The sequence below is a fragment of the Larimichthys crocea genome, chromosome XXII, assembly GCF_000972845.2.
Source record: "Larimichthys crocea isolate SSNF chromosome XXII, L_crocea_2.0, whole genome shotgun sequence".
NCBI classification, from domain to species: domain Eukaryota; kingdom Metazoa; phylum Chordata; class Actinopteri; family Sciaenidae; genus Larimichthys; species Larimichthys crocea.
In genome coordinates, this window is record NC_040032.1 from 16982952 (window position 1) to 17053794 (window position 70843).

Below are 70843 nucleotides of genomic sequence, written 5' to 3' on the forward strand. Positions count from 1 at the left end.
AATAGTTTTCATTCCAGAAGAATAATAATGAAGTGATTAATGAAAAAGAGGAAGAAAATTAACTTTATTGATCCCTCGGCGGTAAAATTCTTTCAACACTCAAGTCCGACAGGCGGAAATAAATCTAACAGACAAATGGCAAGGGAGATGATGAAGTTATCGGCAGCCACATAGCAGCACCCTGGAAGCAGTTAGGGGTTCAGCACTTGGCTCAAGGCCTCCTTGAGAGATGTTAATTAGCACACTTCATACTGTGGTCCATGCTGGACGTAACCCGCCACCCAGTTCCCAGGCCAGACTGAGCTATTGTGGTATTGTTGTCTCCACAGTAATGCATTGCAGCAGGGAACACTGATGTAACCACTTTCATTAATTTGTATCCCACAACTGAGCTTTAAATAATTTAGGAACTAGTTTTTCACAGCAGTCTAGTCAGTGGTGATTTGTCAGTCCATTGTATGTTCAGCTGATATTCTGAGATCCAAATTCAATAGCGCAAACCACAGACCAACCTTTTATTTGCAATTTGTTTTTTTAAAGATATTCTGAAGCTTTTTATTTGATAGAGACATCTGTAGTGTGACAGGAATGTGGGGAGCTATGGGGAACAAAGGGCCGCAGGTCGGACCTGAACCGTGGGCCACTGTGGCAAGGACTGAGCCTTTGTACATGGGGCAGACGCTCCACCAACTGAGCCAACCAACACTTAATTTGCTGTAGTTTTAAGAAAAGCTTTGAACGTCTGTTGATTCCAGCCTGTTAGAGACATAACTGAGCACACCGACACAGGAAGCTCTTCTTATTTAAATCTGCACAGACTTCTATGCTAAACTTCGAGATTATTTAACCAACGACTTGATCGCATCATTTCTTATGGTCTTATTTCACTGTTGCTCAGAGGTATTTTTGTCCCGTTTCAGTTGTCAGTCTTGTCTTCATGTACAATACAAAAGCTTATATGACAGGTGAGTCTAAACTTTTGAACGGTTGTATAATAGCGCAATTCTTCTGAACCAAAAGTACCCATCTGTATATCTACTGTCTGTTTCACGAGTGATCTCGAGCTTAGATGGATGTGACGCCAAGTTATATTACAGACCTGTTAACCTCACATTAGGGAGTGAGAGATCTTTCGAGGAAACTGTTACTTGCAATTGTTACTTATGATTAAAAAAAAACAAAAACAACAACAACACAAAAGACACAAAAGTGACACACAGCTTCTCATGAGTCATGTTGAGAACTCTTCATGTTTTATTTCTCTTTTTTTGTTTAACCCAACTAGACAACAACTTGAATTTTCAAGTTGGGTTATTAAAAAATGAAACAAAAAAAAGGAGTGTAAAATGAACATAATAAACAATTTAAGAACAAAGACATAAAAAACCCAACACTGGAGTGTTATTTTTCACACATGGTAACAATCGGGTGCGAACAAATTCAGGTAAACTTCGAGGCAGGGGTTGTCGTGATATACAGATACTGACGACAATTGTGACATTTAAAAATGAAATATTGATATTGTGTTAATAATACACTTAATATTGTGTAAATAAACCATTTGTTTTGTTCCATTCTCACTTTGTGTTTAACACTTTTTAATGCAGTTAATCCACTTGAAAGTTGAGTGAATTAATGTGCCACGATAGAGACAGAACACGATGAATTTGACTTGTAGCTTTAATTTAAAAAATTATATCGTTATTTTGAATTATTTTAGCCACATTAATCGTATAGTAAAAATCTGGTATCATGACAGCCCTACTTCAAGGACTCCTGTGCAACTTGACCCACCTGCTCCGAGGTCAGACGTTTGGGAATGGACACTGGTGAATCAGTTTTAATAATTCCTTATTAAAACTTTTCCTACTGTAAATTTAAACTACACTGACTTGAACACAAGCTTTATAGCACAATACTTTTTGTAATGCCTCGTAAAAAGTGACTTCTGCTCTGAATAACACGTTGTGTGACGATGGAAATACATAACTCAAAATGTTCTTTTTAAATGAGGTAACCAAAATAGCTTACACAGAAATAATTACTTAAAATGAATTTGCTTCATTTAGCATGGTCCATTTTATAAAATCTAGAGATTAATATTAAGACTAATGCTCTCAAATTAAGTACATTTTAATCAGTCTTCTTTGGGAGATCCATTTTAAAATGCTAAAACAAGCATTAAGAGTGCAGACAAGGGGTAAGCTGTTACAACTGGTTAAGCAGTTAGTTTGCTCCAATAAAACTATCCATTTGAACTTTTTACCACCGCTAAATTACTCGATATCGTCAACTGGTGTGAGACAAGGGCTGTTACTCCATCTAACTTTGGAATAAAGATCCAACAGTGAGCCGAAATACTTTGCAAGCTCAATCAAAAGTCAGTTTGCTACCGTGCTGCTTTACACAACACCACTCTTACTATTAAAAAATCAAATGGATTCAAACATCCATTCAGTTCTTCGGAGAGCCATTTCTTCAGTCAGTCCGATAAGATCAAGAGCGACTGAGCTAATTCCCTCCAGCTTGATGCACATGTAGTGGTCACATGACGTGTCCCTCCTTTACTTTAATTCTGAGGAAACTAACAAAAAAACAAACAAACACACAAAGAGAGTTCATCAAACAGGTACAGTACACTCTGTAAAATGAACTGTAAGAATTACAGTAAATCTCACCTCTTTTTTCACATTTGTCCCTGCTGATGGTGACGGAGAGGTCGGAGGACTAAATTAGAAGAGAAAAAAACAAACAAACAGGTGAATTAAATATCACACAATGTGTGATAACACCAATCTTGCTGCGTCATTGCATCTCACACTGGGTGAGTCTGTGTCAGACTATGTGATATAAACTTTTATACAACAGTTAGTCCCGGCCAAGTAACCTGAGTGGACTGATCGTTCCAACAGCACTGAGACTTTTAACTACATATATCACTCCAGGTGTTCTATTAGCGTTACATTAATGTTTGTCATCTGTTGGATTGTAACAAAGATGAACGTATTTCTTCGAATGGTTTAAGAACACACACAACAATTTTCTGTATATAAAACCTGATCAGCCACCATTAGTTAATCAACACACAACCATTAACAGTTACTACTTAACAGTTACCTAGTGTTCTTTGTCAATTCGGCATCAATATAATCCATAAAGATAAATTATATTTCTGTGAAAACTTTTTGGATTCTGTGGGTTATTTTAGTGACATGATGAGTAAATGTGCGACTTCATTCCGGTCTGACCTAGATGTTGGATCGTAATCCAATCACCATATTTATATAACACATTATTTTAACAACTCGTCAGACTCTTGCCCTTCCATTGTTATCACACGCCCTCCCTTTTGGACATATTAATGTAGACTGTGCCAAACACTGATAGAGGAGATAAGAAAGAGATAAACTCTCTTTCATAAAACTCCAACAAACTCTTCCCACTCACAGGCATTCCTCATTTACAGTGAGTTCCTTAATGTGAGCCATCTAAGTTGAAAAAGATGTGTGTGTTTCCACCTTCTTAATTATTATCAATCATGAGTAGGAGTTCAAAAAGGCGCCAAAACGGGAACGGTCTAATGTAAGAATAGAAGCAAGCACAACAACTTTGTGTGTGTGCGTATTCAGTTACTGACTTACAAATAATAGTTTTCCTGTTGTGGTTTTATTAACTTTAAAATCGCTTTTACTTACCTGACAACTTGCCTGGAGGCATTCTCAAAAAACTTTGTTTTAGAGGCAACACTGCAGAGAAAGAAGGAAACTCACATGTTGGTATATTCTTCATTAACATTATCATTACTACTGCATGGTAGATTATACTTTTTATACTCCACTCTCTTTAGTTCTTCCACTAATATTTGGGTGCTACATGTGTGTTTTATTAGTTTTCTATAGACCTTTTTAAAAAAGGCAGATATGTTGACATGTTTCATCAGAGAAGAACTGCACAATCAGGATCTCTGTGGGTTCATTACTACAAGTGACCTCCTTCACATACAAGTAGTCTATTGTTAATTTAAACAATAAGTCCCAAGAGGCTGCGGTTTACATTTACATATTAGAACAGCTAAGAGGCGTTGTTAGGCGTGTTTATCACAGCCTCGTTTGGGTTATTACTTTTAGAAAATGGTTACTATACTTTATATATCTTGCAAGGTTTCATAAAATCCATAAATCAATCAGCTATAACATTATGACCACCTGCGTAATATTGTGTAGGTTCCCCTTTTGTCGCCAAATCAGCCCTGACCTGTTGAGGCACGGACTCCACTACACCTCTGAAGTTGTGCTGTGGTATCTGGCACAAATACGTTAGCAGCAGATCCTTAAGGTCCTGTAAATTGTGAGCTGAAGCCTCCTTGGATTGGACTTGTTTGTCCAGCACATCCCACAGATGCTCGATTGGACTGAGATCTGGGAACTTTGGAGGCCAAATCAAACACCTTGAACTCGTTATTGTGTTCCTCAAACCATTCCTGAACTATTTTGCTTTGTGGCAGGAAGCGTTATCCATCTGAATGTGGTCACTGCCATCGGGGAATACTGTTCACTTTAAAAAAGGTACAAGCCAGCCATCACTCCTCACATGCATCAATGAGCCTTGGCCGTCTATGACCCTGTTGTCGGTTCATTGCTTTTCCTCTCTTGGACCACTTTTGATAGGTACTGACTGCTGCAGACCGGGAACACCCCAAGAGAGCTGCAGTTTCAGAGATGCTCTGACCCAATTGTATGATCATCACAATTTTAGACCGCAAACTAGCTAAAGTTACAATGTTAACATAGAGTGTTGTAGTTTGTGTGCTTTGGATGGAGATAAAAGAATGTATGGAAACAAGAGGTGCTTCTCTAAAAACACAGGGTTTCCTGACTGAACAGAAATCCTCGAAGGGTCTCTTTGTTTCTTTCCCTGGCATATTTGTGGGTGTTTGCATGCATGTTTAATGGTCTCAACTTTGTTTCTCAACTTTTCCAGCTTTTCAATTTCTCAATTTCTTTTTCAGCTTCCTGCTCCATCCTGTCCATTTCTTTCAGCCACTCATCCCTGCTTAGCCCACCCAGTAGATCGAAATTTACAACATTTTGTAGGAATTTGTTTGGCGCAGAATAAAGTGATGTAAGGCAGTCACAGATGTGTGTTTATTTAGTATTTTACTAAATAAACACATCTGTAAACACACATCTTTGAGCACTCATAATCAACGATTATATGTTTTCTAAATAATACCATTGATTTTAACCTTTTTACTCTAAAAAGGAATCTAAAAAGATAAGAGACCTCGGCTGCTCTTAGCTTTTGTAATCAGCACAGTGTTAATTGGCTGGATCTGAGGTTTCAATGTGTTCATGTCAAATTGTGACCCCTGATAACATGTCCAATCTTTCTGATCATAAAAGTTATCAATGCTTTGAAGACTGCTCATTCTGCTCTGGCCACATTTCAAGGTTCAATTCGAGCTTCACTGCTCTGTTATTATTTATCTAAAAGTATCAATAAAAAGATGTCATCAGACTTTGGTATCTCACTTACTAGGATGTGGCCGAGCTCTCGCTGCTGGCTGCACTGGAGGAGACGGCACTCGGGGTCTTTTGTGAACCCGGAAACCTGGAGGGGGGCTCAGGAGGCCTGACTGGAGGTCTACAAATGGCATGTTTTTCTGCCGACTTTGTTCTGGTCAGACCATCAGAATCTCCTGAAAAACAAAAACAATACTAAATGTAAATGAATGTATGAGAACGAACAGCAATAAAATTAGCTACGATGCCTCCAGAGGTTGGGAAACAGGTTTTTAACATTCAATAAAATACGGATTTTATGTCATAATAACAAAACAACAGCATGCTGAGAGTTAAAGCCGACTTACAGATGTTCTTTGGAAAAATAATGCAATTAAAAAAAACTACAAATCAGCAAAGATTTTCTGTTTGCAGCCACACACTTAACAGTGACTGCTTCATCATCCACCAGAAAAACTTACATAACACTCATTTGTTTTCCCAATAATTACCTATTTTTACAGTTACTGTATAACTAGTCCTAAAACAATGAAATGGTGGAAAACCAATTACAGATTAGTTAAAGCAGCTAAAAACAAGGATACAGCAGCTGGCACCATGATTACCTCTACTCCAATAACAAACAACACAACGATAAAAAACAACAAATCAACAGGAACAAGAATGATTTTGCAGATGAGGGTCTTAGGAGTTGGCTGACGTTTTGTTTTTCCCCACACACACCTGATCAAAACATAAAAACTTTGCTTTTCACATTACACTACATCCCCTTTGGTCCTCACTTTTTAAAACCTGCAAGTGTTTTTTTAGTTACAGTAGAGTTTAAGGAGGGTTCATCGCACCTTCTCTGTTGGCTGATGTGACCTTAGGAGGTGGTTTTCTGCTCTGGAAGGAAGGCACTCGGCTCACGTAGATTCCAGACTCGCCGTTTGCTGCTGAAGAAGAATCTGGCCTTTGCCTCGTATCGTCTATCTTGTCAGACTCTAAATGGCGGTTGATTGGTCTGGGCAATAATGCGTGTCTCGGAGGAGGTTCTCGTGGAACGAGTGGAGCGGAGCTTACAGGTTTTGACCTCTGCAGAGGTATCGGGCTCGCTGAGGCTTCCCCGTCCAGCACAGAGCTCTCATTCTGGCCATCTGTTATCAAGAAAAAACACAGCGGTTAATGCAAAGGGCTACTTGGAAGGAACTTGACAGCTACAAAGATGTGGGTACAGCAACTCAAGTCCTCAGTCAACTGACACCTCAAGACTTGCTTGAATTCAGACAGTCGGCTATAAAGAGGTAGTAGGTTAAAATATCTGACAACACAGGGAGGACAAGCAGCAGGTGCCTTAAATTTCTCTGCCATAGTGTATAAAAGAATGAAGACACACCCATTTAACGAGGAGTTTAAAACAGACAGAAAATTACACGACTTAGCCAGAGGCATTTGAAAAAAAAAGACTAATGTGAGATGGAAAAAATGGAGAGAAGATACGTTTATTTGTCCTTGAAAAAAAACCACACCAGTAGAATTTCCTACCAACAATAAAAGATGATAAAGAATAAAGTAAGACAATGAATAGATTTTGATTTGAGAAACAAACGAATGACTCAATTTTTAGAAAAATGTAATGATATAATCGACAATGACATTTTTAAGAAATGACCCTGCAGGTGTGTTTGGTACAAATCATTAAGCATGAATCATCAATCAACAATAATCTACTGTACATTCAGCACAGACAGGATGGGATAATGATGTGGATGACGATGACAATCAGGCCAAGGGAAGCTAATAATTACTCTCTGCGTGCTGAAAGTGGTCGTGACTAAGAGCATGATAAACACGAGGTGGTCGCTTGGAGATTGTGATCGGTTGCCGCTTTCTCGGGGTGATTCGCGGAGGAGGGACGGGCGGGGCGGTGCTGTCCTCTGGCATATAACTGAAGATCTGTGAACACACACACACCAAAAAATAAATACAGGTTATGGTACACTTTGATTCAGCAGCCTGGATATTTGATAGAATCACATGATGAGAAAGAGCAGAAAAAAGATGAATTACTGCTACAGTACAAACACCAAACATGTGACCTAATTAAAAAGGTCAACATTTTGGGAAATACACTTGAATTATCCTTCTTATCACAACTTAGATGAGAAGATTTGACACCTCTCACTTGTCTGTACGCCAAGTCTGAAGCTACAGCCAGCAGGAGGATAGCTTAGCTTAGCATAAAGACGTGAAAACAGCTAGCCTGGCTCTGTCCGAAACAAGCGGCGACCTCCGTGACTGTGAAGTGAAGCCAGTGTGGGAGTGCCAGAAACTGCAGTTCCTTTAATGGCTACAGAGCCACCACACAAGGGTCTTAAGAAACCTGAAGGTGACGCCACGAACACAACGTCCATTCTTTATACTGTCTATGGTCCAAAGGTATCGCTGTAAATTCGACCAAATGTGTTGGACTGTTTCCTTGGCTGGGGCTCCGCTTGGTTGCCTGGCAAGTGATACTGGACAAAAACAACTCCCTGTTGTTGTTTTTTGTACAAAGAAAGAAAAAATAAAGTTAATTATTGAGTTTTTTGTACAAAGAAAGAAAAAATAAAGTTAATTATTGAGCTTTAGAAATGCTGGAAGGTGGTTTTTGTTACTTTTAGACAGAGCCGGGCTAACTGTTTCCACCTGTTTTCAGTCTTTATGCTAAGCTAAGCTGGCGGTAGCTTCATAGCATCAGAGTGGTATCAAACATTTCACCTAACTGCAAGACAGTGTACTACCGTTTTATTTTTTGCTTGAGAACAGACAAAAAAAGCTCCGTCCTCTGAAACCTGAAGTCGCACCTTTTTGTAGTCCTCAATCAGAATCTCCACGACGATATTTTGGAACTTGATATCCAACATCGCCGCCACGGTCTCCTCCTTTGCCCTCATCAGCGTGGGTCCAAAGATAACAGCCATGTTTGAAGGCGTCATTAGGTTGTCTTCACTGTGACTGCACACGCTGTGAACAGACGTCAGGTCGGGTTCAATAAGATGTAACTAAACTTGGACACAACAACAGAAGGAGAGTAAAAGGTCCCCTGGGATAAATCACAACATAGTACGTACTTGACCAGGTGTTTAATAAGCATCTCCAACATCTCTCGATTCTTCTCTGGTAGTTTGTAGGTGAGTGAATGAATTTCACTCAGTCGAGAGTCGAGACTATCCGACTCTGTGGTGCAAAGACAACAAAAAGTTACCGAACAGTTCATGATATGAGCCACACTGCAACGGTGTGAGACTAATGAAAGTTGTGACATTTCCAGGAAACTGAAGGCACAGGTTGTCTCACTGTAACATCATGACAGAATGAGGTTGATGATGCTATTAAAACTCGATGTCTTGTCTGTTTTATGGTGACATGTGACAGATGAAAATAAACAGGGAGCTCACATTTCTTCTAATGATTTTCATAGTGAAACTGTTTATACTGTTGAATCTTCAGCCTACAGACTGTTGATGTGCAAATACCTATTTTGTATCTGGGATTTAATGCAGGTAACTTATTTGGTTTACTTTGTACTTTGTACTTATTTGGTTGGTCTAGATCCAACAACACAGACACACACAAAAAAAAAAACTCCCTTATCTTAGCTCGATATTTTACAAAACACGTCTTACTTGCAGCACACATGAGGTCTCTGTGTAGACCGTAGGTCATCAGAGGTTCAGACAAGCTCCTGCAGGGAAACACAGACATCGGTGTAAGAAAAAGATGTCTGGATTTAAGATACATACATTCAGATTTCAGCAGTTTCAGTGTGTAACATTCATATATCTTAAAGTATAATTCAATGTTTTCCTGCTCTCACACAAACGTACCGTAGATAAAACTTCAATGCACTCGTGATGGTTTTCACGTCCCAGTCGCTGCTGTGAAGGTCCACATCTCCCGGGTTTGTCGGATCTACGATCAAAACAAACCAGCAGAAAATATTTCATGATATCATGTTGGCTTTCTTTTTCATAGTGATAATGAATAATAGTCATATTTTAACAGTGTTTGTCTGTGTGTCCGCCCTGTAATGAACTGTTGACTCGTCCAGCCTCTTGTCCAGTGTCCGCCTGGATTGTAGGTAAACAGACTGTACTTATATAGCGCTTTTCTAGTCTTCTGACCACTCAAGGCCAACTACATATCTGATTCATACACTGATGGCACTGGCTTCCATGCAAGATGCCAACTCATCATCAGTTGTTGGGGAGCTAACCATTCATACACCGAGCAATTTGGGCTTCAGTATCTTGCTTAAGGACACTTCAACATGCATACTGGAGGAGCTGGAATCGAACCTCTGATCATCGGATTAATAGACAACCAGCTCTACCTCCTGACAGTGAGAAGTATGACTCAACACTTTCTATACACCATATTCACACATTTGACAGTATACCTGAAAAATCTAAAAATGAAACCCCAAATATCAAAAATATGTGAATGTGAAAAATAAAAATAAATCTATACTACTTCTAACATCTTATTTTTATTTTGAAAGTTCAAGATCAAAACTTAACTTCCAGTTTTGAAGTTTCATTTTTCAATTCTCAAAACTTTTGGCTACAATTTGGGTCAATATAAAATTACTGACCTATCATCAGCTTTCAACTCTGTTTTTGGTCTCCACCGACTCCTGAGGGAAATATCGCCCTCTTCAGCTGCTAAACGCTCCACTACATTCATAAGCTAACTAATCTCTAACTTTGTTTGTCTGTTTGCTGCTTAGTTGGTCGTGTACGACAAGTTTTTAGGAGCTTTTTCCGCAACATAACCACGTTAACTGGAAAATCAGAGCAATGTTTTTAAAGCTCAGTTAAGAGCCTGATGGTAAGTCTCTAGGGGTTTGTCATTATAAGCTTTCAGATAATGCAGGTTATTTGTGTAAAAATACAATTTAAAGAGGCTTTGAGGCATCCAGAGAAGAAGCATCGCGAGTCAGCAACCTGCTGATATTTCCTCGTCACTCATCCACACAACTAAGCGCAGCTTTTGTGCAGTTATGCTGTACAGTAAGTGAAGAAATGCAGTAAATGGACAGATGTTGAACATGTTCACAGGCTTATTTCCTTACCAAAGAAGGCATTTAAAAGCTTCTGCACTTGAATGTTGCTGCCAACTGTTCTGTACACTCCTTCTTGTGTGACTCCTGGAAAGAGGAGAAAAAAGGGGGAGTGTGAGCTGGACAAACACAGACCAGTGGAAATGCACAGAGCCTGCAGGATCCAGAATGAAGATACAGATGTTTTTGCCTGATCATGAACGTTTTCACTGAGCCACTCTGCGCACTATGCCCAGATCACGAGTCAAATTACATGCATATGGAATATAGTGTTTAATCCCATTCTTGCATGATGAGTCACTCGCATTGTGACTGCAAAAGTAGCATCTGACTTCAGGTTTGAGGTTTTAAAGTTTCAGCAGAGAGAAGGTTTTTATAAAAGATTCCAAAATCATTTTTTTTTTAAAGAAAAAAAAAATCAGACAGGCAGACCTTAATAGTGTGTGATAAAGATGTGATAATTAAAAGGCCTGAACAATCTGACAGTATTGTAATAAATTGTAATAAAGGAGTTTTTTTCCCCTCCAAGAGCAGCCTGCAGGCGTGGCATCAACACCTAACCTATGACTCAACTACGCCCCCCTCAGGGCATCTGACAGATCTAAAAAGACAGCTGGGATAAAGCTCTAATGAGAACCTCTTTTTTTTTTTCTTCTTTTTTTTTACCTTTTGTTTCAATATAGTTGATGCACTTTCGCACAAACTTGAATCCAATTTCGTTCAATTCCACTGTGGGAGCAAAAGAAGATGGAAAAAATGATCAATCATTTTTAGATGATGCATCCAGGGATAAGTTAAGACTTTAAGGGTAATGGTGACTTACTTTCAGCTTGCTTGTGAATTGGGGAATGATAGATCTGAAATGGAAGAAAAAAAAAAATTATGGAAAAATCCAGGACCGGCCTTATTATTTCACCATGATTAATGAGTTGCTGAAAAACTGAATATGCGGGGAAAAAACAACATGTGATGATGGCAGGACGACATAAAACTACTCCACTGACACCAACGAGTGATAGCTTCCGAGATAATTTAATTTAAAAGACCTCAGGCACAATTTTCCCCTTTATTTTCCAACCTGTGAGCAGCTTTAAATTACATGAAAATAATGATAAATAAAATAATGAAAACACAGAGAGAGAAATTTTAAAAAAAAGGACAAAGAGAAGATGTTTGTCTTGTTAACTGGTGGAAAAGGAGAATTCCTGAATTGAAAACAAGCAAACAAATGAAAGAATTCACTTTTAAATATTAAAAGCAGTACTTCACTACAGGCAGAGTCAGATGTGTTTTTTTTTGGTTTTTTTATATCAGAATTATTATTATTATTTTATTTATATTCACTCTGTTGCCCTCCCCACAGATGGATGTTGGAGGTCAGGGCCAGCCAGGGAGCAGCTGGAGACAGTACAGCCCTGTTCAAGGACTCCTCAGCAGGGAGAGTGTTTGTTGGCACAGGCTGCTGAAGTGTGAAATATTGCCTCCATGGTCTGTTATTGATTTACACCTGAGAACAGACTGGCTGCTGTTTTACTCTCTGCTTTGTTTTGACTTAAATATTGATGCTTTTTTTTCTTTTTTACATTAAAATCTGAGAAATCTGATCTATGGACGCAAACATAATGAAGTTACCATCAGGGAAAAGAATTACACACAAAGCCCATTTCCAGTAGCTGAAAGACATTTCAGTGGCTAAACATAAAAACAGACAAATGTGCAGTGGCTTGGCGAGTTTGTAGACAAACGAGTGGACATATGAGTGGTTTTCTCTCTTTTTTCCACTTTAATACCAAATATCACGGTGGGAAGTGTACAAAAAGAGGCTTTGAGGTACATTACATTTGTCATTTTGGCAAATAAACGCATGTCAACCACGTCTTGGTTTAGAGATTTAACAAACGTGCCCAAACAGAGAGTTATGGACTGGAATGGACCAGCTGGCCCGTCACCTGTAGAGATTGTCAGAGGTGTCAGTCTGTGTTTTGCTTCCAGAGCTCCTGTGGGTATTTATCACAGGCACAAAACCTTTGAAATTAAAGCCAAAATGCATGTGAGATGCTGGAACTGGTGAATATTTGTCACTTTTTGATAGAAAAATTATTTAACTTTTATAAAAAACAGAGCTAACAGTTTCAGATCTGGAGTTATTAAGCGTTTGATGAGTGCTACATTAACTCTGTCCATTACCAATTCAAGCTCCGGCCTTAAGACACAAACATTAAAAGCAGCAGGAGGAAGTTTCAAAAGATGCGGTATGTGCACAAACATCCTTCAGTTGAAACACGTGACAGTATGAACAAGACGTGTTGCAACAAATATGAGTGAGAGGAAGAAGCGGATCTTATATTTCAGCTGTTCAAACAGCTAAAAGGGCATTCAGGGACCACAGAGCTGACCCTGGTCCAGAAATTTTATGCACACTGGACAGCTGTGCAGTTCAGTGGATTTTTGCTTGAGAATATTTGAGCAGATTTGTGGATGGAGAAGCTCTTGTGAAATGTTCACAATATACAGAAGTCATTAGGGAAGTTGCACATAAAGAGGGTACAGAAAAGTATGCCTTCTGTTATTTTCACTTCCTCTGTAGTGACGGTTTAATGGTTTTTGTCCACAACTCACACGACATCAACCTAAAGCATCTGATGTGAGGGAGATCTAAAAACGAACCATCAAACCAAAAGGAGGAATTATTAATTACTAATGCCTTTTTTCCAAATTTTGCTAGTGGGGCAGTATTTCATCAGCAGGGAGCAGGGAGGTCTTTGTTAGAGGAAGCAGGGAGGTTTCCATTAACACCTATACATGATTATAATAGCAAAAAAAAGAGAAATGACTAATGGTGTGAACTCAGCCCTGTTGTAAGAGACTATTGAGACTAATCAGAAGCCATAATGTAGTCGCACACTGATGCACAATGTGCCTAACAAGCTTCATACTATCCCTCGCACAAGAGCCATAATGAGATCACTCGCAGTCTACATCCTGCAGTGCTTAACAAGTGTTTAATAAGAGCTGTCGTGGGCCTAAGACTATAGATGTCGTTAGAAAAAAAAAGACAGATTTCCTAAAAAGATATTAATCTTCATAGGTGAAGCTTCTTCCCAGAAGAAAGTTAACTATGTTAACTAGCTGCCAACATGTAAGGAGATTTTATTATAAAAGAAAAAACTGGCTTTATGTTGGAAATGGAAGCTGACATTAAGAGTTTGATGTGTCAGCATAGTGGCCACGTTAACCCCTCCTCCAGCAGCTAACCCCAAATTGAAGGAAGCGGAGGAGGAGGAGGAGGAGAAGGGCAGAGGAAGAAGAAGAAGAAGATCGAGGACTTTATATAACGTTATAGTGAGAGGTATTTAATTCTCTTCAGGAGAACAATCCTCAGTGAGTTGAGATGAGAAATAAACTCACAGGCTCTTTTCCGTCCATGGCCTCCATCCACAACTTCCTGTCTCCCTCCGAAAGAGCCTGAAAGGTGACGGGCGTGTTTCTATGGGAACAGTAACAAACACAATTAAAAAAGGTAAATGTTTGATTCACATTATTCAGTAACACAATATTAAAGGTGCTGCAGTATCCAACCACTGTGAAACATTTAGCTTCTTATTTAAACTCTCCTGTAACTGATCGGACAAACTTTTCAAGCAGAACAGGGTGGACAAAATAACAAGAAGAAGGACTTTGAACATCTTTGAAGTATCTGATTTAATCCCGTGTGGTGATGACGGGACATATGAATGGAGATGAACAAGACAAGCACGAAGAGATGATGAAATGCGATTGTTGCAATCTGTCTCCTGCAGATAGAAACAAAATCTGGTGCCAGATTTTGCAGCTCACAGGCTCCTGAATCAATTGTTAACTGTGGCAACTGTGCTACGAGTTTTAAAGATCTTTGTGCCAACTGCACTCATCAACTAACTATGAAAACCTTTGAAAACTCACAGAAAATAACTTTTCTGTTAGCTTTAACAGCTAAAACAGAGATCCCTGCTATCTACGGGAGCCATGTTTGGCGTAAAAATAGCAGTTCAAAACCTTTTCTATCATTGAGTTAATGGATTAGGTGACATTTTATGGATATTTCATTTTATATTTAGGACACAACAATAACAGAACACTGTTGAAAACTGATAAACTGCGCAATTAACCCAATGCATTAACTGCAGGACGTTTGTCAAACAAGCGATTTGGACAGATTTAAGATTATTTCCAATCATAATGTTATCAGAGATGAGTTTTTCTGATATTTTTAGTAACCTTATATACAATTCTCTTTCTGTATTATGTATTTTTATTATATTTAACAACCATACATACTAAATTGGCTTCTTTTTTGACAGATTTCTGCTCATTATTCTATGAGAATGTGTTCAGGTCTTCACTGTGCCCTTATTCTGTCACATTTATTTAAACTTTAGATCCTAAATAATCATCTAAACTTTAAAAACAACAATTTAATTCAGTTTTCTCTGCATAAATGAATTAAATGATGAGGCATAGGCCAACTATATAGGCTGGGGCTCAGGAGGTGGAGAGGGTCAGCCACTAATTAGATGATTGGTTCGATCCCTGGCACCTCTAGTCTGTCACGTTGTAGTGTCCTGGCTGTGCCGTTGATGTGTGAATGGGTATGAATGATTAGCTCCCAAACTGGTGAGCAGTTGGCAGCTTGCATGGCAGCCAATGCCATCAGTGTATGAATGTGTGTGTGAATAGGTGGAGGAGATAAGTAGTGTAAAAGCACCTTGAGACTAGAAAGTATCGGAAGCTCTTGCATGTTTAGTACCTAAAACAGCCAATCAAACAATCACTGTCCAAGAAAGTACGAGCAGAGGAGCTTGTAAGCACACCAGGCATCAGGAAGGTCAACAGTCAGGGTCAAATACAAGCACCTAAAGCATGTCAGGTGGGCGGGCGGCAGCTCTGCCACCTTCAGTTTATCAACCAGCCAACTCCTCATTATGTTGTTGCTCGGTTCAAACGCTGGAACAAATTAGTTGCTCAACATTCAGAGACACTTTTAAGCACTTAATGCATAATTCAAGCAGCTTTTAAACCTTTAAAAACACCCTGTCGACACTCCAAGTATTTCCACAGATTTCAAGTGTCGATTAAAATGCATTTTGTGAACTGAGCGGCCTGCTTATATAAATATGAGCTTGTTGTGTTCCTTCCCCCTGAAATCACCGGGGTTGCCATCTGTTTCCAGCGTGCGCCTGTTGCTTAGGGATTGTTTGGGCTACAGTCCATTTAGCCCTCACACTCTGTCCTTGTAAGCCACCTGTTCACCTGTTTATCCCACAAGGCTTTCTCGTCGCCTCATGTCACGGTTATCTCAGATATGTTTTTGCGCTCTAACCTCTCGATAATTTCCACGTCGAAGCAAAAGCGCTTATCTATGGAGTCGGTCTTCCGGCGGATGCAGGATTTCAGCGTCAGCTGCGTGGGACCCTGCGGGGGACAGAGACAAAGCGGTCACGACTAATAGATATCGGAGTATCACATGTAGTAATAACTGCATATTTCTTTACTATGAAGCACCTGTTTAGTTGTCGTCTTCTGTTCACAAGGCACCATGACCAGCAGTCTCCCCTCCTTGTGATACCTGCAATAATATTTGACCCATGACACCCCCAAAGCCCCTGTTGGGACAAAAGAAGCCAGACAGCCTTTGTCAAGAGGGGGTTGTATATGTATTGAGCTCCTGTATAAACATTTAGTACACTTACACTTCTCCTGACAGTACAGATAACCCTCCATCGGAAGAAAACTGTGCATTTTATATATCTGTGAGGGGTGTTTCATCCTCTTCATCAGCTCCACCATTTCCTCCCGAGTGCTCTCATAGTGGTTTCTTGTCTGGCGGGGAAAAAAAACAGACAGCACTTTAGAATATGGAGGACTAAAAGGATATGAAATGTCACTAATGGCATAATTTGTTTAACCGGTAACTCCACTTACATTCTGCAAGCTGAGCTGCAGTTCCTGCTTGTAAGGCATGAAGTCCTGAGTCATCTCCACTGTCAGGTTGTTGAGTGTTAAAACGCTGTGAAGGAAGGCCAGCACCTGTTCGACCAGAGTGTGAGCGACATACTTAGAGCCAAAGCCAAAGGAACAGCTGACGCAAAGAATACATGACTGTGACTGTGACTGTGAGTGTGTGTGTGTGTGTTGTGTCATTACGTGGCTACAAACAGGAAGAGTGGGAGAGCAAAAAGGCAGCACTCACCGGCTCCACAACATCGAACTTTTTTCTGTCCTGAACTTGATGGATCTGGTACACGTACTCCACTGACGATTCATAGAAGTTCACTCGCTCTTTGTCTAAGAGTTCATCAGCCTGTCGTAAAAGAGAAAATAATAATAACAAATTATTTTGTGGCTCTCGTTTTGTACATTTAACGTCACGACTGATGAATGCTTGCTGTGCTTCACCTCTTGAAGTTGGCTCTCTTTCTTCTTGGCAGAAAGATTCAGGTGTTTGTCCACCTGGGAGTAATATTTTTCACTGTCTTTCTCAAACTTCTTTCTCTTTTCCTGCAGGACATTGTGAAAATGAGAGATTATGTCATTATTACAGAACATCTAATGACTGACAAACAGGTTGTATCTTGTCCGGGGATTCAAATCATGAAAATGAAATCACAATAACATTGAAATGAAAAGTTGTTTGATGTGTTTTCATTTAGGTACTGGAGCAAGTAAAACATTTGTGTGTGTTTTTTATCATTTGTGTGTTGTTTTTTTGTTGTTTTTTTTACATTATTTAAAAAGCAGTAAGAATGACCGAAATCAGCTGGCTAATAAATAAACCGAGAGGTGTCGTGCTGAATAATTAAGGTGAGTTTCCAAATGCCTTTAAAAAGGAGCACACGTGGGGTGAGTTTAAAAAAAACAACATGACTGCATTCCTTTAAACAAAAGAAGAAGAGATATTATGTTTCATGCATTCACACTGAAAGAGATTTGAGGAAGTAGTTTAACATCCTGTTTATGTCAAAAGCTCATGAAGGTGTTATAATTAAATAATGATCTGACTCCCACTTTGTTCACACGATTGAGCAGCACTTGAATTCAGTGAACACTCACTTTTGTTACTCCTATTTGCTCCTTTCTGAACTTCTCCAGCGGTTTGATGAGCAGGTCGGAGGCGTTCTGAACCTGCAAACACGGAGCAGACGACACTTCTAAAATGCACATGCACAAATAAACATGCATGAGATAAAGTTTAGAAATGAACATATTGAGGGTGAGCGTGAAAAGACACGCACACCATGCACGATCCTCAGATGATCTCGAGTTTTAAAATAAGACACGTATCCAGAAAACCCAGTCTAACAGGAACTGCTCCGCCTAAAGACACGGTTTAATTGAAGTGTAAGGCAAGAGGATGAAACAAAGCTTAGTTTGTGTCAGAGTTTATGTGGCTTGGTAAGAGATGTAGATGCAATGTGTGAAATAAAAAGCAGCGAAAGTGGTGAAAAGACATCAACGCATAGGCATTAAGGTGCCATTTACGAAAAAGGGAACAGGAAAACCAAGAAGAGAACTGAGAGTGAAATAATCGATCTGAGGAAACACTTACAAGGCCACAGCCATAATCTAACATATTTCAATTAAGAGCAGACCGAGACAAAACATTTTGCATCATAACAAACAGAAAGTTTCTGTAACAGAAGGAGCCAGTGGTTTCCTTCAGACTAGTGCAAGATGTGTTCATGTGGTTTAAAAGAAATAATGAGTAATCAAATAGGATGCTTGGTCAGCATGGAGGAAGTTGATAACCCACCAACATCATCCTGTCGTGCTCCACTTCCTGCAGGAGTCCAGCGAACTCCTGGAACGACTGAGCTGGGGGAGGAAAGCGCAAAAAAAAGATGATGACCGGAATAAAGATTTCACACGTTCACGTTCACGCAGGAAGCGCAAGCAGGCAGATTAAAGAAGAAGAAGTTTCTGTTGTTTCCAAAACAATTGGTCTCCTGGTTACTCATATTTAAGTTGTGAAGAAATACGCGGAAACTGCCAAAACATTTTTCCAGTTTATTCTGATGTCATATTTGTAATTTGCACTGCAGGACTGAGGCATTGAAGGCTCTCTCATGTTATCATAAAGTGTGTTAAGTGATCAGGAGCATGTGTGTGTGTGTGTGTGTTATCTTACCGATGTTAATCTCATCATCTGTCAGAGAGTCACCGATGACTTCGAACTGAAACACGCTGAGTGTTTGTGAAAACTTCTGTATCGCCACAGAATAACCTAGAATGAAAACATCATTTGGACATGGTTCATAAACAGCTTCAACTAACTGCAACATACACAGATTTATTCTTCTATATATCCTGCTCATGAATCTGAGGACTACTGTAAGTGTTTTCTTCTCTCTCTTGTAAAAGAAAGATATCTTGGCATGGGCTCAGCAGCACAACAGCAGCAGCCAGTATGTGGTCTATGCCATATTTTATACCGACTGTGTCTGGGTTTCATTATGAAAACACAAACACAGCGGGTCAGATTAATACCAACATATCTGGCATCACATTTTAAAATCCCTTCTTAATCCTTTCAAATGTTTATTTTCCATCAACAAATGATCCCTGCATTTTTATGGAGGCTTTTTAGTGCAGAGCAAAGTGCATTCCACAACATTTACAGCTACAAAGTGTCTGCAGTGCATGAGCAGGCATTGAGATGTATAAGACATATCTTGGTGTATAAAAAAAAAAAAAAACACAGCACTCGTGACCTGAAGCGAACACACAGAAGGACCCTTGCTGCCCTACAATGACAGCTTCTGTATGCGAAGTGAAAAGCTTGTCACTGCTTATTTGGACGCCCACCCTCCCCTCCATGGAGTGCCATACTGACCCAAATATACACATCCACCAGTGTGCTGCTGACCCTGGCTCTGGTCCACACTATGAGAGTGCAGTACTACAACCAAGCAGCACATAGATGACACATCACACATGAGGACAGATGTTTGGGAACACAAAGAGCTGCACATCCTAAACCTTGCACATCTGCATCAGATCCCTTTCAAAGGGTGGACTCTCCCAGGGGAGCACTAGCACCTCCCTGACTGTGCCTCTCCCACCCACACTGATCCTGCAAGGCCCCTCTGAAGGCCCCTCTGATGCTGATCCACCATATTCACATGCAAAAACAATTTTTTTTAATGAATGCTCACCTTTGATTGCATTGATCACACTGTTGCCATCTTTGATCAACTCTTTGAGGAATTTGCTGGTCCTCTCCAGCTCCACTTCATAACACTTGAGGGTCTCTCTGAAATCCGGACTGTCCAGATAGCAGTCGCTAAACTCCAGGGGAGGATGCCCCATCTTCTCCTTCTGGCTTTCACACACAATAGATCCAGTGGATTAGTTTTACAGAGCCACGCAGCCTACGCTCGACTACCGCACGCTGCTCATAGCAGCTCATCTGGTTCAGGATCTGGATCCGTGGGGTCCGTGGGAGCCTGCGGACTTAACCCCGAACAGAGACGAGCCCCGGGCCGGTTTGATCCACTTCCTCCTTGGCCTCTTTTTCCTCTCTGACGTGCTGTTTTAAACTGTAATGCACTTCAATTCCTGCTGCTCTTCTTTTTTTTTGTTGCTACTTTTCCTTGTTGCTGTGTCGTGCATAGAAGAGCGGCGAGGATCCCTGCGGGGACGCGTCCCATTCCGGATTATTTCACACTGTCACCAACCCCCTTGTGTCCTTTTTAGCCTTTCATAACATGTCATTGATGCTTCAACTTTACGGCGTGTTATTCTTTGCCTAACAGACGTCTGAGTGTGTTTATATTATATCAATCACGTCCTTCAGTCATATATTTTGTACAAAGTGCGGATCGCAAAGCTGAATGGGACGGAGCCCAACTGGCTCTTGGACTTACAAACTTCCCCGTTTCCACCCAGGAGCGTCTTAAAGGGGCCGCGGCACAGATGGAGTAATTGTGTTGATGGTGCTGCGTTCATGTGCCGTCGGAAATCTGCCGAGTAAGGAGCAATGGCAGTACAAAGACTGGGTGACGTCACCCATCATCTGTGGTCCATCTGTAAAGACACTGTTAATTATGCATAAATTTAGGGCTTATAATATACATTATGTAAAAAAAAATTTTTTACATTATGTAAAATTTTTGTAAAATTATGCATACATTTGGACCTTATAATTTGAACAGGTGAGTTATATAAACATTCACCCTCAGTACAGCTGTCATGAACGAAGAAATCATCTATAGAGACCAAAATTGTTTTTTGTACCAGGCTGTAAACATGTTTATTTCTGCTGTGCAGTTGGACATTTTAACATGGGGCCTTTATGGAGACTGACTCACTTCTGGAGCCAGCCTCAAGTGGACGTTTGAGAAGTTTGATGCTTGGTTAGGAGTCCGGCACTCCTTCAAAGCTGCAGGTTTTTTACCATTCATAAGAATCGGGTTAGTGCATTTTGGCTGTGGAGGAGAAGTTGAGCCAAAGTCAACTTGTGTGGCAACATGCAACCCAACGTCACACTGCGGCAGACAATCAGATGATCAGACCAGTCAAACCCTCCACTGTCAGCCTGAAATGTTGCTGAAACTGAGGCCATCCAGGTGGATTCATGGACTGAATTCTGATGCTCAATCTACGCCGCAAAAAAAGTTTCAATGGAGAAGAAGAAGTTTTGTTTAATTTCTGTCTAATAGTTTGAGAGAGAGAGAGAGCATTGGTCAAGAGATGTAGACAGTGAATCAGAGTAAGGGAGCGCCAGGATCGATAAAGCTGGTTAATCAGCTAAATAAAAAGATATTTCCTGATTGTTTCACAGCGGTTACGTTCAGCATGAATGAAACACACCCTCAGCAGCCCCCCACGAGTCACCACAACGTCTGATTTGGTCTAAACTAGGCTCCTCCTGCTCTTATAAAATGGCCAAAACAAACAAAAATAACAACCAGGAAAGTGTGATTCAATCTAATTCTTATTTTACTTTATTTAATCTTATAATAATTATTTATATATACCTTATCTTTTTATAGATAATGCTAGACTTTACACAAAAAAAAAAATAAATACTTGGTAGTATTGGAGTATTTTTGTTCCATCCATCCATTTTCCATATCCACTTATCCCCATTAGGGTTTGCAGTGGGCAAAAGGTGAGGTATACCCTGGACAAGTCGCCAGTTTATCACAGGATTGATACATGGAGACAACACATTCACACCTACAGGCAATTTAGAGTCACCTGTGTGTCTTATTTACACCTGTTTTTATTCAGGGATTTGATTCCCTGCCCTGTTTTTCAGGAACACCTTTCAGTTCACAGTCACACCTGGAAGATGTCCAGCAGCTCCAGTTGGAGCAGTTGGGGTTAAAGCCTCACCTCAGTGGTGGTGGTGAGAATTACCAAATTTATCCTGCCGGTCTGTGGAACTAACCAATGACTTTCTACTCACTCCTGTAACCTTTGACATGTATGCAACCAGTAACGAGGTATTGCAAGTAGAGACTGCTGTAAATCCTGAGAGGTGTTACAACTGGCCTAAAGATTATAGAAGTGAATACATGTCCAAAAAACAGGTCAGACTCAGTTCCTAGTGGCAATGTTGACGTTGATCAGCACTGTGTTAGGGGAAAATACTTTTAATTTCAAAGAAGCTCACAATACAGACACAGCATTACAGACACCTGAACACATCACAAGAACAATGTGATTATTACACAATGAGACAGGTCACACCTGCATGTGACTGGGTGTGTTCCTGCATTGGAGATTAAGAGCCATCATATAAATGAACTTATTGCACCAGGCAGCATTAGCAGACTTTGCTTACATAAGCACTCCTGCACAGCCAGTGAAATAAATTAAAAAGGGCACCAGCGTGCAAAGAGTTCATGGTGAAACAACTCAGTTAGAGTTAGGGTTAACATCCTAAAGGACACTTTGTGTTTTCTTGATTCCAAAATCACCCTACAAGGACCTTTATTGTGTTTTGTCCACTAGAAGTCACCCTACAAGGACCTTTATTGTGTTTTGTCCACTAGAAGGGTAACATAGGAAGCACTTTATCACATTTATTTCACTGGAAAGACACCCTGAAGGGCACTTTATCGTGTTTTTCCATACTGCATGTCATCCTTAAGGGCACTTTGTTATGTTTTGTCCACTGCAAAGACACCCTAGAGGGCACTTTATTGTATTTTGGTCACTGGAAGATCCTCCCAGAAGACAGTTTATTACATTTTCTTCACTGGAAAGGCACGATAGAGAGTACTTCATCATACTTTATCCAAGAGGACACCAGAGCTTAGAGCAAACCACCACAGCGATCCTGCAAGATATTTAAACTTACCCAATGGAAAACACTAAATTATGTCCACACAAATGTAATAGTGACGCTCTTAGTGGTGGAAAAATAGTACTGAAGTACAAGAAGGTCACTCCGCTCAGCTGAGTACCACTTTAGGGAAACAGGAATGTAGAGTTGGATCAGATGGATAGAGTTGAAGATAAATCTAAATGTTGCAGTACCTGTTCATGAACTCCAGATGTCAGCCTTCAGACTGAACTGAGACACACACACACACACACATACACGCATGCACGCATGCACACACACACACTTTTAAATGCTTTATTTGAATCCATTGTTTACATCTGAGAATGTTCCAAAGTCGACCACTCATATCACTGATTTCCTATCACATTTTTTTATCATAGCTCACTGAGGTTTGTACCAGGACCTCATACTCGATCAGTTAATCAGAAAAAGTTGCATCGATGCATGTAGGTTGGAAAACATTATCATCATCATCATCATCATCATCTGCAATTTTTCTAGATCTGTCCAAGGCTCCTTTTCATCGGTGCTTTCTTCTGGTTCAAATCATATCTTCCAATTCTGCATCAAGTGTCTCACGTGGATCAATGTTGGGCCACTGAGGCCAGCTACTGGCATAAGCAGTCTCTATGTGGTTGTTTAGGGCCACAATTGCTAGGGGGTGGGGGGGGGGGGGGCATACATTCACTGTGACTTTCTATGTTGCTCACTCCTCATTTTGTACGGTGTTAAGCTGACTGACTCAGGGGCTGCCATCTCTCACTGCAGCTCTCAGATAACCTACAGATTCATACTTCTCACTTTCTGCCTGATGATCTGAAGAACTGCACGGTGGAGACTGTAAGTCACTGCTTTGAAATCATCTCTGACATAATAAATGAAGAAAAATGTGACAAATCTAAACAAAACAGTTCAGCTAAGTTCTCTCTCTTCTGTTTCCAGACTGACTTTCTACTTTAATATTAATTAATTTAGTTTATTTTCTGGACAAAATAATCTTGCAGGTCTTTGTTTTTCTCCTTCATTTACTTTTCACATAATATTCTTGTTTGTAGCTGTTTGGCAAGGCTCAAATACAGCAAGAGATCTGATGTCAATCCATTTGTCCACTTCTAGTGTGGGCCACCAAACCATGCCTCTTGCTCAGATCTTAATCTCAAATTTTGGATGTCTCAACCCTCAAAAGATGTAAATTTGTATTTGAAAAAAATGTATACTGTCTACACTGTTTTACGAGATGTCATAACTGTCCTTTACTCATACTGCTGTCACACCTCTGTTCTCAGGTCTCGCTTTTAAAGAAGAAATAAATATAGCACAACAAAATCACAAAATCAAATTTTAACATCCAGTGAAGAAAACAAAACTTCTTGTGTTATCACTCAAAAACTATTTGACCTATTTGATATGTCAGACTGATTTGTGACTAAATACTAATTATTTCCTCTGTGCAGAGGCCCTGATGTACTGCGATTCCTCTGATCCACCTGATCCACCAAAAAAACAAGGTAAGTAGAATCCAAAAGTTATTGCGTTATTCTACAAGTAAAAATAAACAAAACTTAAACAATGTATGTACATTTTAATAAAAAAAAGAGGATTTATGTAGAAGTATACCTCAGTGCTAAATCCATCAAGCTGCAGAGATTATTTATTTAAAAAAAACAAGGATTTAATCCCACAGAAATACGTCAAACTGTGAGTTGAGTGAGCAGATTGAATCAGTGGCTAAACTTCAGGTGGGCAGCGGCCATGTGGATGAGTAAAGGCTGAGGAAAATAGATGAGAGACTGGATTATTATGATAATAAACTCTTGTCCTCTTATCTTTAGATTTTATGGGTCATTCTTTTGTTTTAGACCTTTATGTTTTACTCCATATTGCGTCAAAAACACCCTCCACTTCCTCTGCAGAACACAGCACAATGAGGAACGAGAGGACAGACCGCCGTCCCCACACAGATTCCTCAGCTGGGCAGAAATTAAAACGTTTGATCTGAATTCTGAAGCTGTTTGTTTGGCCTCCGTAAATGGGTCCATTGTATGCAAATATTGCGCACAGAAGCATATGACCTCTCCAGTGCAGGGCAGTGGCTAGTGTGAGACAAATCATTAGCAATGCAAAGTCATGGTGCTCTGATCCTCTTGTTCACAGTCACAGATTGAAAAAAACAAAAAAAATCTGCTAACGTAAATGTTTTTGGATGTGCTTGATTCCAAACTACAGCTGACGGTAAGTCTGATTCTTTTCTAACTCTGTTATTGGATCGTGTAGATGAGAAAAAATAGGTTTGTTCTCAGTGTGTCCAGCTAGTTAAATCTGTGCTAATGGGTGGTTCATACTTTATTTTTGTGTCTTAACTTAAATCTGAAAAGTTTGGTTGCAGCCAGAGCTACAGATAAAACTGTGACACTCCAAGAAAAGACGTTTTTCTAGAAATTTCATCCAGATAAAGTTCCTTTTCTTATGATCAAAATCAAACGGTCCATCATGTTTATCTATAAGATACACGGCTGATCACAAAGTAGATTCATGTTCTCTGAACCACCATGAGGATTCCTCCTCTACTTTTAGACCACATTTTAGACCCTGCTGAGAATTAAACAACATTTAGAGACACCGTTACGTTGGGTGCAGTTTCCCACTTTGCATGGTGACTAGTGAAAGCATGTCACATGATGCATGGTGCCAGACTTCAGTGTTGCACTCTTAAGTGACTTGCCAACTGCAGAGGGGGGCCAGAGAGGCTTCCTTCTTCTCTGGAGTCACATCCATGCCAAACCAGTGGGTCAACCTTGTACTCTACGCTGCCTCCTATGCCTCTTACACCTCCTGAGCCGGGTAACAACTCTGACATTTATATACCAGACTAAAAATTCAAGTTGAAGTGGGTGACACAGGACAACAAATGATGATCAGCTAAGAGGAGATGAAACACCTTGGATGATTTTTAAGGATTTAAATTAATCTTAGACTTCAAAAACTTTAATAATAGAATAATTTGGTGGAATTAAAGTAAGTAAGTAATTCAAATTAAAGTATCCAAAGTGCTGTTAGTATAATAATATCTTAGCTGTTGGGTCCTACCTATAAAAGGTACAGTATTATGTGGATGATTATGTATTATTAACTTTGCACTGAGTGAACTTCTAAGTTTGCTTCTGAATATTTTAACATATTTCTACCTTTTATAATTTTTAGTTTTCCTCTATTTACTAGACAAGATGGATAGACAACAAAGTTTGGGAAATGAACCTGCAACCGTGAAGTTGCAGTAATCGCTTGTTTTGCGATGCTATTAACGCATTAAACTACTGATTATTTTCATTATCGATTCAATTTATAACTATTTTATCATTTATTATTTGTTGTTTGTTGGACGACCACCAGTCTAAAACCAAAAGATATTCATTTATTATTAATGTAACATTTTCTCTCATTTAATTGATCAATTTCCCAATAATTTTAGCTCTGATGTAATCTATGTCGGCTACACTGACATCAAAAAGTTTATCCGTCAATTAAAGTAAGTTTTTAAAGGTTTATTAAAATACATTCTTCACTTAAAGATCATATTAACTGTAACTACCATGATAAAATCAGCATTAATGTCATTTATGTCAGTTTAATAAGAAAATTTAATAAGAAGTTTTGAAGGTATCTGCCAATCAGGAGCTGCATGGAGTGTCTCTATTACACTGTTTTAAGTTCAAATAAGAACACATTTTAATAATATTAATAAACTTTATATATTTATATATACTTTATATATATTATATATAAATAATAACTTTCCTAACAGGATGCAACTCAAAGCACTTCAAGATAAGGTGATATTAAAACAAGAGCGATAAGAGAGACAGAAATAAATAAAATAAATAAAAATGATAATAGTAATAAAAACAAGTTATGAATCATCTGATACTGTATATGATACTGTATAATAAAAACATGCAGTTAGCACATTTACAGACTACAGAATTATACACAAAACGGTGCGAAAGGATGATGATTTGTGTTGGAAGTGTAAAAATGAACAAGATTATTTTATTTATTTAGAGTGCGAACCATAACATCAACAAGTATTGGAGCTGTGTTTATTAAGACAAAAATGTGTGTTGGATTTACATTGCAGATTTTTATGACGCCTCAAGGATTGTTTTCCACCACATCACAACACCTGATTTTACCGAAAGGTTCAAATTATTGGACATTGCATCTTTTGGATCTCCAATCGCAAGGACTAATCATCAAGTTTTTGTGTTTTTTCCAAAAGAGAGACACAAAATAGGAACAAAATGTTGTATTTTATTGTATGTTCTGTTCATCTTCAATGATTTATTGTAGATTTGTTACAAATAATATTCAGCTATCCACCCTCTGAAGTTTTTTTCCACTTTCTCCATCAGACCCGGAACCAAAGATGAACTGGGCATCATTTTATGCTGTCATTAGCGGTGTGAACAGACACTCCACTGGCATCGGTCGCATCTGGCTCTCTGTCCTGTTTATTTTCCGTATCCTGGTCCTGGTAGTTGCGGCAGAGAGTGTATGGGGCGACGAGAAATCTGGCTTCACCTGCAACACCCAGCAGCCGGGTTGCAACAGCGTCTGCTACGACCACTTCTTCCCCATCTCCCACATCCGTCTGTGGGCGCTCCAGCTCATCCTGGTCTCCACTCCCGCCCTGCTGGTAGCAATGCACGTGGCCCACCGCCGCCACGTCGACAAGAGGCTCTACAAACTGTCAGGGCGGAGTAACCCCAAAGACCTAGAGCAGATAAAGACCCAGAAGATGAAGATCACGGGAGCTCTCTGGTGGACATATGTCATCAGCCTGGTGTTCCGTATTATCTTTGAGGTCACCTTCATGTATGTGTTTTATATGATCTACCCTGGTTACAAGATGATCCGGCTGGTGAAGTGTGACTCGTACCCCTGTCCCAACACAGTTGACTGCTTCGTGTCGAGGCCCACGGAGAAGACCGTCTTCACCGTGTTCATGCTGGCTGTGTCAGGTGTTTGTATTCTGCTCAACATCGCAGAGGTGGTCTTCTTGGTGGGGAAGGCCTGCAGTAAGCATTTGAACAATGCTGGAGATTCGACTATGGGGGCTTGGATCCAACAAAAGCTCTGCTCGTACTAACAAAACACATACCTGCACAAAGAGACATAAAAGTGACCTTAGATCCGGGTAATAGCCATTAATTTAATTCGTGTAAGGTGCATATAATATACTTTACATTGCAGTTTGACATGGTGATGGTTTATGATGTCAATGACGAAGCATTCAGCGCCAACATGCGGGGAAAAAAGTTCATCAACTTCCTCACCAGACTTACCAAAGACTGAATACAGCAGCACTTTGTACTGACCTGATATATAACAGCTTGAGGTTTGTTAGATCAAACAAATAAAGATCAATTAAGTAATATTTTATGAAGCTATATTCCAACTCACCACATTATGAGCTTTTGTTGTCATGAACTTGAAGATTTTTGGTCTTGAGATGAAAATATTAAATCATGAAACGTCAACATGCTACTTAAAATCATCAGACTGTGTCAGAAAAGTGTGCCAGGAATATGTTGTAGTGATATTTGGGGGGCATTTTAAGCTATCATATTGTCTAAATCACTATTTTAGCTGTCACTAATAACAGCTGTTATTAGTGAGATATTCTACTAATACATGGAAAATCATGTCTCATTTCATGAATGTTAAATGTTTGTTTAATACAGATTCTTTACTTTGGTGAGTCCAGATATAAACAAAGCAATAACTCAAAGGAAGACAGAAAACTTGAATTGCAAAACTTTAACTTTTTATTTTCTGAAGTTTACTACTGATTGCTAAACATGTTATTTAAATGTATTCATTTTGAAGCTGGATGTTTATATATTGTCAGTACACAGCAGAATAAAATCAACCAGAGTTTCTGTAATTGTGTAATTGTTTTCTTGTTTAGCATTTTCTGTTTTATTATGAAAGGGTTTATCATATTGTGTTATTTTGCTTCCTGAATTTGTTGTGTTACCCATAGACTGTATAAAACATGGACGTAGTATCTGTGATGTCACCCACAGGTTTCTGAAGAGCCGTTGTGAAGCGTGTGTGGTGGTTCTGGCCGTCAGTCCTGCCTCTGCCAGCTCCTGGCTAATCTAAAAAAAAGAGGTGAAGCCATCTGTAACAGCACCCACCTGTCAATCAAGGGGGTCATGCTGTTAATTATGCATAACTTTAAGTCTCAATATATAATTTGAACAGGTGAGTTGTAAAAAAAAATTCACCCTCAGTACAGTTGTCATGAACAGGGAAATTAGCTGTAGAGACCAAAACAGTTTTTTTGTACCAGGCTGTAAACATGTTTATTTCTGCTGTGAAGTTTTAACATGGGGACTTATGGAGACTGACTCATTCTGGAGCCAGCCTCAAGTGGACGTTTGAGGAACTGCAGTTTTTGGAACTTCAGTATTGACTTCACAGGCACCGAAGAAGACAGGAAGTGGGGAACAAAATACAGGCAACCTGACAAGTGAACCAAAGGAACGCGGACTAAAGAAGTAAGGACAGGCTAACAAGACATGGGTGAAAACTGATCAGAGAAAAGTGAAACTGAAGAGGGTTGAACATATAATCAAAACTGACAGGAAGTAAAAAATTAAAAACGCTAAAGAAGAAACTAAAAAAAAAAAGAGGATTTCACATGCTAACTCTTGTGAAATATCTCTGGCTTCTTAAACAGATAAACAGGAATGTTCAAACATATATAAAGGTTGTGTATTTATTAATACAAATATAATACCTGTCACCAAGAAGTAGCAGCTATATGCAAGAAGACATTAATCTGCAGTGGTGTTTGGGAGAAAAACAAAAAAAACAAAATTAATGAAACACACATTTAGTGTTGGTGTTGCCATCTTTAGTCGAGAGCTCCACGGAGTCGTGATGCCACCTGTGAGCAAACATCTCAGGCTGATTAAGTTCTCCTTTTGAAGGCCAGAGCGCAGAGTTTTGGGTTATCAATAGCCTCGCCATGTAAGGGGGGTCACGGTGTGTGGTTGACAATGGCTGACCCCGCGGACAGCTGAACCTGCCGTGACCGAGCATGAGGGCACTACTCTTTTTATGGAAAGGTGTCAACATCAATGACGCCATCTATAGAGTTCAGATTGATGAGAGGCATATCGGTAGCACTGTACCAAAAACTAAGTCCCCCAATCTGTTATTCCTGTCTGTGAAGTTCATGATATTTGTGGATGTTCTGATGAAAGTTTCTTTAAAGAAGCTCATCAGAAGGAAGCTGATTTTTTTTTAAGGCAAATGATCAGTTACTGAGCTGAGAGAAAGTCAGCTACAGCTCAGCCTTTTCATTCAATAATTCATTAATAATGTGATGATATGTAAGGCTGAGATCAAGATTTAATGGAAAAAGTTGTCATTGATCAACTGCTATGTTGTGCAGCAATGGTGGGAATATATATAAGCTATGTATTCAAAACCGAAAAGGTAAAAGTACTCACTATGCACTGGTTCAGTTTTGAGTGTTATATTATGATATATAGTATATTAAAGTATGTTGTGGGGGTTTATTACTGATACAATTGAGTGGAAGCAGCATTTTAATGTCAATGGACCCAATTTTATCTCATTTATACACATTTTGACAACATAATATGTAAAAAAGCAATATATTTTAACTGATTTTATGTTTAAAAATAAAAATCTGAATCAACAGGAGTCAAATAAATGTAATATTTGACTGAAACATGGTGTAAAACAGAGAAGAGGGTGGAAAAACGCAAGTAAGGTACCTCAGAAATGTACTTTTTTAGTTGACACAAAGATCTTCAGATGACATTAATATTTGCCGCCACGCATAAAGCTCTAATGCTCACTGCAGGCCTGAGGGAAGGCTCTACGGTATCTGACGCTCCTCCACACAGTTGAGGGTCAGATCACCCTGAGAGTGACAACAAAGCCACTCCCTTCACTGTGAATTATATTTAGAGCACGCTGACATGTAAGACTAACATGCATCCTCACTGGACTCCTGAGCTGCCACTCAGTTGGAACAGAAACACCTCCTAAACGAGGAGGTTTTATACTTTTTCTACAAGAGGTCTTCTCCTGTGCTCGCACTCAGACTAGCTCAGACCAGAGAGGGGATCTTGAGCTATGGTGGTTTGTTGAACGTTGTGGCATTGATCAAGTTAGAGCGGGAGGGATCATAGAGACCTCAGTGAGAACTATCTGGGAGAAGTTTATCTTGGTGTTGCAGATTCCTCAGTGGTTCAGGAAAATATGGCTACTCTGTGAACTGAAGACCGCACCGCTGTAGGAGATGAACATTATCAGGTACTACTTTCTTAATGAAGACAATTATTTTGAATGTTTGATCTAATAATCCAAGGATATGACCACTCTGAAGTTAATCTGCAGTATCTGTAGATAGTAAATGTGTAAATATATGATATATAGTGGACAAAGTGTTTTTAGGATCCTTTCATTCCTGGCTGACAACCTTTATGAATTTCAAACAGGTGCTCAGATTCACAGATCCCTGATCCCCTTTTCTAAAAGGACAAGTACAACTATTTTTAAAGTTGATTTTTTTCTATGCTGTAACCAATAGGCGGTGAAATCTAAACTAGAAACCTAACTCTGGAGTCGGGGAGCACTGTTGGGTACTGTGTCACAAGATCTATGCCGACATTAGGAGTCTCCCCAGCTACCTTCAGGGCTTCTCTCACACACACAGTGAGCTGTGTCCTGGTCTACACTGAACAGGACTCAATTTTGTGAGAATACAAACGGTGAATTCATGATAAATCAATGTTTTTGTTGGTAAGTCCCCTCAGGGTTTTCTGAAGTACAGTAGCCTTTTGGTTGCAAGACGAAATGCATAAATTGCACAACAACTAAACAGTTTTGGCTTAATCAGCGCAAGAATTATTAAGATTAATTGGACAAATTATTAACGCACTTTGACGTCATGGTTCCCACATTTGAGTGTGTGACAGTTATTGTTCGTGCATAAAATGCATGTGTTTGATATCAGGTCTATTTGGAGGGCCTTGCTTCTAAATGTCTCTTTAAAGTCTTTAAAGAGTCAATACTTTTTTTGTAACAATCGATCAAATGTGTAATGTGAAAGAGGTCATTCATAGCACACAGTCCTTTATCTCTATGGAGCATTTTAGCCTCTTTCAGCTCATTGTTTTGGCTTTATAGCTCACAACTGTACCTTTAATTCTCACTGCTCTCATACTGTTCCTAATGGACGCAGCAGGAATCTGTTTTCAGCTTTGAAAACCCACTACATGCTATTGCTCAGCACCACACAGTAAAAGTCAGCAACTACAGTAGCTAGTGAACATAGTGTTACACTCAGCAGCCTCAGGAATTAGTAGAGACCCAAAGAGAGCTAAAAGGAGAGTGAATATAGACAGAAGCCCAACTCCAAATGACCAATGTTGCTCTGTAATAAAATAAGTTTGCCAACTTAAACTTAACATGATATGATAGTGTTGTTTTTCCACTACCTAAGTGGCAATGTAGCAGTTATTGTAGGTTTAAATATTAGTATGTTATTTATTATTGGAAATTTCAGCAAGTTCGAAAAGATATAGAAAAACACAGAAAGCAATTTTTATGACCAGTTTTACAACCCAATGATCTACAAGGAAAGGCCTGATGTGTAGCTTTAGGACAGACTGTGCCAAGTCTGTTTAAATGAATAGGCCAGAGTCTGTCACATTCAAGTAATAATAAAACTGAGTAAAATATGATAACAATAAAAATGCAAGTCTCCTTCAGAAGAATTCATGGCACACTGTAGAGTTTGTGCAAAATTATTTAAAATGACCTACACATTGCAACCAACAAAGGTCTTCATCATACTTTACATTTTTCCCCTCTCCTTATAGGCGTCTCTCCTGGTTTTCTGGATAAATCTGAGTCTATATTTCTGAGCCAGTATGGGGGACTGGAATTTGTTGGGGAAGCTCCTGGAGAGCGCCCAGGAACACTCCACCGTTGTGGGCAAAGTCTGGCTTACAGTGCTGTTCATCTTCCGCATCCTGGTGCTGGGAACTGCCGCTGAGAAGGTGTGGGGCGACGAGCAATCTGGCTTCACGTGTGACACCAAGCAGCCCGGTTGTCAGAACGTCTGCTATGACAAGACCTTCCCCATTTCTCACATCCGCTTCTGGGTGATGCAGATCATCTTCGTGTCCACACCAACTCTCATTTATCTGGGCCACATCCTTCATCTGGTTCGTATGGAGGAGAAGGAGAAACAGAAAGAGAAGGACCTCGCCATCCAGATTGAAAAACAGCAGCAGTTACTTGGCAACAAGGCCAAGAAGGCTCCAATTAAAGACAACCAAGGCCATGTGCGTTTGCAAGGCACGCTGCTGCGAACCTACGTCTTCAACATTGTTTTCAAGACCCTGTTTGAGGTGGCCTTTATTGTAGCTCAGTACTTCCTGTATGGTTTTGAGCTCAAGGCAATGTACACCTGCGACCGCTGGCCTTGCCCTAATATGGTGAATTGCTACATCTCTAGACCCACTGAGAAGACGATCTTCATCCTCTTCATGCTGGCCGTGGCCTGCATCTCCCTGCTGCTAAACCTGGTGGAAATGTACCATCTAGGTTTCACAAAGTGCCACCAGGGCCTTCGTTACAGACGATCAAAGGCTGCAAGAGAAGCTCAAAAGGAACTAACTGAGGGGGTCATGCCCTTTGTACCAAGCTATAACTACTTCTCAGGTCATCCCGCAGTGCCTGAACCTTTCCCAACGGACGCAAAGTACAGCATGGCAGAGCCGAACTCTGCTTACAGCCCCTACAACAGCAAAGTGGTTTACAAGCAGAACAGAGACAATATGGCCGTGGAGAGAAAAGGAAAAGCAGAGGGAGATGATGTGAAGGAGAGGAAAATCTCTAGTCCTGCCTTGGAGATGCCCGTTGAAAATCAACGCCGAAACAGTCAGTCAAGCAAGCACAGCAACAACAAGAGCAGGCTGGACGACCTGAAGATCTAGGGACCTACTTTGTTCTTAAACAAGACTCAGGAACTGCATGCATTAACCTGTGAAAATATGGAAGACTGTTAGGGACAAAACTATTGAGAGAACACAAAACAGATTATAGCTGTGATCAAGATTGCAGGAACAGATTTGTAAATGTAGAAGTACTGAGTGCAGCTCACAGAGGTCATTACAAACCAGCTTTGAAAGGACATGCACATAAATGGCTCCTATAGTCATATATATATATATATATATAAGCAAGTAACATGCCATGAACATGCCACAAATTTTATTCTGTTCTCACTATGAGTTTGCATGTGGCAGATACATTTGAAACCAATAAGCAACTTCTCACTCAAATCATATTTTAAAAAAGGTCTAGTGTGTCAGATTTAGGGGCCTCTATCACAAACACCTGCTCCCGGCATTTTTTTTTTTTGGGGGATGTTTCTCCTTCACACCACCAACTGGAAGGTGAGTGGAGACAATCCGCAGCTACACCACTAGATGTTACTAAATCTTGCACACTGGTCCTTGAAGTCTTAATCACGGTGTCACGTTGTCATTTGTTTGCACTCACAGAAATATACTGTAAAAATCTGTTTCTGTATTTTCAAAAAAGTGTTTTGCTCAACTCTCAATAGTTTTGACATGAATGAACTTTGCATATTTGTGGGTGACAGGGATGCAGATAACTTGAAGACAACTTGTAGATTATTTTGTTTACAAGCAATTTACTTAATTCAACTCAATACTCAGTAACTGTTGTTAGTGCAGTGTCAATGTGTGAAATGTTAAAAGTTATTGTTGTATTGCTGTAAATGTGGAGTTTGATACTCTAGAAGGACACAACTAAATACGGTAAACTATACATTTTAGAGCCATATAGTTTACCATGAATGATTTCTCAAATGCTAGACTTTTACAAAACATTTGCTTTTCTTAATAAGGGCAGTAAATGTCATGTTTTGTTGTCTACAAAAAGTCAAACATCTTATTATATACTCGCTTATCTGTGACTGTTATTTGATTAAACTGGTGTGCAGCAAAGAGGTGTTCTGTCAATGTTTTTGAAGTCATATATCAGACGTACTAAGTACTGCTGGAGGCAAGTTGCTGATGGTCTGATGTAAATAAGAACTGCAGCCATAAAAATTTATGATGTATTCCCACACCTCTGCAAATGTCACCGTTTCAGAGCCAGACGATGTTCCCATAAGCCTCTTGATGCCAGATGTTCAAGTGTTGATCACAGCATTAATTCACCAAATGTGAATTTAAAGTGACACATAGATTTTAAATATTTTGATCAGCACAGCTTCACTGTGGCCTCATTATCAACGTTTAAATCATTTAATTGGATGTAGACTTTTAAAAAATCCAATCACCTCCAACTCAAGTTTTAGCTATCACTATCATGAGCTACATGGGGAGAAATTTTAGATTTAATCACAAATCAAAAAAAATCTCTACTTTATTAATCCATGAATCGATCCAGATTCATTTAACTGGATCCAAATGATTCAAGATTTAAATCATTTGGATCCAGTTGCTCATGAACATTAAGAGTCATCTCAGCAGTGTTTAACAAAATTAAAGGACTTGGATCGAGGCCAAACAAACATTATCACGACATCCCGAGAAGAACTGATGATATTTAAATAAATACTCAATAAAAGTTTCAACCTGGACCCTGATGAGTCGACATTAGCCTCCTGTGGACTTTCATCCCTGGTCAAGTGTTGTGCCATTTAATTGTTCTATCATGTTTAAATCATGCAATTATCTTTAAATACAACACAAATATACTATATGACAAGAAGACAGGACAAAACTATATACACAGTGGGTGTATGCCGTATTTTTTTGTTCATCAAAGGATGAGACTTATCTTACATATTTAACTCAACGAGAAAAAGTCCAGTAGTATTTGCACATTGTCACTCAAGAGATTTACAATAAATACTGATCTACAGATGGTGAGACAACTACATAATTATACATTTTGACTGAATCCTCTCATGAACATTGGACAGCCATGTCATGCCTTTATCATCTTCAGAAAAGAGATCCATATCAGAGAGGATATAGATGAGGGGATGCCCAATGTTGACTGAAAAATAAGTAATACTCCTGTGTATACCCTTTACTACACCACCATGGTTCATATCACACAAAGACATTTTAATAGTGTGTGATTTTTATTTTAATCTGTTGCCTGTGTAGTTTCTCTGTAGTCCATTTGCATTTGTGAGTGTAATGTTTTTTCCATATCAAATAAAGTATTTGTCAGATTAAAACACAGTTGACAACAATTGAGGTAAAGTGTCTTTACTTATGATCAAAGGCTGAGGCTGAATCCAAAGTCAAAGCTAGGTCAAAAAACAGACAAACGGGGAAATAGCTGGGTGTTGGAAAGCTAAAGCCTGTGGCATATAGGCACTCTGGCAGAGAACTAGTTAAGGACCACCAAGTAACGAGAGGAATGACAAACAGGTGAGTGATGGGGGTGAGCAGGTGAGATCAATCAAGACTGGCTGGGTCTGAAATGACAGCAGAGGTAGAATATGGACCAATTACAAGCCAGACTAAATGAATGAAAGCTACTAAAATCATGACAGTATCTTAATGAAATACTCTCTATCTAACCTTAAATAATTTAATAAATTCATGCATTCATGAATAAATGCAACCAATGATCTATAACAAAACCCACATTTTCCATCAATATTGTCTCTGAACCTTGAAAGCATCTGGTTTGCAGGATTATCTTATTAAAATTTTCCAAACTGACTTCCATTCAATATTTTTTTTCTCCTGAAATAACTTGGCAGGAGTTGTGGACCTCAGGCTCTGACTCTTAATGTTGTACTCTCACCTGATTGGATGGGAGTTGGTGACTGTTAAGAGAGGGAGCCAATCAACAGCAGTTTGTTTTTTTAAAACGTAAAAGATGACTCATACTAAGTAAAACTGCTGAATGACGTCATATAATAAACAGAGGCTTTGATATAAACATCGCCACTGTTAACATATTCTATGATGACTCATGCAACTGTGTTGTGTTGTTATGAAGGCACTGCTATGATATTATTTTCTCCAAGTACCAATACAGAGCTGTTATTTTTTGCCTGGAGCTGCCCTCTTAACTGCTCGGCTGCTTTCCACCAGCTGCAGCAAACGTGAAATGAATGCACTCGTTTCCAAAACACATACCATCATACTCTGGTGAGAGCTGTGCTTCACAAACTTCTTCACTGCTGCTATAAATAGCTCTCATGCACACTTGGAGGAGCATTGTGGGTGAATTGGGGGTAGGGGACCAAAGGTTTCTCCTCCTGCATCAGCAACAATAATAAGTTGTTGCCAACAATTTGGCCCAAATAAAGACAGAAAGGATTTCTGTGCATAAGCAATACTGAAGGGTCCAGACACAGTCGATAAGACAGTGCAGCGTGTTCATCTGTTCTCAGCTCTGCAGCAGGACTAACAACAGCAATAGTTTCATTCAAAGTTTGAAGAAGAAAAAAACAAATCCTGACTTTATAATCTCAATTCTGACTTTAAACTTAAAAATCTGACTTAAATTAATAAATAAATTTCTAAAGTCAGTCATAAATTTGACCGACTTTAAATCCAACTCAAATTTCTGACTTTTAAATCTAAAATTCAGACTTAAAACTTAAAATCCTGAATTCAAACTCAAGACTTCAAACTGACTTTATACATTGACTTTAAACTTAAACTCAACTGACTTTAACTCAACTCAAATTTCTGACTTTAAACTCGAAATTCTGATTTAAAACTTAAAAATGTCTCTGACATATGACAACATAAAACAAGGGAAATATAAAACATACAAGAAAGAAGGCTTAATATTACAAAAACACAATCTACAATAAAAATACACAATAAATGTGGAAAATGCAGACATGGTGCAGTTAACCAAACACTTGTCTATACAGGTTTGTCTTTAGTCACTCTTGCACAGAATCAGCAGACTATAAACTCGGGGGCAGAGCATTTCATAATGAGTATATAAATTAGATGAGCCAATGGCATGTATGATTAAAGATCAACCACGATGCAGAATGGTGGTAGTCTGGTAGGGTCTCCACTTACTTTTAATGTTACACACCAAGATAAAAACTCTCAAACTTCCAGAGCAGCCTGATCTCTCATGACAGGACAAGGCTGAAAACTGAACAGGTGACGGGGGTTAAGGTTATGAACTTGGGGTTACAACCATATGCAACAAAATCTTAGAGCCAGAATAGTATGAGTGCCACGCACAGACCATCCGTCACCGATCACACTGCTGCTTGTAAATCAGTCGGACAGAGTGCACGCTTTAGGACAAGTTAACGAGGGGACATTTTTACTGTTAATGGTGATTCATTGTGGCCTACATGTACGGTCTCAAGGTTTTGTCATACCATAAAGAGGGTATTTTTGTTGCTGCTGTACCGTCAGTGACCAGCAAGACTGTAAATGTCGTCATAAAGGATGTTTTTTGACCCACTATGATGACCTGTAAGGTAAAGGATTTGTGCCTTTCTTTCCTCAAGACATTAAAATGTGGCCTCTAGTACACGGTGGCATCATAATTCATGTTGTTCTGTCCACATGCTTTCATAAAAAAGCCTATAAAGGTCTCATTACTTTTGTCTTTAACATGCAGCGTATCATAACATAATGACAGGATTTTTCCATTAAAACCGTCATGCTTACTGTAGGTTGGGGCACCATGTGAGGTGGGACCTGTTAAGGTTTTTGTGGCCACAGATCTGGACAGTAAACATACCAGTGACTGTTGATATTTAGTGTTTGCTGATGGGGGGGGGTTAGTCAGCTGTTGTGTGAAAAGGTCAAAGAATTTTCAGACTCGTGGGTGAAGTCTGAAGCCACCATCGCAACAGCCATGACAAACACAGTAAGCATTTATTGAGTCATAACTGCCTGTTCCACATTTTAGTCATATTTAAAGCTGTGAGAATCTTGCATAATTTTAATGTGACAATGTGAAAGGAGTCACTCCATAGTGATAAACCTGGATCTGCAGCTCCACTTGGTTTTACAGTTCAGTTCTAGCTTGTTGTTTAACAGCTAATTTAAGAGGAAAAAACTAAAAACTCTCTTTACACTGCCTGCTCAGCACCAAACGGCACACAGACAAGGTTATTTTGTGAACAAAGCGGAGCAGCTTAAGAACATAATAGTTACCTCATGATAAAATATGGACGTCCTATTCATGAAGTCACCCTCAGGTTTCTGAAGAGTTGTGAAGCTCAGAGTGGTGGTTCTGGCCTTGGCTAAACTAAAAATTGGCAAAGACGTGGAGCGTGGGTGGACCTGAGGCAGGTTGAATGACACCTGGCTGTCAATCAAAGCTGTCACACTGATAATTATGCATAATTTTAAGCTTCAATATAATTTATATATGTATGTTTTATAAAAAAATCTGACTCGGTGCAGTTGTCAAGAAAGGGTAAACTAGCTATAGAGACCAAAACTGTTTTTTGTACACCAGGCTGTAAACATGTTTGTTTCTGACATTTTAACATGGGGGCTTATGGAGATTGACTTGTTCTGTAAGCCAAGCTTGAGTGGAAATTCAAGGAACTGCAGTTTTTCTGCTCTGGCTTCACTTCACAGCCACAGAGGTTGATGCTTCACTCCAATAATTGCCACATTGATTCAAAGGGCAATGAAATGTCAGCGTTATTATTATGTTGTCAATCTAAGCAAAATATATTATAACATGTGCATGTTACCAATTTCATAATGTACAGGTAAACATATCTGTAACAGGACACAAATACATGCCCGATAATTTTACATTGTGGCAATCCACCTTCCTTTCCACTGATCAGGTAATCACTATCAGATTGTGGGCTGATCCCTGCATGTCGAAGTGTCCTTGGGCAAGGTACCGACTGCTACCAAATTGCTCACAAAGGCTGCACCATAGCTCCCAAAAACTGCTGTACAAGTACAGTCAGTTTACCGGTCTTTGTTGTGACATCTTGATTTTTGATTTTCAAACAAGAATTGTTACAATGACAGCTTGGTTGACTAAAATCCTACATAACGTTTCCCATATAGTCAGCTGTTCAGAAGCACACTGACAAACGTAAACAAGCTCTAGTGAACATGTCACGAGTCATGTTTCAGTTCATGTTGGTGTATGTAGACACTCAGAACGACGCAAACTTCATTATTCATAGAATCATCAATCTTTATTCTGGTACTTCTTTAAAAAAAAGAAAAATCATAATCAAGCAGGTAAACAGAAATATTTATGTTTCACATATTTTGCAAAACAAGCTTTCAATCAAAAGTTACAGACTATAAAAGCTGTAGACTACATCTGCACATATAAAGACTTGATTAACCATATACTGATGCAGGAGCTGAAGCGTTACCCATGCTTAGTGTATACACTATGATGCTTTAATGGCAGAACTGAATCGGATTTATCTTCTATGTTCATACAGTACAAAGTCTCTCTTTTTTATTTCCCCACAAAGAGGAAACCACAAACTATTCTGAGATTTAAAAAGAAAACAAAAAAACAACAAAGAGCCATTTTCCAAAAGCTATGCCTGCGGAAAAAAAGCATCATAAGATTTATGTCCTCTTAACCGCAAATGAATTTTTGAAAGCAAACTTGACTTATTTATGTGATTTATCATCTTTAAGATATCATCAAATAATCAGAAATATATTAGGCATGCAGTAAACTGACATGAAAACACTCTCTTTGATAAGAGGTTGTTGTTTATGTTTTGTTATAATTTCTAATTTAAGTTTTAAAATATTGCAAAACATTGCCATCTTTTAAATTAAAATAATAAATAAAGAAATAAAGTTTCTGTTTTGACGATAACAATCAGCTGCTCGGCTCCTGAAGCCCAGAGGCCGAGCTCTCCTGTTGAAACTTTTTCTTTTTACGGCTTCAGGTTTTAAACTAAAGCCACCGATCGAGCTTTGGATTTAAGGAGTGACAACAATCAACAATCCAGCCCAAGTAATCACATAACAAAACGCACCAGATTGGTCCTGAAGTGAAAAAATAAGGACTTAATTAAGAAAATAAAGTGAAATGTTCTGAGCAAATGGCAGAATAATAAAAAATTGCACTTGCACTTGAAGAGCTTCTAAAACACATTTTCTCCTCACGCTATAAATTTGTGAATTTTGGCCCCGGGAGGCCGACAACCTGCAGCAGAAAGCGGTCATGACCTTTCGAAAAAGCATTTGAGCCAAGATACACACATATCTACTCATGAATCTCAAACAACTGTGCAAAATGACTGCGAATGATTTCACTGAGACAGAAGCAGAAAACGAAGAAAGTAAGCGGAAAATGCACAGAAAAATAACTGAAATACTCAAGTCAGATCTGGCTTTCTGTGGCAATCCGATAAAGATGCTACACATGCTCTATATTTGAAGGTTACAGACATTTGTAAGCTTTGTATAACTCAGTCGTATACTTTATATGTCCCAGGTCGAAAAAATATCCCTTTTATTTTACACAAATTGCACCCTGAGATTTGATAAAACAAAACGTCCTTCGAAAAGTTTTAAGCTGTGTCCACAACAGTCCACCAGCTCATATCATACCTCATAAATACAATAATCAAAACGACTACCGAACTGACCTCTACGTACAAAATGCTGCACTTATACGAGAACACGACATCCTACGTGTACGGTAAGACGGACGTAAAGCAAACAGCACATCGATCGATCGCACTGTAGAGATCACACACGGCGTATTTTTCACAAGCGGACGCAGGAGACTTTGTTACAGCAGCACTGTGGAATTCAAACTATTATAACTTTACACGCCACGGTTTTCAAGTATGACACACTTGAAGTCATGCTATAATATTGTTACTGCATGTGCTGCCGTCGGGACGAATGAGACAGATGAGCTGTGTTGTGGCAGTTACGGCATCCCCTCTTACTTATTTATATATTATTGCAAATTTATAATAGAATAGACTCTTTTTATGCTCTCTGTAAAATGCATCGGACATCCTCATTCAGATAATAATCTGAAATCAGTTTTATGGCTTCCAGAGACACCGCAGCATGTCCTCGCTCACTGTACTAATATTTATTCTGTGCCTTGTTGTATTGACTGGAAAGCTGGTGTGTTTTCTCACAATAAGTTTACACTAATGATGCCCGAAAAAACAGAGACACTTAAGTCACAGGACACATCAGCATTTACGTTTTTGTTTCACTACAGCAGTGACAGAAAATATATCGAGATGTCCAGGAGAACCTTCCCTCCTGCAGACTCTCAGTCACCTTGTCTAAGTCATTTGTTATGGAGAGGACAAACTACAGTGCTGAATGTCCATCATACAGTAGAAACTATACTGTGTGTGCTCCATGGCATATGGGGAGGATACATTTTAAACTCAACTTAAAATCTGAAGCTACACGAGAGAATGAATTTCATCACAGATGGCTAAAAAAATGCATAATCAGATTTGAGGAGCAGTGACCTGCTGGATGTCTGCCACGAGGCCTAACATGAGATCACACTGAAGGTTGTTGGTCAGTGTTACAACAGTGTTGGAGATGTCGTGCCTTATCCACGTGGAGAAAAGGAAATTCATGGTGACGTGTGGGTTTGAATCGATCAACAATTGCATCCCTTTCACTTATTGACCTTCAGCTTCAGCTGGGCGACCCTGGCTTGTGCCAGTTTAGTCTGAACGTCGACGGGCCTCTCAAAGAAGGTCACCAGGGCCGGCTCGTTCAGCAGGGAAGCCAGGACCTGCTCGAAGGAAAACGACCACTCTATCTCCGAGAGGTCCGGCGCTGCTTCCTGGCTGTTGTGTGAGCCGGGGGTGTCGGAGCTCTCCGGGGTGGTGGAAGCTTCTTCGGTTGAAGGCGACTCTTCTGGGGCGGCGGCGGCGGCAGCAGCAGCACCAGCAGGAGGGCTGTCTGCAGATTTTGTGGATTCAGGTGGGCTGCTCGGCTCCTGGAGCCTCCGTCCGACCTCTTCCATCCTCAGGAGGAGGCTGGTCACATGGGCCACAGCTCGGTAAAGAGACTCCTCATCTGGATCGCCATGAAAGATGTTGTAGAGGGTCTTGGAGAACTGGATAAACTGAGTCTGAGATAGGAAAATAAATAAAGCACATGTTGTACTGTCAGATAATTTGACATATCACATAGGTCATTTTTTGTGAAATTAAAGAGATATTACCTGATTAATTCGGGGTAGGTCCTTGATGGTTTCCTCTTTCTTAAGTATCTCATTTTGCCATTGCTTCAGGTAGGCCTGCAGGTCCACCTTTCCTCTGCCTGTCAATCACATCACACAAAATTAAGACATTTACAGGCTTTTCTTCCAGCTGTGGAGTGTTTGTGTTAAATATGTGCGACTCGCTACCTCTTTCAGGGCTTTTCCTTATCACGCCATCTTCAGGGAGATCAAATGCTGAAATATACGAGCAGAAATGCCTCAAGAACAAACAAGGACATCGAGCAAGCATCAAGACACAATCATGATTTAGGAGGAAAGGGTAAAAGTGAAGCTTTAAAAAAGGAGAAGAAAGAGTAAAGAGGCTAACCAGTGAGTCTACTCAAGTGAGAAGAGTCTTCAGTCACTGGGATAAAGTGCTGGATTCTTTGTTCCTTTAAGTGCAAAGGACTACCTGTAAAAGCTGGAAGATACTGACTGTGAGTGCACTGAGAGGAAAGATGAAGAGACAGATGAAAGTAGCTTGATGAATGAAAACAGAGGTCACAGACAGAGTTTGTTAGATACAGTCTGATGTAATCACATCCAACAATCCTGCAACAGAAAGGTTTGCACTCTTTCCAGGACTCTTCAAGGGGTTTTCTTGACCTCATCAATTCACAAACACAAAAGAGGAACACTGACTGTAAAAGACACAGTATATTTAAAATCTATTTAAGTCTCAAATAAAGAAATCATTCAAGATTTATCGATGTCAGCTCAGCTGTTCTCACTCAGAGAGATCGACTGACATGGGAGCTTGTTTTATTCACTATTAATATCATATTGTTGTTATTTAGTTTTCATTAAGATTTTTACTTACTCACATTACATTGACCACTTCTTATATTCTTATAAATATCCTATTTGTCACTATTGTCAATTGAACAAATTGTAGGAGCTTACAGAAAAACATTTCACTATGATTGTACCTTTTTAAAATTATTATTATTATTATTATTATTATTATTATTATTATTATATGTGGCAATTAAATTAAATTGAATTAAATGAATAGGAAGTGTTTTTTTTCCACTTTAGGAGTGCGCAGCTCATCCAACCAACAGTCAAGTTCAAACAAAATACAAACCTCGGTTTACAGAGGCGATCTAAGTGGAGGGACAAAATACAATTCACAAATCGATTTTTTTTTTCTTCTTTTATTATTTTATTTAGAGGGGGGACAAGAGGCAGCAAATGACCGCAGGCCGGAGTCAAACCTGGGTCACTGCAACAAGGATTTAACTTTGCTGACGCTCTACCAGTTGCGTTTCCAGGACGCCCAAATATTTGGTCCTTTTAACCACTACTGGAAAACTTTTTTTCCAGGTTGTCCAGGACATGTGAGAAGCCTGTTTTTGTGTCAAAGATTCAACTAAATTGGACTGAATGATATTTTAAAGGGGGGACAAACTGTTAGCTCCTCGTTATGTAACAGTATTAATACATCATGTATAAAGATACTAAATAAATTATTTTGTGCAAATTGAGTATTGTATGATGTGATATGATTGTGTCACTACTAAAATACTTGCCCTCACAAGCAGCAGTGCCGTTATATTTGCCCGACAGCTTCATGCTGCATTTAAGCATCACCATGTTGGTTAGTCGCTCAGTGTGCCTCTGCCGTTTGAAACAGAATGACTGCGGTGACCTTTCCTAAATCGCCAGAGTCGGCCTTCAATTTCCACATAAAATCTAAAATAACGTTTCAAATCTAATGAGATGACACTACGAACTTTGTCAAGTTCTGACCTTTCCCAACAATACGTCAAATTATCATCACTGTTCACTCTCCCATCTGTTACATCTCCCAACATCACGGCAGCCTTTAGCAGAGCTGTAGCTCTTTGTTAAAAGATACAAGACATTTTTTTGTCCCTACAACCAATCACGACACAGATGATGTCACAGCGTAGTCTCTCCTCTCTAATTGAAGCTGATAAGTGAGTACAGCTGCTGTGCTGCATGTTTGGACTGAAAAACCTGCAGCCTCTCAGCTCTAAATAGCACATGATTTCATCTCCTTGATCAATGGAGCGTTTAGCCCACTTGCAATGTCAGAGTTTGATGTGGGCTCCTACTCCGTCGATAAGGGCTCAGGGCTGTCCCGCTGTGAAATTGGGAAGCGTTTGAAGTCGCTGTGGTTTACAAATATCAGCTCGCTAGACACTCTTGAGGGGAAAAACCTACGACGCATAAAGTTGTGACATGAAAAACGGTGCTGACTGGAAAATATGAACTTGTTTGTCGGCCTCGCTGTCACACTAAGTGCTGTCTGACTTATCAGACTTACAGTCTGCTTCTTCAGGAACTGGGCCTCCACCATCTTGTCTGGACGGTGGTAACAAGATGGGACCTGTCCTTGGTGCTGAAGCAACATGCAGACACAAAACAAGCCTTGCTGCTTGATGCTCACTGGCCTGGCACATCACAAACCGTGACTCAGTACTCTTCTGCTGCTGCTAAGCTGTCAGTTGTAATCTGAGCACTTCCTTCTCATCGCAGATCCCCACTGCAAAAATGCCCTTACAGCTCCTCGCACCCATCGTTGCCATGGCAAAGTTCTTTCACCCAATATGGACTATTCTTACGCCCGCCTTCAGGCGAGCACGTGCCACAGTCATGCAAACAAGAGGCACACCATTCAAGGGCAGCTTCTTCCCCCTCGGTGATGTGCTCACTCAACAAATGCCGAGTTACAGACTGGATCTCTGAACTCATACTTTCAAGCCCTGCAGACGGCAGACTGATTTAACTCGATCTGAGCTTGTTTTTCACTGCAGGCTGCTGCTGTATGTCTGTTGACGTGTTATCGCTGTCGTGTGACAGCATGTGGTAAAATCTGGAGGCTGTAAAGGATCCAGTCTGGAAACATTTGATCACATGATCACTGCAGATATGTCAGTGGTACACAAACTAATCGATTTTATAGTTTACAAGAGACAGATGGATTAAGGGTTATTGAGGAATTTAATCACTGAGATTTAGTTGCTGGTGGCAGCTTCATCACTCACCTGGTGGCAGGTGCAGCTTGAAGAGGAATTTCAGCTTGTTTGTGAAAGATCCGCTGTACAAAGTATCTGCACGAGAAGCAATTTAGAAATTATAGCAGGTTTAATGGCTGCATTAGCGGAGTGCAGAGAAAGAGGGAATTTACCAAGAGCGTAGCAGAACTCTTTAAAGTTGACGAGGCCGTCCTGATTCTCGTCGATCAGGCGGAAGATCCAGAGGGAGAGGGTGCTCTTGTTGGTGCAAAAAGCCCAAGGCTCCAGCAGGGAGAAGAGCACGCTGAACTGTTGGAAACCCAACTGGTACTGCTCCAAATAAGCCAGGCTGGGGTCATGATGGAGGAGAGCTGGACTCTTCATCGTCCAGTAGCAGCTGAGAAAATGCTGCCTCTAACAAACAAACAAAACAAAAAAACATGTTTGTATTTCTCTCTTTTTTAAATATTACAACATTTTTGTATTTGTTTCTTGTCTCAGACTCACTTTGAACAAGTTATAAAGCTCATCAAGCTGTGAGGCACTGAATCTGACTTCTTGGGACACCACCCGAATCTGAAAATATTAAGATTTGATTAAAGGGTAACTTCATTATTCTTAAACCTAAGCCTTATTTATATGGGGACAAGTTTTGAACCTGCATCCGCAAAAAGGACATACGATGTAACCCTTGTGGGGAACTGGACACCATCAAGATACGTCTATTAAAAAGGACTTGTTTTTTTTTTGCCACTGACTGGCTCAGATTGTTATTTTAAGTGTCTGACAACATGAAACATTCACTAGATCCACTGTGTGTCTAACCAAGTCTTACCCAAGCAGGTTTCATTCTGAAATCTCCGGAGAGGTGAGGTTACTTGTGTCAACAGTGAAAACGTGAGTGTAGTAATGCACCTGCCAGGAAGTTTGTTGTGTTAGAGTACAAAAAGCAAAGCTCAGAGTTACGTAACATTATCAATGTCACGTCTGAATATTTATCTGATTCCGACAATGTGGATGAGGACATGAGTTCGATGGCTGCTTGTATTTATTCGAGCCGGAGGTTTACGGATAAAACAAACTGAAGAGTCGACAAGGAGAGAGAGAGACGGAGGCGACAGGCAGAGGATGTGAACCAGCTGCTGCAAGGTGGTGAAGCTCCGGAGACTGATGGTGACCCTGTGGGTGCTGTGATCCTCTGTGCACAGGAGATTTAAGGTACAGAAAACATTAAATTTTTCTGTAGAATGCTTTCCATAAGGTTGTCAGACACAATATGAGTTGGTCAGTGGCAAAAACAAGCACTTTCAAATTGTATTTTTGATGTATTTTGATGTAACTGGCCACGAGGATTATGTTGTAGTCCTTTTCTTGGCTGCAGCGTTCTCACTCAAGGTCCCCCTTAGTCACTTTGACACAAAAACACAGGTTTTACCAAGCTTAAACTGCTGTAAACTCAATGAGCACTTACAACGTTCTGCTTGGTTGTATCTTCCAGTGTCTGGATTACGTGCAGTTTGTTTCTTTTCCGTGAACTCTCGACTTCCTCTGAACGGATGTGTCCATATTTCTAAAACAAATCACAGTTAGTAAAAATCAACCACAACGCAGACATCTCTTAACAGAACTGTCATGGAAACAGCTCACAGTACCTCGTAGGCCTCTCGGATCAGTTCACTGATATCCACATTAAAGTGGGATGTTTTGTCGTTATTGCCCACTGAAGCTTGCTGCACCGTTGGAGGCAACGGACTGTCTTTGTTTGTCACACTGTCAAAGAATCTGAAATCACCAATCAGAGAAAGAGAGACAATAATTCACACAGTAATAATGCCTAAAATATATCAGCCCTGCTTGTGTTTGCATTCACACGGACTTGTTGAGGATGGTGACGGCCTCTGCGTCGTCGTGGCAGCTGATCAGAGCCTCCATGTTGTAGTCCAGCACTGCCAGGCCGAGCTGCAGGATGGCTTTTATGCCGTCGTAGAAAAAACAGTCGACCACGTTCACGGCGCTCTCTATGGGCAGGACGCTGATGAAGAGAGTGAGAAACCAGGACAAGGACACGGACGAGAAGAAACTCAGGTCCGTCATATGCTCCACCAGCTGGGGGAGGTTTTCCCGAATCAGATCCTCGAAAACCGCCTGGTCGACCAAAGCACCTGAGGAAAGATCAGCGACATTTTAGAGAGCCGTTAAGACCTAATGTCCCAAAATTACCGGCATCACTTCGCTTGTCCTCTCACCAATAATTCGGCGGTTAAAGTAATCCGGCAGCATCCTCTCACAGACGGCCACTAAGAGCCAGAACGCCTCCTCTTCTTTCGCGTAGAGCAGGAGAACTGACGTGAGGATGTTCATGGCCTGAATGAGAGGAGAAAAAAAAAGACACAGTTGTGAGTCAACGGTGAACTGCAGAGGCAGGGTAAAGATGTCTGTGTCAACAAGGTGCGTATTTCAGAACAAAAACTGTTTAAAAAATGTTTTCAATGGCTTCTTTGATCATTTGTGGCTGCACTGAAATCACAGTGAAGGAGACAGGAGTTTTAAAAACCATCTGGCCCAGACTGGGCACGTCTCTGTCACATCACAGCCACAACGCTGATTTGATCCATTCAAGGTTTCAAACTCTACATTTCAGAAGTGTTTTGCTCACAAGACTTTGTTAACTTGCTTAGATATAGTAGTTTTTTCTTGGTTTGTGTGCTTCTTCGATGTGTATATATGTAAAATTGGTTCCCTTTTGGCCCTTTGGAAGTCTGCACAAGGTGTTTTATTTTGATTCTCTATGCTGTTTCTGTGTCTGACCTATGTCTAGCTCGATCTGCTCCTTTTATGAGTGATGCGGCATCCGTCAAAAGTGGAACAGCAAAGTATACCCAGAGGAGCAGAGTGGAGAGAGCTGCTTCTGAGATGCGCCACTTTTGGTGGGATTACAAACATTGTCTACGGACGTGTTCAGCTGCAGCAGCTGCGGTGCTCCTGGACCGTGACGCAGCTGTGCCCAGTGTAATTTAGACAAAAGGGTTCAAAGCTTTTGTTGAAATCTGTACCATGATCTTCCCCTTACGTAAAATAGAAAAACGAAAGAATAAACCCACTAGAAATGAAGAGATAAAGAAAGATTAGGATAGCAAATTGTCAGAGTACCTGGCAGTAGCCGATTTTAGGGTTCCTGTATGCATAGGCAGTGAGGACTCTGCGTAGAGCTGAGATTCCTGTGTCGCTCTGAAAGGCAGGGTGATCTGGCAGAGAACGGTGCAAGTCTCTCTCGATCTCATCCGTTGCCAAAGTGCTTGTGCCCAGAGACTGTTCAACCAGCTCTGTGTAATAGCCGGGGTGGGTGGCCATGTCGTTCACAGCTCCTACGAAGGCAGATCCACAGTCAGTTCAAAAGCAGATGCTGCAGAGAGCCCACGCCAACTGTGTTCAAATTAATTATTAATGTCGAGTACGGGCACTTGAGCACTTAACACTTTCAATCATGCCAGGCGTCACTGTCACTGCAGATCACTTACTGTGGTGAGAGTTACGTCTGCTGTATAAATACCTGAGAACAGCATCCACAGCTCTCCTCTCAAGGCCTCAGGAACGCCACGAACAATCAGGTCTCGTGTCTTCTTGGTGAAGAACATACTCGTGCCGCGTCCATATTCAGAGAAATGGATGTTCCATGACTGCTCCTTCATCTTTTCTTTGAGCTGTCAAACACACAACCACCTTCTTTTTGTACATGCTCTGCAATGCTGTTAGCAGTCTTTGTCTTTCTAAACAGATGCACGCTTTATTTTTATTTATGTCCACCCCTGAATTAATTAGACACCCACCCGCACACCCCCACTTGTCTTACATCAAGGCAATCCAGTTAGATCTTGTAACCGAGTGTGGTTGTGGTGAAGACAAGCAGTAAGGAGATATTTACCATTTTGGGGTCGAGGTTTTCAACATCCTGGGGGTGGAAAACAGTCATGAGAGCCTCGGTGCTCACGGCCTTGCTGCTGTCTTTCTGTCCCACCATCAGTGTTACGTCCTCTGGGTTGTCCTCGAAGTGGTTGATGAGCGACTGGCACTCGCCTCGTATGGCCTTGAACACAGATTTCATTTTTCAATGTCAGAGACGACTAAAAAAACTGCAGAATAAACATCAAACAACAAATGGTAAACAGGTTACCCCGGATGAAGCAGAGTGCTGAGGGCTGGCACTAATCCCACACCTGCTACGAATCGTGTTGGCAAGTCGCTGATAATCCCGGACTTCAGAGAAACGCAGCGCCCTCTTGCCGCGCACACACACCGTTAAAGCCCTGCTGCTGGAGTCCGGCTTTTCAACGTTTACAACCTGAAATAACGTAGTCAGAACAGACTTTTGAGGCTGGTATTCATCAGTATGCAGAGAGCTTTTTGTGACTTACTGGCAGTGTTTTCAATCAAGTAATGCCGCCTTTGCATCACATTACCTCTCGCATTGGAATGATGACATGGCATTGGCTTCCATCCTGGCTGGCGAAACACAAATAGTTCTCCGACAGACAGATCTTGCCAAGCGTGTTGTAGTGGCTGAAGGGCACATACAGGAAGCTCTCGTGCACCTCCAACAGATTTTCCTCTTTGGGAAGCCTGAAAAACGTCTGGAACTGCTCGCTCTTTGCATGAGCTTCGAGGCCTCTGTGCGGGAAGTAAAGCAGAAAGTAAAGTCACAAGCAGAACATCAAGTTTAAGTTTAAAGTTATCTTTCAAGCAGCCTCCAGACTGTCTCATGACAACGTTTTCTTTTTTAGGTTTTTCACCTTTCAGATCAATCTTTTAGGCAGTGTCAGTGCTTTAGATCATTACTAATACATATTTTATTAAATATAATGTCACGTCACGGTGGTTGCTCCTGTCGCCTCACAGCTGGTTCCTGATTCGAACCGAGCCTTTCTATGTAAAGTTTCTCCCCGTGTCTAGGTGGGTTCTCAACAGGTACTCCGTCTTCCTCCCACAGTCTAAAGACATGCACAACAGGTTAACTGATGACTATAAATTGACCATAAGTGTGAATGTGAGTGTCAATGGTTGTTTGTCTCTATGTGCCCTGTGATGAGCTGACGACGTGTCCGGGGCGTACCCCGCCTCTCGCACTAAGTCAGCTAGGATAGGCTCCAGCCCCACTGTGACGGATGGAGGTCATAGTACGGAGACGAAGATTTTCTTTTAAATAAATGTCTGTTAAGTCACTATCTATCACCCTATGAGGTAACACAATCATACCGATGAATGTATTACAGTATTTATGTATTTGCAGTGTTGTCTGTGGAGACATTCTCTGGAAAAATGCTGTATTAAGTTGCTGTTAATGAAAAGATTTCTTACTGTTGCAGCATCACATTAAGAGCATTTAACTGGTGAAGCATGATGACTTTGAGAATAAAAAGTCAACTCACGTTACAGTGAAATGTGTTTGTCAGTGAGCACAGCACTTGCCGCTACCGTTAATCAAAAATGCGTCAACAAAACGGTAATTTTCTGCATTTTTTTTTATACTGGATCAGTCTGAAATATGTCAGGCACGAGAAGGAGCAGTTACAGTGAGCTCTAATCCTGTGACTATGGGTGTCACCAAATCAACCAGGACACAAATCTTGAGTTTAATTTGTAAATGATTCCAGCTGATCAACATCAAATCAAAAGCTGTAAAAAAAAAAAATTGTTGAAGTAAAGAAGCTGATGTTAAAATATCTGACACCAGTATTGTTTGATCTGCCTTCCAGTCCCGGCAGGTACAAAACAAACAAATGCTATTTGACTCATGTCAGACTTTGTGTTTACTCTGGTGTCTTCAGGTCGACAGGCGCACTAACAGGATCATGTACAGCTGTGCAGCGCAGCAGAAACACAGTACCTCTTGGTGATCTGCAGAGGGTCAGAGAGCGCCGGCTCTCTCTGGAAGGCCTCTTTATCAAAAAGACGTTTGATGGAGTAGTCGGCCAGCTGTTCCATGATAACAAATGTTTCATTAAGGTGCAACAGCATGGAGAAGTAGTGATCCTCCCCGTGAGCCAAGACGTGGATGCTCTCGGTCAGTAGGACGTTTGAGGTTTTCTCCAGCCTCCAGATCTCGTCCCAGGAAATGACCAGCTTCACTGCAGAGTGAAAATGAAAGTTAAATTATTGATTAAAAGGACAACTGTTTAGCTTTTTCTTAATTTCTGCTCCAGGCACAGTACAGCTGAGCACGCCTACAACACACATGGACACACCTATCCATCCACCCACTCAGGACGACTTGTTCTTCTTTGTCTCTAAGATGGTGCTTTTTCGGTTGTGAAGCAGAGATGCATATTACCCTTGGTTTTCCATATCCACCAGCTTCACTGCCTAAAGTCTCTGAGTTTACTTTTTGACATACAGCTTTACTTGTTGCTATGTAGCTAACCACCGGTGCTCCATGTGGTCTGAAGCTGAAGCAGAGCAGCTGGAGCAAAAAAAAAAACAAAAAACGATCCAGTCATCAAAATCAGTCCCAAATTATTATAAAAGTTGTGTATCTTTGTAAAGTAATCCGTGAATCTCATTCCCAGCAATCCTTTATCTCCTAATTAATGTCTATTTCTGGCCAGATAAGCAGTAAATGGATCAGATTCAGGGCCAGCTACTGACGCCGTCATGCCGTCAAACACAACAGCAAGAGGGTGAAGTGCCGTTTAAAGTGTCATGATAATCAGTGTTATCCATCATCCGTGCTGCTTCTCAAGCCTGCCTCCACTATGTGGTCTGCTGCAGTCTAATGGCTCTTTAGCAATTAGGAACATTACCTCATGCTGTTTTCCAGTGAAAAAGTGTTCCTTTCAGCCCATAAAAGCCAACTACAGTGGCTGTTAGGACCTTTCATCACTCAACATCATGCAACTCATGGTAATTAGTGGACCATAAATGACTTACCCTCAGCTCCCAGCAGGTATGAATAGAAGCACAGGAAGTTTGTGCTGAGGTAGAGCCAGCCCTGGCAGGGCACTTTGCCTTTCCAGTAACTGCATGAGTAGTATGTGACCAGCTTCTCCTCCGGCGGCAGCTCGAACCACTTCTCAAACCTCAGGAGTGCTTCTCTGAACTTCTCTGGATCGTCCTCCAGCACCAGGGACGTCTTCCCTTCCTCAGCAATGAGACCCTAACACATTAAATATCATGGGTTACTGCAGGCTGAGAGTGATAAGAGATTGGCTTTGCATAAATCAATATATCAACAAATCTGAAAGCCGATACTCTTGGTGATGAACCCACACTTACTTATAAGAGGATAAAAATCCAAATAATCAAGTTTAAGTGATTTCAAAGTCAGAGAATTAAGAGGCCATTATCACATTTAGTATCCAACGAGAGATCTCTGGTAAAAAAAAAAGGGAAGTTCTTACTCTGATCTTGCCCTGTACAAAGCTGGTGATGTCTTCACTGGAGTCAAAAACAGACAGCGTCCTCATGATGTTCTGCTGCAGCCAGTCCCAGTGCTGGACAATCTCTTCTTTGGTGACACCTGACCCGACATTAAGACAAAAGTAAGAACATTAGCACATTAATAGTGAATGTTTTTTACACAATTTTTAACTTGTTTAAAACTTGTTGGCCATTAAAAAAAAATAAAAATACAGTGACATACCGCATGCTATTGACCAGTACACCTGTGAGTCAGGTGTGTGGTGCAGAATGCGAAAGGGAGCAACTTTGGATGTGGAGTCCAACACGGTATCCAGAGTCCCCACAAGGAGCCCTGTAACATACAATACATTGATATTTTTAACCAATAAAAACACACCTGAAAATCAAGCAACCAGTGATGTGCTGGATTCAAGAACATGGTGTATTTTGTACATCAGGAACTGAAGATGGACCATAGACAGTATAAATATGGATGTTGTATCCATGACGTCCTAATATCATTTGAACAGGTGAGTTATTTCAGTACAGTTGTCATGAACAGGGAAATTAGCTATAGAGACCAAAACAGTTTTTTGTACCAGGCTGTAAACATGTTTATTTCTGCTGTGAAGTTGGACATTATAACATGGAGACTTATGGAGACTGACTCATTCTGTAGCCGCCCTGAAGTGGCTTTTTGAGGAAATGCAGTTTTTGGCACTTTCACTTCACAGCCACATTGTTGCCGTTTGGAGTGGAACCCTTTGGCTTACTGTAATAAAGCTTTTAAGCATTCTTTTATGTCACATTTTCATTGTTAAGATAACTGCAGATTTTCTCAATTACTCAAAATATAAAAGGTGAATAAAAATGACAACGATATTTTCAGTTCTGGCAATAAAAAGCTGATCAATGCCAACCAATCTATAGCCGTATAACTGCTGCATTTACTGATAAAACAAACCATTTGACCGCACCAGGAAAGAGCTCAGCTACTGTCTAGTGTTGCACAACTAAAATTAGCAAAATCTGTTACCTTAACTTCTTCTCTCTGACATGCCCTCCATGAATAATTAACAAGGTCACAGTGAAACCACACTCATGCAGTGCATCAGCATTATACCAGCCTGCGCACTGAACATGGATCAGCTCTCCACATGTACTGATGGAGCTGTCAAGTCACGAAGAAATCAAAGGGTCAAACACGTAATTTATGTTCTCATCAGTGTAGAACAGCGTCGCACAGCAGAGGACAGACCTCTACAACACTATACAAAGATACTAGAAATAAAAAGGCTCTTGTGCAGCATGTTATGTACAATCAGGTAGTATTTAACCTCCACTATCATTAAACCATCCAGACAGGACATCTGTCCTCTCGTCGTCTTCAGCTGGAACACCGTTCATTATCATTAATGATCTATTAATTACTTTACGGCTGTCACACTGTGGCATGTGGTTAGAAGCTGCAGGTTACAATCAGGGGTGGTATCACAAGACCCGCTTTTATACTGCCAGGTGACAATAGCAAAGAAATAGGTTTTACATAACGTGTCTAACATAATGTGTCTAAATCAGAAACTCCACAGGGATTTAAAAGGTTACTATGCACTCTTTACTAAAAGTGGAAGTACAAAAATATGTTTAAGTTCAGTTATTTGGTTTACAATGAGGAAATGGTAAAGAAAAAGATACAAAATTAAGATATAAAATAGATCAAAATCCAAAACAATCCATACGGAATGGTGCAACAAGGGAATGATTTAAAAATACCCAAGAGATGTGAAGTTATGAATAATTAAGAAGGTGATTGCTTTGATTGATGCTTAGGTGCCATTACAGGAGGCTTGTTTGAGCAGCCCACGTCAGGTCCACTGATCTACGTCATCTACGCCCATTTTAGATTAGCCTGGAGGCGGCAGAGGCAGGACGGCCAATATGACGGCAGCCAGAGCCATCACACTCTGAGCTGATCACTCTGATCAGAGACCTGTGGGTGACGTCACAGATACGACATCCATTAAAGCTGTTTTTAATGTCAATTATGCTTAATGTTTATTACTGAGGCAGCAGTGGGTGGTGTTGTTGTACATGAGTGCATCATATTAAAAAGGTGTCTCTAATATTACGGCCCTGTCGTGTATTCAACCTCAATGAAAAATTAAATTAACACCTACTGTATTATCTCTGTAAAAGCTGTTGCATTAGATCACATTAGATTATACAAGCGTACCTAATGCAGTGAGCGTATACACACACACACATACACACACTCACGTGTAAATATACATTTCCATAGCAAGAAGCTGTTATTCCAGCTCTACAAGAGCTTTGTAGTAAGCCTAAAAACATTAGCTGATGGATCATTTACCCAATCAACAACCATTTTTATAATTAGGTAGCTAATTCATTAAGAAAAACTGCAAGACATTTAGTTGTTTTTTACAGCCTTGGCTTCATATCTTTGTAGACTCAGTCACTTTGAGGTTTAGGCTGTTGGTAATAATTGACAGAGTAATCAATAATGGAAAAAAACAACAACTGCACGCTAGAAATATTCCATTTTATTCCAGCAGAGCTATGGTATAACCCTAAATTATAGAGCGACAACTCTGCCGAGAATCAGTGTCACCACAGTTGCTGACACATTTATTACTGTCCGGGGAGCAGCAGTGTCTGACATTGCAGTGACATTATAAATTCAATGATATTCTGTTGAATTTCTCACCTTGGGGAGATTTTTGAGTCTGTTTTTTGACAGCTGGGAGTCTAAAGGTGACACAGCTTAAAGTTGTTGTTTTTTTCCAGGCCTTGTGTACATACTGCAACCTCTCCTGTAACCAGGAGGAAATTAAATGAACCCTGGAGTGTGTGTGGACACACTTGATGCAACCTTGTTGACTGCTGTAAACAAGCCCAGATACTCAGACACCTTCTCCTGCTGCAGGCTGTGTTGGTGCACATGAGCACCAGCTGCTCGGTGCCTTAATCGGACTCCTGTACCTGTTGCTGTGAGGGGATTTTTTTCCTGTATGCTACACAGCAGCATCCGCCCTATACACACGGCAGACAGCCAGCACGGTAGCTGTGCAAACGTACGGAGAGTTAACCCGTTCATATCTTGTTTTTGTAACCCGGGTTTGGCGACGCTGCTGCTGCTGCAGCACCACCAGCAGCAGCTGCAGCAGCTGTCCTCCACATGCGGGGAGGTGAGAGCATAAACCGGCTAACGTTACCTGTCAAGCCGCCTCCACCTTCTCCGTACCCTCGTCTCCTTTGCAGGACGAAGTACTCGTTATCCTTCTCGGTGACCCATAATTTAAACGCGTTTTTCAGCAGGATCTCTTCCGGTTTGAGCCACATGTTTCAAATGTCACGGAGTTATCTTTTGAATCCGCCGGACATGTCACGGTTATCTGTCACCTAAGTCCGACATCAAACCCGTGGACGTTTGTTTGTGTCCGAATCCCTCCCTTCCCACGTCGACAAGAAATGCTGGCAAGAGCCGCAAAGCATGCCGGGATTGTAGTTCTCTGGCGAGGAGGCGGCGCCACGAGATTCAGTCTGTGTGAGCAGATATTTCATGAATGAAATGAGGGGGAAAAAAATACTATTATTAATTTATTATTTAATTATTTTTTGTTGTTTTATTTTCTGCATACATACAAAACATAATATCACAAAAGTGAACCATAAAAAATAAATTAAATAATTAAAATGTAATTTAATTTAATTTAATTGTTTTATTGAAAAATAAAATAAAATAGAGACGAACAGATTTCATGGATGGAATGACGGGGAAAATAATGTTATTAATTAATCTTTATACTCTAATACACCTATATTATATTTTGCATATATATAAAACATAATGTCACAAAATTGATCCATAAAAAAAAAACTTTTAGGTTTGTTTGTTTTTGTTTTGTTTTTTAAAGAAGAAACATAATATCAGAGAACTGCTTCATAAAAAAGGTACATAAATAAAATAAAATAATTACCCTTGTTTCCTTGATTCATCTGTCCTCGTATCATTGTTTCCTCTGCTTGCCTCCTCTCCTCTCCTTGTCCCTTCTCCTTGTTTCCACTCTTTGACTCATATCCTTGCCTCCTCACTCCTTGTCATGTCTCCTTCCCTCCTGTGTTCTTGTTTCTTCTCCTTGTCTGCTGTCTCCTTGTCCCCACTTGTAACTTCTCCTTTTCTCCTATAATCGATCTGATCCATGCCTATTGTCCCCTGTTCAGTCATTCGTCCACAGTTGTTTTCCACTTAAAGGTCCAGTGTGTCAAATTTAAAGGGCTCTACAGAATATGGCAGAAATGTAATATAATATTCATAACAATGTTTTCATTCGTGTATAATCATCTGAAAATAAGTATCGTTATATTTTTATTTCCTTAGACCTAGTGGCATCTAGCTGTGAACTGAATACTCCTTGCCTCACCTGCTCCTTCCTAGCATAGAGGAGAAACTATTTTGACAATGAAAGGCCCTGTAAAAATATTATTTCACTGAAACTGTGATTTGTGTATTTGTATTTATAATCTATATTGATGCATATTCATTTTCTGAATGATGACAGTATCAACACTGTAGGAAGCAGAGAGTCTCTTAGCATCTTGAGCTCCATGCAGTCTGTAAAATGTACAGTTAAATTATCTTGCATTACTGGAGGAAGGGCGAGACCATGAGAGTGGATTCACATGGCAGGAAGTTGAACTGATGATTTTTCGAGGAGGTCAGCAGAATGAATAACTGTAAATTTAACAGCTAACACTGACAGTGTGAGTTGTACAGACTAATGTAAAAACAAAGTAAGGTTTATTGTCGTTAGTTGGTGATGGTGAAATCTGATTAAGTGTCTGAAATTACATCACATGTGTTTGTGCAGGCCTGTCAAGGTCTTGCACAGAAAACCCTGATTTGCACAAGGAGATATCGCCAAGCTGAAACAGGAAACACTCTTTCCTAAGCTGCCTCAAAGTTGAAGTACAAACATGCTTGCAATTTATAGACATAAAACAACTTTATTAGTTATTGATACAGGCATAGCAGGAATATAAAAGTAAAGCAAAGACCCCAAAATGGTAATGTAAATAATGTTTCTAACTTTATGGCTTTTCTTCATTTCAGAAATATATACCCAGCAACAAGTCATTACAGCCTGATTTTTGCATCCTTCAGTGGCCAAAGGATTGACTGTTGCAGGGTTCAAATCTGCTCCAAAAGCTTTTGGTCAGAAATGTGAATATTGAGTGACAGAGTTTCCAAAAGGACCCTCAGAAGTCCTACAGTAAATGGTAGGGGAAGAATAACTGAATTAATTAGAAACGTCAGCTTTTAAATCAGTCAGTCACATGAGTGAGACACACAGAGCAAGAGCGCTACCTGGAGGTCGTGTAATGAAGGTACATAACTGACTATAGATAGATAGATAGATAGATAGATAGATAGATAGATAGATAGATAGATAGATAGATAGATAGATAGATAGATAGATAGACATAAGAAATATAACTACAAACAAGAATAAAAACAACTGTGTGCTATTAAATTAGACTGTAGACAAATGAATGACAGTCACAGCATTAAACTGTAAACAAAACAGATACAATGCAAGCCAAATGTCTGTAATAATAATAATAATAATAATAATAATAATGATATATAAATGGTAGTAAAGTAGTTTCTGTCTCCTATTTTTTTTTAAACACATTTTATTGATTTTAAACACAGACAATACAAAATACAGAAACCACCCCGACCTGTCAGACAGCACATGTAATACAGAGTATACAGACAAAAAAAGGTAAAAATAGACAATAATAATAATGACATAATGATGAATAATTATAAAAAAAAACAGTTCTAGTTTGTTTCCAGTCTGCAGTGTGTAACCAGTCATCAGCAGCCTTGTTACACTCTGTGTCTGCCCATCAATAGCAGGTTTTCTTTTTAGATCTGCAGGTATATAATCTAGGCAGGCAAACAGCTTGTAAACTTTCATGAGTGAGGATAATAAAGCTCTCCCTGTACCACAGTGTGACACTAGGTGGAAGAGCGTCTCCTATATTTTTTAAATTAGATTAAACTGGTGGACACTAGGTGGCGGCAGAGCGCCACTTTGTTTTGATCCAACTACCTCCTTAAAAAACAGCGAAGAAGAAACACCCGCGTCGTTTGTAACATTAGCCAAACTGTCAACTTCGTAACTTCTTCAAAACACCGACAAACATCAACTATCACACGCTCAACTAGCTGCAGTATGATAAGTTCACTCATACACGAGTCCAGATGTAACTTGTCTGTTTGTGTGAAAGTGTAATTGTTGCTTAGCAACTAGCAGGAAGACGTTAGTTAGACAGTTAGTCAGTTAGCCGACGAGCTAACATGGTTTAACGGTTATTTAACGGTTATTTAAAATGGAGGATAACTCTTCTTCTTCCTCTTCGCCGGTGACTGCTCGTCAGCCGTCTTTCCTCCAGAGGACTCTGGAGCGGTTGTCCTCCACGCAGTGCCTCAAGCTTCAGCCGGAGGATGAGGATGCGGCTCCGGTGGCTGTCATCGCGCTTCAGAGGTATTTATCCGAGCAGCAGCACGACGGGCTGGACAGCTACAGCTACGACGTGACGGTCACAGACGGAGTCTGGAGGGCTAAGTGCGTCCTCCACCCGGGGCTAAACCACCTGGTGAGCAGCAACACCCTGAGGACCGGGGGCGGCATCCACATCACGCAGTGCTCGTTTGTTTACAACGAGCGGAGGCTGGGACACGGGTACATGTGCGTGGAGAAGCTCAGGTGTGACGCGCGCAGGTCTGCCGTGCTGCAGGTGTTGACGCGTGACGTCAGCTCGCTGCCCATGCTGGTCAAACACGGCATGGAGAGGAGTGTGCTGCTGCAGAGTGATGTGCCTCTTCAGGTGAGCCGCAAACATTACCTGTCTCTGTGGAACAACGACGACCCGGAGGGAGACGTCTGGAGCTCAGGGTGTCCCTCAGCGGACACAGTGCTGGACGGTGAGATACTATGATGACACCCCCCTCTCTGATTGTTGACCACTGAGCTGCAGGGAAATGCCACAATGTGTCTGATCTTGCATGCAGTCTATGTTTGTATGTGTGTGAGAGAGAGGCGCCCTCATCCCGCTTTGTTTACATGACCAGGATGGCGTTATTTGATCTCATAAACACTCCTAATATTACTTAACATCACTTCAGACTACAGCAAACACATAAAAAGGTCATCCCCAGGCAGGCGATTTACAGTCAGTCCTCCAATTTGAAAGTATTTACAAAGACTGCACTGGTTTCTACACCGAAACAATCGGAAAACTGCATCCTGGATCTACACACACTCGTATGACCGTGTTTTAACCACCGTAACATCTTCCCATGAAGTCTTCCCATAACTCTGACCGCCTAGTTTCTCAGAGCGTACCTGAGTTTCTTATCGTAGTTTCTGATCCTGAGAAAGTTGGAATATTAGTATAGCCCCCCCCCTCCTCAATCTTTCCCCATCTTTTTAACCAAATCACACACGTTTAGTTTTTTCTGTGTGATCTCCTTTAATAATAATTAATGTAGTATTTGTTCATTCACTCACTGAGACGATTTCACGATAACACTAGATGATATGTCGTCTTGGATCATAAAACCAATATGATTAATGTATTAAATCTTCCACTTGGACCATATGATCATGATATACTAAACTTTTTCATAACATCTGGTCTCCTGAAGTTGTTTTTATCCACAATATCTTCTTTCCAGTGTCCAAGATCACTCTTCTTCGCAGTCTGGAGTCGTCCTTCAGAAACACGTGGACACCTCTCCCTCTCCTGGTGAAGATTATACACAAATCCAGATTACGGTACTACGGGAAGTTTGGTCTGAAGATTGATTACCCGTACCAGGTGAGTTTGAACTTCCCATCCAGATCTGACTCGTGTTTCTTACAGGTTTTTCATCTGAGTCTAACTGTGTTATCATATTTCAGGCATACTTTGAAGTCGCTGATCAGAGCGGGACGATGTCCCTCGTGCTTTGGAACGAACTTTGTCCGGAGTTTTACCAGAGACTGAACGTGGGAACAGTGTTGTACCTCCAGAATTACACCCTGAAGCAGAGTTACTCAAAGCGGTCACACCCACAAATGGACCATCACAGAATGAAGACCTTTAATTCTGTAGGTACGTGCAGAGCTACAGTCTGAGTTTGTTATGAAAAGTGTGTGTGAATAGTTTGTAGCACAGATGCGAGGATATGTGGCAACTACAACCTTTTTCAGTTGCACAATTCTGTCGCTTATACGTGTAATTAAATGTTTAAAAAATGTATATTATACATCATACCCTTAAACTCTCTAATGTCTCTGTAACGTCGTCATCTGTGTTTCTTTTTAAGAAATCTGCTTGAATCCTCGCAAACCAGCTTCAGTCATCACTGTGATCTCACCAAAACGTGTACTGCCTCAGTGGGGACTGCCTGATGTTTCCTACCAGTTCGCCACCAGGTAATAAATTTGTCTGTCTTTTTTTGGTACCTACGGAAACATATCGAATCACCTGGTATGAGTGTGCGCCCCTGAATACAAAAGGCTGAGTTCTTACTGCAGCGGCCTGGGTCATCACCTCACTGTCTCACCATTCTTCAGCTGCTGCTATCAAATAAAGGCTTAAAATCCCCAAAAGAAACTTAAATCTGAATTAATTAGATACTTTCAGCGAGTGTTTTGGGTCAAGCGTAGAGAAAAACAGATATGAGGGCACCTGGTAGCTCAGCATGGACCTCAAGTGACAGCAGCAACCCGGGTTTGATTCCAGCCTGGGTCCTGTGTTGCTCTCTCCCCCCTGAATTTCCTGTTTATCTCTCCAGCTGTCACGCTTTCATAAAGCGTGCTGAGCCATGTGTTGTCATTTTTCATGTTATGAATGTATCTCACAGGTCGGAGCTGGAAAATTTATCCAACAACGCTGCGTGTGATGTCATTGGTTTGGTAACATTCGTCGGTCGCATTGAGAGAGTCAAGAGTAAAGGGAACGTGGGTAAGAAATGTTCATATTATCTTTTTTTAAACTGAAGCAAAGCTGCCGAGTTTTAACTCGGTTCTTAACTAGAACTCGGATGTTCACCTTTCAGGTCCAGAAAAATACTGGACGTATCGCTGGATCCACGCTGTGGATGGAACATCTGGCCACCCTTTCATCCTGGAGGTTTTTTCTTCTTCTCAACCAGAAATCTTCAATCGTATTTGCCCGAGTAAGTCAGCTGTATCAGCTGCTGTCCGATAGTTCTGCTGCCACACTCTTCGCTTGTTTACTACGTCGCCGTCTCCTCCACAGTGACCTACCTGGTGTGCACTCAGATGAGAGTTTGTCAGGTGGAAGGCTCGTTGCCGTATCTCACCAGCAGCTGCGAGACGGAGACATTCATCACAGGTTCGACACATAGATAATCTACATATATGTGGTGACAGTTACAGAGTTATACTGAACTGTTAAATGTTATCCGTCTCGACAGGCTACCACAAAGGTCAGCCGTATGTGAGTGACCCCAAAGTGAAGAGCTTCATCCAGTGGACCAAAACTCTGAAGGACAACATCGTCCTACAGAAGACTGCTGTCGGTGGCTATTACTGCTACCCTCATCCTCCAAAGAAATATACACAGTCGACAGCAGATGCTTCACGTGAGGGGAAAATATATTTAAACATGTTTTTAGGACAAGCTCATGTGGCGAGGTAGGTGAAGTTAAGACTATAAATAGATTAAGTTATTAGGTTAAATTAGATAAAAGTGTTGTGTTAAATGAACAATCAATCAAGGAGCTCTTCTCGTCCTCCTCCTTTGCTGGACTGGAATCGTCTGGGGCTTTGTCACCAGGGCAGTCACTCTGTCTACACAGAGAAAGAAAATGGGTATAAAAGTATTGTAGTAAAAATAAAAAACTGGCAGTTGTGCTTCAGGAGGGTCTTGTCTCTCGTAGAGGCTGGCCCTTGCGGACGCTCCCTCCCTGGATCCTCCTGCTCTGCTTCACTCTGAGTCTCCTTAAAACCTCGCAGCGCTCCAGCACACATGACCCTCATTTTGCCAATTAGTCTGTGAAAAGTTCAGGGTCATCAAGAAAACTCACTGCTGCATGCAAAAACACTAAAAGACTTTCAATTAAAAACAAAGTTAAAAGCATGCACAGTCCCCAATAATCAACCCTTTCACACTTCGCATTCCTCTCAGCGAACTGATTAGCCTCTGAAGAAAAGTACAGCTGACTTTCACTTCAGTACTGAATCATAATGAGATTCACTCGGTTCTTTTGTTGGTGGCAGGAATCCAAAAGAAATCTGGGTCAGCGTTCTGCAACAAGATACAGCACCGTGCACGCTCTGGATTAATCATTTGTACTGCACACCTGCTCTGCCTGTAACTTGACACAAAAGCTATTGTTTCGAACTACTCATAAGGCCATTTATAGAGCAGAATATGCGCTGCAGCCCACAATAAAAATGATTTGTCTTAAACCGTTATCCTCCATCTTTAAGCTCAAGCTCCTCTGGTTGCTGTGGCTGACTTGAAGAGGGAGCTAGAGACCCTGCAGTACAGGGAGCATAAAAAAGTCGCCATTCAAGGACAGATCACAGCAGTGCGCTACATGAAAAGGCCAAAGGACACAGAGTCTCCACGGACAGGAGACAAAGAGGTAATAGACGTTATTTTAAAGCATTTTTGCAACAGCAGAGACCGTTAAAAGTTAATAAGTCAACTGGTTTCCTGCAGGTTCCAGATATTTCTACTGATGCACAAGCAATATCAGACACACACCGTGATCCAACAACAGCCAAGCAGATGTCCAGTTTAACACCTCCCTCAGCAAGCAAGAGGAAAAGGAGAAGAATTCAAACACGGTATGATTTGATCAAATTTATGAGCTTGATATAAAAGTTTTGGGACTAGTAGTCCTCCTTTAATCACGGTGGCCTCCTAGCAAAAAGATACTCCATATTCAGCTCATAGTGAGTTCATTTGTTTCCTACAGGAGGGCTAGAGGGAAAAGTACAGTGGAAGGACAGGAAGAAGAAGAAGAAGAGTCGGAGTCTGAATCTGAGGAGGCTCCGGATGTGGAAAGTCGCCTACCACTTCAAAATCAAGGTGCATTAGAGGAGCTACAGCTTCACCTCAGTGTAAACGTGTGTGTGTTCTGACACTCTCTCACACCGTTGTTTGTTTGCACCAGACTCTGACGTGTTATCTTGGGAAAGCAGCAGCTGGACGAAGCAACGGCAAGAATTGTCCGAACATTTGTGTGAAGGCGGTCTGTACCAGGACAGTGTGTCTCGGAGGTTCACGTCCGACGAGAGGGACGTCCTCCTGCAGCTTGTTAACCTTCAGCCAACACGGTGGGCACCAACGCAAACCGGTGACACCGTCCCACCCATGGTTTGGCCAGGATACTACCAAGTAACGATATTAGGTAAAGTTACGTCTGTTTCAGGACGTCCTCATTTCCTGTATGAGTCACTCAAAGGATGTGGTTCAATTAGTCCTGAATAAGCACCGACATGGCTTTTAAGTTTTTATTATAATACCTTTACGTCATAAACGAGTGATTTTGAGGTTGAGACCTTCAGCCAGCGAAAACCAGCTGCACAGTCTGACGGCTGAATCACATTTAGAAAACATGATTCATTAAATTTATTCAGGAATACATTGAGCTTTCATACAAACGCAGCGTCTGTTCTGTCTGTTCCTGATGAACGTCTATAACCGCACGAGCTGACACACACGACCTGCCTTTATAAAACATCTTCATATCAGATTGTTGTCAACGAGCAGTGATTGCAACGTCTCAATCTTATATTTCAAACTTTTTTCAACAGGTATAAATAAGCAGATATCCGTCGACGCTGCGTATTTTCCTGTCACGAGCTCGGACGAGCCCCGGGCTGTCAGCCTTCCTCAGGATCCCCACGGTAACACGATGCTGTCCTGCCTCTCGTCAAGCTTCCTCTGCCCTCTCATTGATGCCGCCAGCCACAGCGAAACAACACATCCTGAGCCAGGTATCCACCACACCATCCTCTTACCACACTGTTTGTATCGTTGACGCTTGTCGTTGAAGTTTTTTGCGACACGTTTGTCTTTCAGAGGAGGTTTTAGTGACCGCCAGCGAGCTGGAGGACACGCATGTCGTCTGCATCTTGGATCTTTGTCATCTGGGTGGAGATAAGGTGGAAGTCCTGATTAACAAAGTGTACAGAGTGACAGAGGTTTGCCTCGATTTAGTCCTGTGAGAGTATCTTGTAATTACCACTAGCAGACATTAATCATGGAAAAATAAATTTATTTTTGGATAGAAAGAGCAAATAAGTCCACTCCTGGCTAAATGTACAGTCCATGTCAATAAATATGATTCAATAATGATAAAAATGTTCAGGAGTGTATGTACTGTGATTGACAGGTGTTGCTTAAGCTACAAATAAAGTGTCAGTTTACTACACACTGTTGGTTTTACTATGTGTAACGAGGAAATCAATCCATCCATTTTCTTCCGCTTATCCGGGGGTGGGTCACGGTGGCAGCAGGTTTAACAGGATGTTCTAGACGTCACTCTCTTCAGCAACACATCCAGCTCCTCCTGGATGATCCAGAGGTGGCTACGTATGAGCTATATAGAAGGTTCTGGGTCTGCCCTGGGGTCTCCTCCCAGTTAGATGTGCCCTGAACACTTCCAAAGGGAGGCATCTCCAATGAACGATGCCTGGCTCTGCCACCCATACGCACAGGTAAACCCAAACTTTTCGTCTGTTGTTCCCCGTTGGTGGAACATCCTTACCAGATCAGGGGTGTCCCTCTCTACCTTTAAAAACCTCCTCAAGACCCAGCTCTTCAGAGTTAGTTGCTTTGGATAAAAGCATCAGCTAAATGACTAAATGTAAATGTAGGGACATCCTAATCAGATGCCCGAAACACCGCAGCGAAGGAACAGCGCCTCTACTCCGACCCTCTGACTCTATCTCTAAGACTGAGCCCCCCACTTGTATCCGCGATCTCATTCTTTTGGACGCTATCCAAAACTCATGATTATAGGTGAGGGTTGTCTTGTAGATGGACTGGAAAATTAAGAGCTTTGCCTTCCAGCTCCGCTCCTTCCCCAAAATGGTCAATTTGGTTAATTAAATTCACTGACTCTCCAAGTTATGTTGCATCCTAAACCAACAAACATGGTTTAAAGTTTAAAGTTAGCTGTTTGACGTCATGAGACGTCATCAGAGAAGTTTTTTAAAATTTTTTATATTGCTTACATCTGATTAATACTGGCCCAGCTTTTTGCATCGAGAACACACAGTTAAGAAACATAAATAATCTTCAGTTTGCTCAAAATACCAATACATACATTTAAAAATATTTATTTTTCATATATTTCACAATATCCAGGTTGATTTTTTTTTTATATAAATAATTCAATATAACATAATTAATAAAGATATTTTTAGAATGTAAACTTAATTTGTTAATTTCTTTTTAAAACAATATTAACAATATTTTTTAAAGCTTATTTTGATGGTAAATACAGAAAGAAAAGAAGCCATACGAGTGACTGTGCAACAACAACAAAACAAAAAAACAGCCTCACCTCCTCTAATAAGACACTTCATTATCTGTTACAAAATTTGCTTTAATTTTAAAATCATGTAACATACATATGTAATCTATTAGACATATAAAATAAACAACTGTATCGTCTAAACTTTATTTTTTTTTACATTCTATGATACAATATATTCAAACATTTTTGTTTTCCGCACTCAAACTGCAGAAATGGCTGTGAACCAGGTTTGGTTTGTTCATGTCCTGGCAAAGTCTTAACACGGAGAGCATTGATCTGACTGCCCACTCATACATTTAGAAAGGTGTCAGTCGTTAATTTTACACATCAGAAAAAAAAGTTGATTCAAATCACCTTCATGAAACACTCGATGAAAAACCCCCTGACGAAGAAGAAAAAAACAAGTGTGGCGGGAGAGAGCGACTACAGAAACTGTACCGACTGAGTGGATGGATTATTTACAAGATTATTTAAAAAATCATCTTGACTCCAAACATCTGTCACAGGATGAGGTGATTTGTCCAAAGCAAAATTAATTTAAGGGTTAACCCACATCTGGAGCACGAACGTGACTCGCTTAGAGTCGAGTTTGATGAGCTGAATTTCTCTCAACCACCTTCACGAGACAGAAAAGTGAGCGATGACCGATGTTTTCTAGACGAACACGGACTGAAATCTTCTCTGAATCACGCGATTTAAATTCTAAATCTCCTAAATAATGCCTTTTTAGATTTCTTTCAGTAATTGAGTAATGAAGGAAAGTAAAAAATATATCTATCTATGGCACCTCTGAGTTGCTGGCTGAGCTTGAACTTCTCTGGGCTGTCGCTACACCAATCATGGATGTATAGAGAAACACGTCAAGGGAGGCCGAGACTTCCCTCAGCCATCTTTAAAAACATAGATGATGATGTACAATTGCACTTTTTCTTTAAAAGCTAACTGGAAAAAAACAAAACAGGTTCCTACATCCTGACGTAACACCTTTAAATTCTTCATTTAACCATTTTTTTTGTGTGTGTCATGATCACGATGGACGCTTTACTCCACTGGACACATCCTGCACCTTTTAAAAGATACCGATCAATGGCTGAAGGAATGTTAGGACATTTTCATTTAAAAAAATACTTCAATACAATTTACATGTTACAATGGCTTATTACACACCTCGATATATTGTACATCTGTTCTGAAACATTTAAAACAGTATAAATTAACATTCTTATTTTTTCAAATCGACATTGCACATAGGAAAAAGTGTAAAACGGCACTGAACGAACATGTTGAAAGTGTTCTGACACTCGAGTCCTGTCATCCGCGATTAACAGCACCAGCCTTGAAAGGGACTGTGACGTAGCTATAGTTGAATGTGTACAGCTGTTTTTTTTATATAAAGTCTAGCACAAGTTTTCCAGATGGGAACAAATTTAAATATCTTCTTTTAAATTTAAATCATAAAGGCAGCTTCTGTACAGTATGCTGTTTACGAGTCATCTCTGATTGTCATCAACAGAAGAGAGATGTACAAACATGTTCTGTAGTTTGTTCAACTGCTAATCCGGCTTCATCAGAACAGTCCAAATATCTAAATATAAAGCAACATTATGCAACTTTTCAACCTTTTAAAAAAGCGGATTTTAAATTGCGTTGATGCTACACTGACGTGTAATCAGGTAAATTCAGTCTATGTCATTCCTCGTGGACAGTTAAGTTAACTGCTTGTTAGTCGGGCAACCCAGCCTGTGAACTCAGAGCACCGGGGGAGTGTTAGTGATTGACACCATAGTGTTTTGCACCACTGGGAAGAAGAGGAGGTTTTCAGGCCCGGGGCGTGGGGGAATGCTGACATGGAGAGCCAGTGTCGTGCCAGAACCAGAGCCAAGTGAGCAGGCAGTGTAACTGGCCAAGAGGTAATGTAACCAGGTTTAGCAGCCTCTATGGATATAATGGACACAGGTGAAAAGACTGAAGGGGACGTTGACGGAGGAAGCTAAGAGAGAAAATGAGTGACCGAGCAAGAAGACGCTGGACAAGACAAGTATTACACTCTGAAACTGGAGGCGCTAAATTACAAAAATACAGATTACTACATAATGTTGCTTTAAAGAGAACGAGAAAGTAAATATGTTAATGTCCACTTATGTTAATATGGCTAAGAGCTGATTAGCATTTGCACAAACATAAAGCATCGTCTCTCAGAAAGTTACAATGTGAAGATTGTAACATCTTGAAATACTGGGTTCTTCCAGACGTTTGAGCAATATAGTGTTTTTGTCATCACTGCAGCTGCATATTTTACACAATAATCCACTGGAGGTGAACAGATTTATTTTTTGTTGGAGGGAGGCAGGATTAAATGATCTATCAGTCACATTCATAGAAGGAAGCGATGAATGGTTTACTTGTAAATGAGCCCATTTCGCGTTAGACGTAAGTAGGATCGACAGGCGTAATACTGTTCACAAATATCCAGGCAGCAGGCAAAATCTCTCCCAAATCATTTCCAAGATATTCAAATCACCTCTGCAGCAGTTTGGGGTATGAATTCATTAAACCGTTAAATCCAGGCAGGGCGAGACATCAAGAGACCAGTGCTGACCTTTCGATGTTTAAATGAACACATCAAATCAACTTCTGTGTATAAAACTAGTTTCTGAACCCCTGTGTATGTGTGTGTGTGTGTGTATATATATATATATATATATATATATATATTTCAAATTCAATAAAAAAACATGATTTCATTAGTGGTTTCAGGAAATAGTTAAATGAATCTTATCATTACAGAGTTTGGACTGACTCATGCAAAGGTTGCAAAAAGCATCCAATATATATTTGTAATCTATCCGCTACAAAATCTAGATGTCTTTTGTTTTAAAATCTGATGTGGAAAATAATAAATTATGACCTATGAAAATATAACTTTGTATTCCAAATGGACCTGAGCTGGATTTTTAAAGCCGTAATCAGACAAAACCATCAGACCGCGCCGTGGACGCACCACGGTTAAAGGCACAAAGTTCCCTCCCTCTCCTCTGTTCGCTCGTCTATCAGACGTCAGAGCATTGTTCTCGTTCTCAGAAGTGAGATGGGATAGTTGTAGCACCCCTTCTTCAATCCCAGATTGAGGCTTTAAAAATCGAGATAGACCTTTTCCAATAAGCTTTCCCAGTGTGTGAATTTATGGACACAGCTGCATGAACATACCTGCAAGCAAATCGCTGGTTTAGGGTCAAAATTGGGGGCGACATCCAACTGAAATACACTTTGATGTAGACTTCCCGTGTATGCAAATCCCTTTATGAGATGAATACATGTTCACTTGAGCTGAGGCGATGATTTCTGTGGGGAGGGGTGTCGAGCTGTCTGTTAAATAATCTCACTATTCAGGAAAATAGAATATTAGTTCATGGGCAAAAATAAATATTCTACTTTTGGGTACCAAAGTGCAAACAGACATGTAGAAGGAAACTCTCTTTGTGGTCGTCTCGAGAGCTTTGATAATCCACTTGGGGCCAGTGATGAAGGTCCAAACTCTCCTCGGATCCCGCAGGTCGACGTCAGGCCTGTGCAGCCTCTGCTCGTGGTCACGTACACGCCGGCGTCCTCTCT

The 70843-nt window shown here is 40.4% G+C and overlaps 6 protein-coding genes across 15 annotated transcripts in view; 3 read left to right on the plus strand and 3 right to left on the minus strand.

The window, feature by feature from the left end:
* Positions 1 to 1221: 1221 nt before the first annotated feature.
* Positions 1222 to 20629, minus strand: ophn1 (oligophrenin 1). Its single transcript, XM_010749956.3, has 24 exons — positions 19797 to 20629; positions 18770 to 18865; positions 18395 to 18456; positions 17695 to 17766; positions 17041 to 17142; positions 16835 to 16945; positions 16567 to 16671; positions 16335 to 16464; positions 16147 to 16247; positions 15965 to 16056; positions 14014 to 14092; positions 11429 to 11462; positions 11272 to 11334; positions 10618 to 10692; positions 9371 to 9455; positions 9170 to 9228; positions 8615 to 8720; positions 8348 to 8507; positions 7310 to 7457; positions 6365 to 6658; positions 5536 to 5698; positions 3696 to 3746; positions 2679 to 2727; positions 1222 to 2584 (listed from the first exon to the last, which is right to left on the minus strand). Exons 1-24 carry the CDS (start codon positions 19948 to 19950, stop codon positions 2570 to 2572), a joined length of 2406 nt encoding a protein of 801 aa, XP_010748258.1. The 5' UTR covers positions 19951 to 20629; the 3' UTR covers positions 1222 to 2569.
* A 3004-nt stretch (positions 20630 to 23633) lies between these two features.
* gjb1a (gap junction protein beta 1a) lies at positions 23634 to 28868 on the plus strand. 3 transcript variants are annotated; one of them, XM_019268834.2, is made up of 3 exons: positions 23634 to 23779; positions 24394 to 24447; positions 27349 to 28868. In XM_019268834.2, exons 2-3 carry the CDS (start codon positions 24402 to 24404, stop codon positions 28083 to 28085), a joined length of 783 nt encoding a protein of 260 aa, XP_019124379.1. In that variant the 5' UTR covers positions 23634 to 23779; positions 24394 to 24401; the 3' UTR covers positions 28086 to 28868. The 3 variants fall into 3 exon arrangements, with proteins under 3 accessions (XP_019124379.1, XP_019124373.1, XP_010748246.1); XM_019268828.2 differs by lacking the exons at positions 23634 to 23779; positions 24394 to 24447 and adding an exon at positions 25024 to 25171; XM_010749944.3 differs by lacking the exons at positions 23634 to 23779; positions 24394 to 24447 and adding an exon at positions 25581 to 25780.
* Positions 28869 to 30990: 2122 nt separating this feature from the next.
* gja2 (gap junction protein, alpha 2) lies at positions 30991 to 36288 on the plus strand. The gene is made up of 2 exons (XM_010749934.3): positions 30991 to 31297; positions 32869 to 36288. The coding sequence occupies exon 2, from the start codon at positions 32920 to 32922 to the stop codon at positions 33988 to 33990; it is 1071 nt and encodes a 356-aa protein (XP_010748236.1). The 5' UTR covers positions 30991 to 31297; positions 32869 to 32919; the 3' UTR covers positions 33991 to 36288.
* A 3910-nt stretch (positions 36289 to 40198) lies between these two features.
* Positions 40199 to 57184, minus strand: tbc1d8b (TBC1 domain family member 8B). Of its 2 annotated transcripts, XM_010749908.3 has the most exons (21): positions 56865 to 57184; positions 53870 to 53980; positions 53628 to 53746; positions 53158 to 53383; positions 52118 to 52358; positions 50694 to 50901; positions 50408 to 50575; positions 50159 to 50320; positions 49787 to 49937; positions 49387 to 49601; positions 48483 to 48600; positions 48113 to 48398; positions 47889 to 48018; positions 47708 to 47806; positions 46744 to 46812; positions 46410 to 46650; positions 46267 to 46332; positions 43581 to 43673; positions 43400 to 43447; positions 43214 to 43311; positions 40199 to 43120 (listed from the first exon to the last, which is right to left on the minus strand). In XM_010749908.3, exons 1-21 carry the CDS (start codon positions 56989 to 56991, stop codon positions 42659 to 42661), a joined length of 3438 nt encoding a protein of 1145 aa, XP_010748210.2. In that variant the 5' UTR covers positions 56992 to 57184; the 3' UTR covers positions 40199 to 42658. The 2 variants fall into 2 exon arrangements, with proteins under 2 accessions (XP_010748210.2, XP_010748217.2); XM_010749915.3 differs by lacking the exon at positions 43581 to 43673 and having other exon boundaries at positions 56865 to 56991.
* Positions 57185 to 58698: 1514 nt separating this feature from the next.
* radx (RPA1 related single stranded DNA binding protein) lies at positions 58699 to 66121 on the plus strand. Its single transcript, XM_010749896.3, has 15 exons — positions 58699 to 58716; positions 60100 to 60646; positions 61400 to 61542; positions 61626 to 61818; positions 62033 to 62141; positions 62573 to 62673; positions 62768 to 62887; positions 62971 to 63066; positions 63149 to 63316; positions 64167 to 64324; positions 64402 to 64529; positions 64661 to 64773; positions 64859 to 65095; positions 65502 to 65684; positions 65770 to 66121. The coding sequence occupies exons 1-15, from the start codon at positions 58714 to 58716 to the stop codon at positions 65913 to 65915; spliced, it is 2445 nt and encodes an 814-aa protein (XP_010748198.3). The 5' UTR covers positions 58699 to 58713; the 3' UTR covers positions 65916 to 66121.
* A 1154-nt stretch (positions 66122 to 67275) lies between these two features.
* npas2 (neuronal PAS domain protein 2) overlaps positions 67276 to 70843 on the minus strand; it is a 42875-nt gene continuing 39307 nt past the window's right edge. For all 7 annotated transcript variants that reach the window (XM_027273671.1, XM_027273672.1, XM_027273673.1 and 4 more), the window contains exon 22: positions 67276 to 70843. This exon is cut by the window's right edge and continues 406 nt beyond it. The gene's annotated coding sequence lies outside the window, so the exon portion shown is untranslated.

Coding starts and splice junctions, on each gene's coding strand:
- gja2 (XM_010749934.3), top strand. CDS start 32,920: ATGGGGGACTGGAATTTGTTGGGGAAGCTCCTGGAGAGCGCCCAGGAA.
- ophn1 (XM_010749956.3), bottom strand. CDS start 19,950: ATGGGGCATCCTCCCCTGGAGTTTAGCGACTGCTATCTGGACAGTCCG. Junction 16,248..16,334: donor TCTGTACTGTCAGGAGAAGT/GTAAGTGTACTA, acceptor TTGTCCCAACAG/GGGCTTTGGGGGTGTCATGG. Junction 2,728..3,695: donor GCCTCCAGGCAAGTTGTCAG/GTAAGTAAAAGC, acceptor CTTCTAATTTAG/TCCTCCGACCTCTCCGTCAC.
- tbc1d8b (XM_010749908.3), bottom strand. CDS start 56,991: ATGTGGCTCAAACCGGAAGAGATCCTGCTGAAAAACGCGTTTAAATTA. Junction 43,312..43,399: donor AAGGAAAAGCCCTGAAAGAG/GTAGCGAGTCGC, acceptor TGTGATTGACAG/GCAGAGGAAAGGTGGACCTG. Junction 43,121..43,213: donor ACCTACCCCGAATTAATCAG/GTAATATCTCTT, acceptor TTCCTATCTCAG/ACTCAGTTTATCCAGTTCTC.
- gjb1a (XM_019268834.2), top strand. CDS start 24,402: ATGTACTGCGATTCCTCTGATCCACCTGATCCACCAAAAAAACAAG. Junction 24,448..27,348: donor TGATCCACCAAAAAAACAAG/GTAAGTAGAATC, acceptor TTTCTCCATCAG/ACCCGGAACCAAAGATGAAC.
- radx (XM_010749896.3), top strand. Junction 63,317..64,166: donor GTCGACAGCAGATGCTTCAC/GTGAGGGGAAAA, acceptor TCCATCTTTAAG/CTCAAGCTCCTCTGGTTGCT. Junction 65,685..65,769: donor AACAACACATCCTGAGCCAG/GTATCCACCACA, acceptor TTTGTCTTTCAG/AGGAGGTTTTAGTGACCGCC.